Genomic DNA, 71376 nt, shown 5'->3' on the forward strand with positions numbered 1-71376 from the left:
CCGGCAGCCTGCGCTTCGGTTGATGTACAGTATATATGTCAGTATACACAGCGCCTCTTTCCCCGGCAGCCTGCGTGTCGGTTGATGTACAGTATATATGTCAGTATACACAGCGCCTCTCTCCCCGGCAGCCTGCGCTTCGGTTGATGTACAGTATATATGTCAGTATACACAGCGCCTCTCTCCCCGGCAGCCTGCGCTTCGGTTGATGTACAGTATATATGTCAGTATACACAGCGCCTCTCTCCCCGGCAGCCTGCGCTTCGGTTGATGTACAGTATATATGTCAGTATACGCAGCGCCTCTCTCCCCGGCAGCCTGCGCTTCGGTTGATGTACAGTATATATGTCAGTATACACAGCGCTTCTCTCCCCGGCAGCCTGCGCTTCGGTTGATGTACAGTATATATGTCAGTATACGCAGCGCCTCTCTCCCCGGCAGCCTGCGCTTCGGTTGATGTACAGTATATATGTCAGTATACACAGCGCCTCTCTCCCCGGCAGCCTGCGCTTCGGTTGATGTACAGTATATATGTCAGTATACACAGCGCCTCTCTCCCCGGCAGCCTGCGCTTCGGTTGATGTACAGTATATATGTCAGTATACGCAGCGCCTCTCTCCCCGGCAGCCTGCGCTTCGGTTGATGTACAGTATATATGTCAGTATACACAGCGCCTCTCTCCCCGGCAGCCTGCGCTTCGGTTGATGTACAGTATATATGTCAGTATACACAGCGCCTCTCTCCCCGGCAGCCTGCGCTTCGGTTGATGTACAGTATATATGTCAGTATACACAGCACCTCTCTCCCCGGCAGCCTGCGCTTTGGTTGATGTACAGTATATATGTCAGTATACACAGCGCCTCTCTCCCCGGCAGCCTGCGCTTCGGTTGATGTACAGTATATATGTCAGTATACGCAGCGCCTCTCTCCCCGGCAGCCTGCGCTTCGGTTGATGTACGGTATATATGTCAGTATACGCAGCGCCTCTCTCCCCGGCAGCCTGCGCTTCGGGTGATGTACAGTATATATGTCAGTATACGCAGCGCCTCTCTCCCCGGCAGCCTGCGCTTCGGTTGATGTACAGTATATATGTCAGTATACACAGCGCCTCTCTCCCCGGCAGCCTGCGCTTCGGTTGATGTACAGTATATATGTCAGTATACACAGCGCCTCTCTCCCCGGCAGCCTGCGCTTCGGTTGATGTACAGTATGTATGTCAGTATACACAGCGCCTCTCTCCCCGGCAGCCTGCGCTTCGGTTGATGTACAGTATATATGTCAGTATACACAGCGCCTCTCTCCCCGGCAGCCTGCGCTTCGGTTGATGTACAGTATATATGTCAGTATACACAGCGCCGCTCTCCCCGGCAGCCTGCGCTTCGGTTGATGTACAGTATATATGTCAGTATACACAGCGCCTCTCTCCCCGGCAGCCTGCGCTTCGGTTGATGTACAGTATATATGTCAGTATACACAGCGCCTCTCTCCCCGGCAGCCTGCGCTTCGGTTGATGTACAGTATATATGTCAGTATACACAGCGCCTCTCTCCCCGGCAGCCTGCGCTTCGGTTGATGTACAGTATATATGTCAGTATACACAGCGCCTCTCTCCCCGGCAGCCTGCGCTTTGGTTGATGTACAGTATATATGTCAGTATACACAGCGCCTCTCTCCCCGGCAGCCTGCGCTTTGGTTGATGTACAGTATATATGTCAGTATACACAGCGCCTCTCTCCCCGGCAGCCTGCGCTTCGGTTGATGTACAGTATATATGTCAGTATACACAGCGCCTCTCTCCCCGGCAGCCGGCGCTTCGGTTGATGTACAGTATATATGTCAGTATACACAGCGCCTCTCTCCCCGGCAGCCTGCGCTTCGGTTGATGTACAGTATATATGTCAGTATACGCAGCGCCTCTCTCCCCGGCAGCCTGCGCTTCGGTTGATGTACAGTATATATGTCAGTATACGCAGCGCCTCTCTCCCCGGCAGCCTGCGCTTCGGTTGATGTACAGTATATATGTCAGTATACACAGCGCCTCTCTCCCCGGCAGCCTGCGCTTCGGTTGATGTACAGTATATATGTCAGTATACACAGCGCATCTCTCCCCGGAAGCCTGCGCTTCGGTTGATGTACAGTATATATGTCAGTATACGCAGCGCCTCTCTCCCCGGCAGCCTGCGCTTCGGTTGATGTACAGTATATATGTCAGTATACGCAGCGCCTCTCTCCCCGGCAGCCTGCGCTTCGGTTGATGCACAGTATATATGTCAGTATACACAGCGCCTCTCTCCCCGGCAGCCTGCGCTTCGGTTGATGCACAGTATATATGTCAGTATACACAGCGCCTCTCTCCCCGGCAGCCTGCACTTCGGTTGATGTACAGTATATATGTCAGTATACGCAGCGCCTCTCTCCCCGGCAGCCTGCGCTTCGGTTGATGTACAGTATATATGTCAGTATACACAGCGCCTCTCTCCCCGGCAGCCTGCGCTTCGGTTGATGTACAGTATATATGTCAGTATACACAGCGCCTCTCTCCCCGGCAGCCTGCGCTTCGGTTGATGTACAGTATATATGTCAGTATACACAGCGCCTCTCTCCCCGGCAGCCTGCGCTTCGGTTGATGTACAGTATATATGTCAGTATACACAGCGCCTCTCTCCCCGGCAGCCTGCGCTTCGGTTGATGTACAGTATATATGTCAGTATACACAGCGCCTCTCTCCCCGGCAGCCTGCGCTTCGGTTGATGTACAGTATATATGTCAGTATACACAGCGCCTCTCTCCCCGGCAGCCTGCGCTTCGCTTGATGTACAGTATATATGTCAGTATACGCAGCGCCTCTCTCCCCGGCAGCCTGCGTGTCGGTTGATGTACAGTATATATGTCAGTATACGCAGCGCCTCTCTCCCCGGCAGCCTGCGCTTCGGTTGATGTACAGTATATATGTCAGTATACACAGCGCCTCTCTCCCCGGCAGCCTGCGCTTCGGTTGATGTACAGTATATATGTCAGTATACACAGCGCCTCTCTCCCCGGCAGCCTGCGCTTCGGTTGATGTACAGTATATATGTCAGTATACACAGCGCCTCTCTCCCCGGCAGCCTGCGCTTCGGTTGATGTACAGTATATATGTCAGTATACACAGCGCCTCTCTCCCCGGCAGCCTGCGCTTCGCTTGATGTACAGTATATATGTCAGTATACGCAGCGCCTCTCTCCCCGGCAGCCTGCGCTTCGGTTGATGTACAGTATATATGTCAGTATACACAGCGCCTCTCTCCCCGGCAGCCTGCGCTTCGGTTGATGTACAGTATATATGTCAGTATACGCAGCGCCTCTCTCCCCGGCAGCCTGCGCTTCGGTTGATGTACAGTATATATGTCAGTATACGCAGCGCCTCTCTCCCCGGCAGCCTGCGTGTCGGTTGATGTACAGTATATATGTCAGTATACACAGCGCCTCTCTCCCCGGCAGCCTGCGCTTCGGTTGATGTACAGTATATATGTCAGTATACACAGCGCCTCTCTCCCCGGCAGCCTGCGCTTCGGTTGATGTACAGTATATATGTCAGTATACGCAGCGCCTCTCTCCCCGGCAGCCTGCGCTTCGCTTGATGTACAGTATATATGTCAGTATACGCAGCGCCTCTCTCCCCGGCAGCCTGCGCTTCGGTTGATGTACAGTATATATGTCAGTATACACAGCGCCTCTCTCCCCGGCAGCCTGCGCTTCGGTTGATGTACAGTATATATGTCAGTATACACAGCGCCTCTCTCCCCGGCAGGCTCTGGTTACAGCTGTACCAGGTGGAGATCCGTCAGAGGATCCTGATCCATGAGCAGCATTATCAGGAGTCCGCGGATCGCCTGTCCGAGCTGAGACTGCACGAGGACAAGCAGATCCTCTGCAAAGCCAAGGTCATCGGCATGACAACCACAGGTCAGGGGTCAGGGTCCTGTCCTAGTAGATCAGAAGGTGGCGGTGTGGCCCCCCCTTCCCCCCTTTCTCTGAGCCGCTCCCTGTTCTCCCCCAGGAGCTGCCAAATACCGTCGCATCCTGCAGGAAATGGAGCCGCGAATCGTCATCGTGGAGGAGGCTGCGGAGGTCCTGGAGGCTCACACCATCACCACGCTCAGCGCAGGCTGCCAGCACCTCATCCTCATCGGGGACCATCAGCAGGTGTGTCACACACACATGCCCTCACTGTGTCACACACACACACACACACACACACACACACACACACACACACACACACACACACACACACACACACACACACACACACACACACACACACACACACACACACCCTCACTGTGTCACACCATCACCACGCTCAGCGCAGGCTGCCAGCACCTCATCCTCATCGGGGACCATCAGCAGGTGTGTCACACACACATGCCCTCACTGTGTCACACACACACACACACACACACCCTCACTATGTCACACACACGCCCTCACTGTGTCACACACATGCTCACTGTGTCACACCATCACCACGCTCAGCGCAGGCTGCCAGCACCTCATCCTCATTGGGGACCATCAGCAGGTGTGTCACACACACACACCCTCACTGTGTCACACACACGCACACACCCTCACTGTGTCACACACACGCCCTCACTGTGTCACACCATCACCACGCTCAGCGCAGGCTGCTAGCACCTCATCCTCATCGGGGACCATCAGCAGGTGTGTCACACACACATGCCCTCACTGTGTCACACGCACACACCCTCACTGTGTCACACACACACACACACCCTCACTGTGTCACACACCCTCACTGTGTCACAAACATATGCCTTCACTGTGTCACACACACCCTCACTGTGTCACACACATATGCCTTCACTGTGTCACACACACCCTCACTGTGTCACACACACCCTCACTGTGTTACACACACCCTCACTGTGTCACATCAACACCACACTCAGCGCAGGCTGCCAGCACCTCATCCTCATCGGGGACCATCAGCAGGTGTGTCACACACACCCTCACTGTGTCACAAACACACACCCTCACTGTGTCACACACACACGCCCTCACTGTGTCACACCAACACCACACTCAGCGCAGGCTGCCAGCACCTCATCGGGGACCATCAGCAGGTGTGTCACACCCCCCCCCACTGTGTCACACACACACACCCTCACTGTGTCATACACACCCTCACTGTGTCACACACAACCTCACTGTGTCACCCCCACCCCCACTGTGTCACACACATATGACTTCACTGTGTCACACACACCCTCACTGTGTCACACACACCCTCACTGTGTCACACACACACACCCTCACTGTGTCACACACACACACACACACACACACACACACACACACACACACACACACACACACACACACACACACACACACACACACACACACACACACACACACACACACACACACACACACACACACACACACACACACACACCCTCACTGTGTCACACCATCACCACACTCAGCGCAGGCTGCCAGCACCTCATCCTCATCGGGGACCATCGGCAGGTGTGTCACACACACACACACACCCTCACTGTGTCACACACACACCCTCACTGTGTCACACACACACCCTCACTGTGTCACACACACACACCCTCAATGTGTCACACACACACCCTCACTGTGTCACACACACACACCCTCACTGTGTCACACACACACCCTCACTGTGTCACACACACACACCCTCACTGTGTCACACACACACACACACACACACACACACACACACACACACACACACACACACACACACCCTCACTGTGTCACACACACACACCCTCAATGTGTCACACACACACCCTCACTGTGTCACACACACCCTCACTGTGTCACACACACACCCTCACTGTGTCACACACACACACCCTCACTGTGTCACACACACACACACACACACACACACACACACACACACACACACACACACACACACACACACACACACACACACACACACACACACACACACACACACACACACACACACACACACCCTCACTGTGTCACACACACACACCCTCACTGTGTCACACACACACATCCTCACTGTGTCACACACACACACACACACACACACACACACACACACACACACACACACACACACACACCCTCACTGTGTTACACACCCTCACTGTGTCACCCCCCCACAGCCTCACTGTCACACCCTCACTGTGTCACACACACACACGCACCCTCACAGTGTTACACACACCCTCACTGTGTCACACACACCCTCGCTGTGTCACACACACCCTCACTGTGTCACACACACCCTCACTGTGTGTCACACACCCTCACTGTGTGTCACACACCCTCACTGTGTGTCACACACCCTCACTGTGTGTCACACACCCTCACTGTGTCACACACCCTCACTGTGTCACACACACCCTCACTGTGTCACACACACCCTCACTGTGTCACACACACCCTCACTGTGTCACACACACCCTCACTGTGTCACATACCCTCACTGATACGCGCACGTCACACCCTCACTGACACGCGCACGTCACACCCTCACTGACACACGCACATCACGCTCCTCGCTGTCACACACACACTGACACACGTCACACCCTCACTGATGCACACGTCACGCTCCTCGCTGGGTCATGCACATATCACAGGCCGGACTCTTCCTGTCTCTTCCAGCTGAGGCCGAACCCGAACGTGTACGATTTGGCCAAGAACTTTAACCTGGAGGTGTCTCTGTTTGAGCGTCTCATCAAATCCAGCCTCCCGTTCGTCCGTCTGAACTACCAGGTGAGGAGCCAGGGGCCACGCACACGGCACACGCACCGATCCGGGGGCCACGCACACGGCACATGCACCGATCCGGGGGCCACGCACACGGCACATGCACCGATCCAGGGGCCCTCACACGGCACATGCACAGACCCGGGGGCCACGCACACGGCACATGCACAGACCCGGGGGCCACGCACACGGCACATGCACCGATCCGGGGCCCCCGCACACGGCACATTCACCGATCCGGGGCCACGCACACGGCACATGCACCGATCCGGGGGCCCTGCACACGGCACATGCACTGATCCGGGGGCCACGCACACGGCACATGCACCGACCCGGGGGCAACGCACATACTCCAACTCTGGGCCACGCACACGGCACATGCTCTGACTCGGGGGCCACGCACAGGGCAAGTGCTCGGGCCACGCACACGGCACATGCTCTGACTCGGGGGGCCATGCACACGGCACATGCTCTCTAAGGAAGGGGACACATAGGCTAGGCCACTAATACATAAAGTAATACAGCCCCTCTGAGACTCCGTGTTTGTAACATGTGTCTCAGTGTGCACAGTGTAACATACGTGTGTACCTGCAGCATCGCATGCGGCCGGAGATCGCGCGGCTCCTCACCCCGCACATATACCAGGAGCTGGAGAACCACGCGTCTGTGCTGGATTATGAAGACATAAAGGTGAGATAAGAGAGGACACGGACGTCTCTCCATCGCCATCTTATTCATAGCAACAACACGGGCCTGCCAGGGCATTTCAAAGCAGGTCATAGGTATAATGTGCAAATAACCAATCTATAAGGGTGAGGTAAGAGAGCCAGGCTTAGAAAGGGAAGGAGCAGGTCTCTGTCCCAAACAGCTTACAGTCTAAGACAAGGGTGGGCAACTCCAGTCCTCAAGGGTCACCAAGAGGTCAGGTTTTCAGAAAATCCCTGCTTCAGCACAGGCGGCTTCAATCACGGTCAATGTAAGTGGCCAACTCCAGTTCTCAAGGGCCACCAACAGGTATTAGGGATATCCCTGCTTCAGTATGGGGGGGGGGGGGGGGCTCAATCAGTGTTTCATTCTTTGACCGAGCCACTGATTGAGTCCCCTGTGCTGAAGCAGGGATATCCCAAAAAGCTGACTTGTTGGTGGCTCTTGAGAACTGGAGTTGCCCAACTCTAACCTAAGAGATACTGTGGAAGCCTCACAGGGGCGAGTAGGCGTACTTGTGATCTCCGTGCATAGCACAGGGGGTGTTCCAGTTATTAGGGATTTCCAGGCTATTCTGGTTGGGAGAGAGTTTCAGAGATAGAAAGCAGGGAATGAGAGAGGCTTCGGGCGTAGGACAGATCACAGCAGAGACGCGGGGGGAGGGAAGAGGGGTACGAGGACCAGGAGGTGAGGAACAGAGTCTTTGTGCGATATTAAGGGGTATCACCGCTCTCCATGTCTCTTTTTATTCAGGGGGTGTCATCCAACCTTTTCTTTGTGGAGCACACCTTCCCGGAGCAGGAGATCCAGGATGGAAAGAGTCACCAGAACCCACACGAGGCTCAGTTCACGGTGGAGCTCTGCAATTACTTCCTGCGGCAGGAATACCAGCCGTCCCAGATCACCATCCTCACCACCTACACCGGGCAGCTCTTCTGTCTTCGCAAGTTGATGCCAGCCAAGGTCTTCTCTGGGGTGAAGGTGCACGTGGTGGACAAGTATCAGGGCGAGGAGAACGACATCATCCTTCTCTCGCTGGTCCGCAGCAACACAAAGGGGAAGGTCGGCTTCCTCCAGATCTCCAACCGCATCTGCGTGGCGCTGTCCAGAGCCAAGAAAGGACTGTACTGCATCGGCAACATGGACATGCTGGGCAAGGTGCCCCTGTGGAGCCGGATCATTCACACCCTGCGGCAGAAGGGCCAGGTGGGCCAAGACCTCATGCTCTGCTGCCAGAACCATCCCCAGACCCGCACCCTCGTGTGCAAGGCAGAGGACTTCAAGAAGGTGCCCGAAGGCGGCTGCAGCCAAAAGTGCGAGTTCAGACTGAACTGTGGGCACGCGTGTACCCGCGTGTGCCACCCTTATGACAAAGAGCACAAGGAGTTCCAGTGCACCAAGCGTTGCCAGAAGGTGCTGTGTGATGATGGGCACCAGTGCCCAAAGAGCTGTTTTGAGCCCTGTGGGCAGTGCATGGTGAAGGTGGAGAAGGACATGCCAGTGTGTGGCCACAAACAGATGGTGCCCTGCAGCATCTCCGTGAGGACCTTCTGCTGTATGGAACCGTGTATCAGTCTGCTGGGATGTGGTCATGAGTGTGGCAACCTGTGCGGGGAGGAGTGTGACGAGCGCTGCCCCAAGGACATCACAGTGAGGCTGAAATGTGAACACATCCAGCAGGTCAAGTGCTGGAAGAAACGTGATATGGATTTAGGCATGCCGGTGAAGTGCAGAGAGGGCTGCCAAGCCACGCTAGCCTGCGGGCACAAATGCCCAGGTACCTGTGACACCTGCATCCAGGGACGCTTCCATGAGAACTGCAAGCACCCCTGTAAGCGCCTCCTAATCTGCTCACATGAGTGCCAAGAGCCATGCACGAACGAATGCCCCCCATGCAAGAGGGAGTGCCAGAACAGCTGTGTACACAGCCAGTGCAAGAAGAAGTGCGGACAGAGCTGTGTGCCATGCGTGGAGCCCTGCGAGTGGATATGCCAGCACTACACCTGTAGCAAGCTGTGTTCTGAGCCGTGTGACCGCCCCCCATGTAACGAACCCTGCACCAAGAAACTCCGGTGCGGACACCTTTGCATCGGGCTATGTGGGGAGCCCTGCCCTATAAAATGCCGCGTCTGCCACCGCGAGGAGGTCATCCAGATTTTCTTTGGCTTTGAAGATGAGGCAGATGCCTGTTATGTCCAGTTGGAGGGCTGCAGTCACATCTTTGAGGTCTCCGGCTTGGACCGTTACATGCAAATAAGCAACGATTCCAACGAGCAAACGAGTGTCAAACTCAAAGTCTGCCCAAAATGCCAGATCCCCATCAGGAAAAACCTGAGGTACGGCACCGCCATCAACAGGACCCTGGAGGAGATCGAGAGAGTCAAGGAGAGGATACAAGGGCCGGCAGATCAAAGAGCCCTGACCCAAAGCCGACTCAAGAATGATCTGGAAATGATGGTAGAAGTAAGGAGAACCTTCTCCATGGACTACATGAGGCTGAGGGAGTCGCTACAGAGCTCAGAAATATCTCTAAGATCGCTTCTTACGCTGGAGAACACAATGTTGTTCTACCAGAGGTTGGCAAAGCTGTTCAGCAACATACAGAAAGTGGACGCCAAGGAGAAAAGCCCTCTGAAGAATCGTCTGCTCCAGATTATGGACTGGCTGGAGAAGTCTCGCTCAGGTTTCACAGAACAAGAGCTTTCTGACCTGCAGAACGAAGTGCAGCGTTTCACCTACCTACTGGAACTGCTAGCGAGATGCAAGGTGGCATCGGGGAGGATCAGCCCTGGCATGCTGGGGGAGATAGAGCTCCTGAGAGAAATCTTGGAGGGAAGCAGGAGGTTCACCCAGGACGATGAAGCTTTAGTGAAGACAAAACTCAAGGAGCTGGAGCAGAGCCTGCCACTCGACGGCCTACAGATATCCGATGAGGAGCGTGTCATGATCGTAAAGGCTATGGGCTTTCAGATGGGCCATTGGTTCAAATGCCCCAACAATCATATCTATGCTATCGCAGATTGTGGAGGGGCCATGGAGAGGTCCACCTGTCCCGAATGCCAGGAGAGCATCGGGGGAGAGCAACACAGGCTCGAACCGTCCAACAGTCTTGCCCCAGAAATGGACGGAGCAAGGCACGCAGCCTGGTCCACCATGGCAAACATGATGAATTTTGAGCTGTGATTAAATGAACCTCTCTCCAATCACATAGACAGATCCACAGGAGAGCTGGGGCAGACAGAACACCCCATTATACACCAGTTCCTTCGATCAGATGCAGCTGGAAGGGGAATAGGAACAGGAATCTGGAATTAGCAGGGTGATCCAATGCTGAAGGGTCTCGTAACCACTCCCCATATAGTTATCTCTCCTTTTTTACACTGTAGAGTTTCTTCCTATTTTGTTTAATTGCATATTTTATTAGTGATTTTATGCTGACTTTTCCGCACAAATCCGCAGTCTTGACACACGCCCCCCCCCACCTCCACCCCCCCCCCACCTTCCACCTCTACCCCCCCACCTCATTCTAGGGTTACAAGGTTGGTTCTCCAAAAAATACTGGACACAATAGTGAAATGTGCGACGCACTCGAGACACTCGCGCGCACACATCACTCTCCCTGCTTCATGCGGTTTCCTCCTCTTCTTGGTCCCACACAAAGGCTCCTGACACCTACACCTGATTGGCTGCTGCTGGGTAATGCAGCCAATCAGGAAGGAGCTGCCGAATCCCCTAGTAACAGCCCTGCTCTCTCCCGCCCCCCCCCCCCCCACCCCAAGCCGGTCAGATCACTATGTCCAGAGAGGTAAAACCGGACACATACACCCCCAGTATCACCTCTAATTTTTTATTGGACAGTGTCCAAACACAGGACAGTTCGGTTCAATACTGGACACATGCCAACCCTACGACAGGTCCCAAGCAGACTAAAGCACAAAGATACACTGTGGGGAGACTGATTCTGTTATTTAGGGGTCATTCTCAAGAGGTGGGGTGACATACAGTACTATGTATGTTTAAGCTGCAGTTCAAGCTGACGATTTTTAAAATATATATATTTTTTTCCCATTCAATATGCGCATCAATACAATCTGCACACTGATAATTGATTAGCTAAGCTGCAGATCGATCTGTTCTCCTGTAATCAATCGCTTGCTCGGGGCTATTTAATTCAGTTCTTGCACAGCATTTTGGGCAATGCAGTTCCTGGAATATGATTGACTGGGCAGTTACTAGATACAATTGGTTCACTGCCAGAGAGAGGGCAGGTCTCACTTTGGAAATGCTTCCTACATTAGAAACATTAAAAAATGTCTTTAAAACGATTATTTAAAAAAAAAAAAAATTAAATGCTACAAGTATTTTCTTATAGTACAGAACTGATTTATTAAAAAAAACAAACAAACAAGGAAAAAAAACACATGTCGGATATTGCTTTAACACTGCAGGACAGAGCTTCAAGTTGGGGTTACTGGCCCATATTGAATCCTCTCATACGTGGGGACCTGGAGTAGAAATGACCGAGATAGGGAGACTGCTACACACCAATAACAATAGAATTAATAAAATAGATACAAATACAGGTGCTCCTGGTTAAGGATTCTCTGTGATAATCCAGTATTCAACGGAAGGATAAAGAATAGGGCGCCACGGATTTTAAATACATTATTGCCAAAAGATTGACGTGACGTTTCGGCCATACATGGCTTTTTATCAAAAGCAAAATGGCATCCATATTAGTGTATTTAAAATCCGTAGAGCCCTGTTCCTTATACCTTCTGTGGAAATGACCAAGACATGGTGATCTCAGGCTCATGTTCATCCTAATCTTGAAAGTACAGGTCTATGTCCTGAATTGCACAAGGTCCCAAACTGCTGTGTTCTTAACTATGCACTTTATTAATCAATAAATGAGTTTTAAACCAACTGAGTGTGACATGCTGTTTGTATGATCAGGCCTTCCCCTCATCCCTATCACAGGAAGCCTTCAGCTATAGTTAGGGTAGTCACCTGACGCAGCACGTGGTAATAGATACCACTCACTCATTTCCGGTAACCAAACCTCGTTTTCACACGGAGCCACGCCCCCTATGTGCGCTCTATTGCTTCTGGAGGTCCGCTCTATGGTTACAGTCACGTCGTTGTAATCACGGGCTCAGCGTTCCCGTCGCTGTTACAGGAAGTGACGTCGGGGTGCGGGCCTGTCTTCTCTCCGCCCGCTGCTCTGCGGACTGTGGTTCCGGTGACATGGAGCCCGGCTCGGCCTCCTCGGGCCTAGTGCTTCGGAGCCTGGCAGAAAATCTGCGCTCCGTGCTGGGGAGACTGCGAGGCGAGTCCGGGCGGCTCCGGGCCTACCGTGTCCCTTCCCTGCATGTGTCCCTCCCCTGCATGTGTCCCTCCCCTGCATGTGCCCCTCCCCTGCATGTGCCCTCATAGTCTGATCTCTGTGAGGGCCACGAGGACCCCTCGGGTCTCTGTGTTGTCAGGTCTCCTTGAAGGCTCTGGGTCTCTCTGGGAGTGTCCCGGGTCTCTGTGAGGGTCCAGGGGCCCCCCTCGGGTCTCCCAACCCCATGGTTGTCTCTGAGGGTCCCGGAGCCCCCCTCAGGTCTGTGCGAGGGGCACTGCCCCCCCCCCAGGGTCTCTGCAAGGGGCACCGGGGCTCCCCCAGGGTCTCTGCGAGGGGCACCGGGGCTCCCCCAGGGTCTGTGTGATGACAAATGAAATAATAAAGTGACAGCCTGGTCTGAGAGTTACCTAAACAAAACAGTGTTCATGGCGCAAAGTGATAGAACAGTTAATATGTGCAAATGAACCCAGTGTTAGTTAGCACTGAAAAACACATATTACTGTAACTCCAAGTAGACGATTCTCCAGGTCAGCAGACTCTTTGTAGACCCTCATATGAAGAAAAGAACACAGATGCAAAGAATATAGTGCATTAACATTTACTTTAAGATGACAAACAACACAGAGGGGATGGTAACACACTCACACTCTTCACGCTGGTAAGTAAACAAGAAGTGACTTTGGGCGCACTTCAACCCTTCTCCTTAGATAACAGCACCCGATGCGACCGCTCCACTTCTCAGTCAGGAACAGACCGCGATTGCCTCCGCCAGCGTCTCTCACCCACAGTGGGGGCACTCCGCCGCGTCACGGCCGTCTCAGCAGTCTCCTTCCAATCAGGGCTTCTCAGGAGATTGGGTACAGTGGCCTCAAAGCATCAAAAAAGGCCCAACATGTTTCGTCCCACCGGACTTCATCTTGGGTCATGGGGGTGATTAACTGTTTTATCACTTTGCGCCATGAAGACTGTTTTGTTTATGTTTTATTCATTTGCGGTTTTGTAGGCTGCAGCTTGATTTATATCACAATATTTGTTGTGCTTTATTATAGTTTTTTCATGGTCTGAGAGTTCCCTGACCTTGTTTTTTTTTTCAGATGGAGAATCCAGGGAGAGCGAGGAGTTTAATCTGCAGAATTTCTGGGAAACGCTGGGTAAGAAAACGTACGCTGAGCGGCGCAGTGCGAGAGGGGCGCAGGGGAGCCCGCTGTCTCCTGTGAGCGGGGGTGGGGGGGAGCCCACTGTCTCCTGTGAGCGGGGGGAGGGGGAGCCCGCTGTCTCCTGTGAGCTGGGGGAGCCCGCTTTCTCATGTGAGCGGGGGGAGCCCGCTTTCTCCTGTGAGCGGGGGGAGGGGGAGCCCGCTGTCTCCTGTGAGCGGGGGGGGGAGGGGGAGCCCGCTGTCTCCTGTGAGCGGGGGGGAGGGGGAGCCCGCTGTCTCCTGTGAGCGGGGGGGGAGGGGGAGCCCGCTGTCTCCTGTGAGCGGGGGGGAGGGGGAGCCCACTGTCTCCTGTGAGCGGGGGGAGCCCGCTGTCTCCTGTGAGCGGGGGGAGCCCGCTGTCTCCTGTGAGCGGGGGGAGCCCGCTGTCTCCTGTGAGCGGGGGGAGGGGGAGCCCGCTGTCTCCTGTGAGCGGGGGGAGGGGGAGCCCGCTGTCTCCTGTGAGCGGGGGGAGGGCCGCTGTCTCCTGTGAGCGGGGGGAGGGGGAGCCCGCTGTCTCCTGTGAGGGTGCGGCAGTTTCTTCTCTTACCGACGTTATTGCTTTTATTTGCTATTAAAGCTGCTTCACATTTTACGAGCGTCTGCATTAAGAAAAACGAAATGACTGTTGTGGGGAAACATGTCATAATCGCGCACACCCTCCCTTTATTTCTTAACCCTTTGCTGCCAGAGGGGCAACACAATGCGTTAATCGGAAAAACGAGACTCAAACTAAATGCGCTTGGTGTGGAGCAATGGTCTTGGGACCTCTTCTCTTTTCTCTGTACACACTCTCTCTAGGTGACCTAATAACATCTTTTGGGTTTAATTATCACCTCTATGCTGACGACACACAAATATACTTTTCAACACCCGACCTTACACCTGCTGTACAAACCAAAGTTTCTGAATGTCTCTCTGCTATATTATCCTGGATGGCCCCCCGTCGCCTTAAACTCAACATGGCTAAAACAAAGCTCCTCATACTTCCTCCCAAACCTGGCCCTACTACCTCCTTCCACATTACTGTTGGAACTACGATCATTCACCCAGTATCACAAGCACGCTGCCTAGGGGTCACACTCGACTCCTCTCTCACATTCGCCCCTCACATTCAAAACGTTTCTAAAACCTGTTGCTTTTTCCTCCGCAATATAACTAAGATACGCCCTTTCCTCTGTTGCTCGACTGCTAAAACTCTGACTCAGGCCCTCATTCTCTCCCGTCTTGATTACTGTAACCTCCTGCTGTACGGCCTTCCTGACTCTCACCTGTCTCCCCTACAATCTATCCTAAACGCTGCTGCCAGAATCACTCTACTCTTTCCTAGATCTGTCTCCGCGTCTCCCCTCCTGAAATCCCTCCTGGCTTCCGATCAAATCCCGCATCTCACACTCCATTCTTCTCCTCACTTTTAAAGCTTTACACTCTTCTGCCCCTCCTTACATCTCTGCCCTAATTTCTCGTTATGCACCATCCTGACTCTTGCGTTCTGCTCAAGGATGTCTTCTTTCTAGCCCCTTTGTATCTAAAGCCCTCTCCCGCCTTAAACCTTTTTCACTGACTGCCCCACACCTCTGGAATGCCCTTCCCCTCTGTACCCGACTTGCACCCTCTCTATCCACCTTTAAGACCCACCTTAAGACACACTTGCTTAAAGAAGCATATGAATAGCACTGTGGATATTCTGAACGTAATGATACATAAAGCTTGGCCCCCTGCAGACGCACTTACCAGAACTCCCTCTTACTGTCTCTGTACGTTCTCCCTACCTACCAATTAGACTGTAAGCTCCTCGGGGCAGGGACTCCTCTTCCTTAATGTTACTTTTATGTCTAAAGCACTTATTCCCATGATCTGTTATTTATATTATCTGTTATTTATTTGATTACCACATGTATTACTACTGTGAAGCGCTATGTACATTAATGGCGCTATATAAATAAAGACATACAATACAATACAATAACGGTTGTTACATACAATATGTAGGTGGAAGTGCGATGAAGTAAGTGATTGTCACCAGGCAATCTAATCAGGACCAAAAGTAACATGGAAAACGAAAAAAAAAAAACAGTATCCAACTCCAGTCCTCAAGTACCACCAACAGGTGAGGTGTTGGGTTTATCCCTGCTTCAGCACAGGTGGCTAAATCAGTGCCCCTTCAAGGCATGACTGTTAGCAGGTCCTAACACTCCATGAGTTACAATTCTTATTAACCTCTATAATTACAGGAAGAATGATCAGCATTGGATCTGTTGTAACCCAGGGAGTGTTAGGACCTGCTAACGGTCATGCCTTGAAGTGGCTAGCAGGCTTAAGACGCTTTGGCCAAAGGGTTGAACTAAATTACCCTTTTTCTAGAGAATATATAGGTATTGCACTGTATATTTTTGTCATATTGGATGTAGCTTTGGGCATCTTTGTTTGTTTTTTGTTGTATACATTTAGCTATGCCCACTAGCACTCCTTTACACACACTCACACACACTCACACACACTATGTAGTAATGTTTTTGGTTTCTCAGAGCTTGTTGGATATGTGTGTTTTATTCTTATTACATGTATGTTTGCCTTAACCATGCGTGGATGGCCTCTCTGGCAGGGACAGGGTTAATGAAATGTGTGTCATACACCGATTTACAAGAAGTCGCTTGGAGCGAGCGCCTGAATCCTTACTAATATGAGGCACATATACTATACACAAACAGAGCCCAGTGCTACATCCAATGGCACAAATACACAGTGCAATACCTATATATTCTCTTGTAAAAAAAGGGTCATTTAGTTTAACCCTTTGGCCAAAGCGTCTTAAGCCTGCGAGCCACTTACAAGGCATGACCATAGCAGGGCCTAGCACTTTCCATATGCACAGGTCTTTGTATGCAGCTGATTGTGACAAATCTAATACAGAGTATTCTTCCTGGTATTGTCCAGGTAAATAAGAATTTCAATCAGATTTAGAACCATGCAGCTGATTATGACAGATCAAATATGACCATTGTTCCTAGTATTGTACAGGCAATTAAGAATTTTACACACTATACAATTACACCCGCTACAGCCAGATGTAGGTAGGTGATGGTGCTTAGAGGGGCTACATTATTATAAGACCAGAGGTGAAAAGAACCCCTATATAGCAGTCTATCACTTAGTGAGATGATGACCGTTTTAAAACATGATTTATTAGGAACTAGTTAAAACAATGGGGTTTAAAACAAGAATTAAATAAATTGCAAGCGCTTAAGTAACTCTAAAGGTATAGTAAACCCTAGAGAGAATAGTATAGGGTCAGTGTTAATGTCCAGTTTTATGTAGATTCACTGGCCCTAGTGACACTTGTATAAATGCATCTCCTAGGGAATGGTAGTGTGAGGGTAGGATAGCAAGAGCCTTAAATATGATTCCATACAAGCAACACAGAAACTGACACCAAAAATTGTTTTATTTACTTTATTGAAACGTCAAATATAGTGGACTAAAAGTGAGAGCCACTATCTATTATCAAGCCAACTAAACAAGTTATTACAATCATTAGCAACTTGCTTATAACATGCACAGCAGCATGCACAGCACCAGCACGTCTCTGAAGATACAAAGTGACTCAGGGCGGGCCATAAACATAATTCCAGACCAGCAGTACAGTGCGCATGCGCTGGGCCACAAAGGTTACATCAGTTTAAATACCAGCGCTATAAATACCTTCCTGAAACACGGGGCACCTCCCCCCCCCCCCTCCTACTGGCCTTGACAAAGCATTAGCAGCGAAACGAGCGCGTCGGCATCAATCAGTGACGTGCACGCGCAGAGCCCCTGCTCACAGGTGCTGATCTGAATCCTAACAGGGAAAGACAGCGTGGCTCAGCTCCTGCACAGGGACATGCTCCCGATAGAACGGACGGTCTAAGGGAGCCCTCTCAGAGGGAGTTTATTTGATTACACTGGCAATGTACTATTACAATGCTAGGACATCATACCCCAGCTACTTACCTACATCCCACTACTCAATAGTATACCTAGGGATATTATAACATATATTTGGTAGCTGTCAGGCGTCCCACTCAGAAACCTAATCAACACATTAGTTTCTGAGGTGCCAGTATACTACCTTAAATAGAGAGGTATAACACATATTAGCTTCAGGTTCTAGTCACTGGACAACCTACCATTGATCCTATATAGTGTTCTACCTAGCTAACATCTCCTATTTTGACCATTTAGGAGTCTCAGCGGTGTCTTATTTTCCAACAGTATATTAACCCTTTAAGTACTAGTGTCAGCTATAGATCTGCATACTTCAGATCTTCAGCTCACACGACAATTTTTTTGTTATATACACTCACGTACACAATACTACAATCACATTCGTGGTCAGGAGTGGTGCACAACCTATTAGGATTGACTCAATCACAATCTGGGCACCTGGCTGGATCACATATCAGCCCTGTGCAAGGTATTCTGGTATCTGTGCACCTACCAGTACTTATTATACGGTGGCACTATATTTAAGGCTCTTACTATTCTTCCCTCACACTACCATTCCCTGGGAGATGCATCTATACAAGTGTCACTAGGGCCAGTGAATCTACATAACACTGGACAGACGCACTTACCAGAACTCCCTCCTACTGTCTCTGTACGTTCTCCCTACCTACCAGTTAGACTTGTAAGCTCCTCGGGGCAGGGACTCCTCTTCCTTAATGTCTAAAGCACTTATTCCCATGATCTGTTATTTATAATATCTGTTATTTATTTGATTACCACATGTATTACTGCTGTGAAGCGCTATGTACATTAATGGCGCTATATAAATAAAGATATACAATACAATACATTAACACTGACCATATACTATTCTCTCTAGGGTTTACTATAACTTTAGAGTTACTTAAGCGCTTGCAATTTATTTAATTCTTGTTTTAAACCCATTGTTTTAACTAGTTCCTAATAAATCATGTTTTAAAACGGTCTCACTAAGTGACAGAGTGCTACATAGGGGTTCTTTTCACCTCTGGTCTTATATTAAGAATTTTAATCAGTGTTAGGCCCTGCTATGGTCATGCCTTGTAAGTGGCGGCAGGCTTAAGACGCTTTGGCCAAAGGGTTAAACTAAATGACCCTTTTTTACAAGAGAATATATAGGTATTACACTGTGTATTTGTGCCATTGGATGTAGCACTGGGCTCTGTTTGTGTTTGTTTATTGTATGTATTGCCATGCCCAGTTGCACTCCGTTTTGACATTTATACACACATATATATATTTTGTGGTAACTTTTGGGGCTTAAATGAGCTTACTGGGTATTTGTTAATATGAGGCACAGTGGATCTGTATTATACAGGCTGTTTCTGATGTTCACTCCAGGACAGACATTTAAGGCCATGTCTCAGGAAGCCACCAAGATGAGCCTGGCCTTCTCCAAGCCCCCGCTGCCGTCAGAAGAGGTGGGTGATGTTCTGGGCACGGGTGTCCCACGGTCAGAGGTGCAGTCTCTCCACATCTCCTCCGTGTGTTTCAGGACAGCCGGAAGTTAAGTGACGGGCTTCTCAACGCCGTCTTGGCAGCTGCGACCGTGTATTATTCCCTCCCCAAGAGACAAGGTGAGGGGCGTGGGGTGTGGGGGAGCTTCCTCGTGCTGTAGCCCGCTGTAATACCCTCTAAGTCCGTGTCTCCACTCACACACAGGTACCACGCTCCGGAAAACGGTGTGGGAGGCCGTGGCAGATGTGATAGACGGCATTATCCAGCTGGTGGATGTGATTCTGAGCTCGCGTATAAAGAGGTATCAAGTACCTCAGCAAGGGAGACCACTGCTCCTCACGTGGGGGGTGGGGGGGATGAAGCTGCATGGAGGGGGGTTTCTCATCCACATCTCCCGTGTCCTCTCAGGTTGTCACAGGAGCAGTTGGTGTCCACAGGCAGTGTGTGGGAGGCATGTGATCAGTGGGGGCAGCTTCCCACAGGTTTGTACATCCGTTAAATCTCCCACAGGGTCCCCTCCTCCCCTGGAGTCACCTCCCCCTCCCCCCCCTGGGGTTACCCTTCCTCCTGCCCTGGGGTGGTCTCCCCCGGGGTTGCCCCGCTTCTCCCCCTGGGGGACACCACCCCCCTTGCTGAGTGATGGCTGCTCTCCTTACAGATAACCAGATGGCTGTGGTGAACCTGGTGTCGGGGTATCTGGCTGTGGTAAAAGATGCTCTGGAGGAGGTGGAACAGGTAACTCTCCCCTTCTGTGTCACGCGTGTTCTTTGTAGAAAGCGTGTATTTATTGGGTGATGACATTGGAACTCCTTCAGTGCTGGGGAGGCAGGGGGAGTTCCTGGGTTTCTTCTGGCACTATAGGTACTCTGCAGGTAGTGATTCTCTTTAGTGCGTCTTGTGTTTTATGGTCAGTTTGAGGGGTTCTGCAGAAGTGACCTCTCCCTCCCCATCATGCTTCACTCTCTCCTCGCTCAGGCCCAGGCGGGCGAGGAAGACCCGTTCAACGACCTCCTGGAGGACGACGATCTGGGCGCTCGTGGTAACCAGGACACCTGGTCCGAGGCGGACCGCAGGCTCCTGGCCCCCTGCGTGGGCCTGATGAAAGCCTCCAAAGCCAGTTTGAGGAAGGTGCTGGGCGCTCTGAAAACTCACGGGAAGGTGGACACCGCGGAGCAGGTGGCTCAGCTGGACGACCTGGCGGATATTACCCAGGAGGTCAGCCCGAGGTAAGGTGCGCTGTGTCCCCCTCACGCTGGGCCCTCCCCCGCATCCCCCCCCCCCCCCCGCACTTGGCATATGTACTGATGAGAACCCCCTCGCGGGGATCTCGAGATCCCCATAGATCGCTTTCTCTAGATTCTAAAATCAGGGGACTGCCCAGAGGCCTCCGGAAGGAACGCCCGGTTCCCTGTAGCTTAGCGCTGCTCATGCGTTGGTTACAGATCCGTTCCTTCCCTCTCCCTGTACAGGAAGTGACTGTGATTGGGCAGGATACATTGCCTGTAATGTTGGGGTAACTGCGTGCTTGGTACATAGAAGGGAGTGAGACTTCCAGCTGTAGTTGGATAACATATCGCGGCTACGTGTGCGCACCAGGGTTTCTGAGTCTCTTCTTTTCGTAGCGTTGACGAGCTGGCCCTGAGTATGTACCCCCCGACGAACCATACAGCCGTGCGCTACACTGTACGTATTCATTCTCTCTGTCTCGCCCCCCTCTCTGTCTCGCCCCCTCTCTGTCTCGCCCCCCTCTCTGTCTCGCCCCCCTCTCTGTCTCGCCCCCCTCTCTGTCTCGCCCCCCCTCTCTGTCTCGCCCCCCTCTCTGTCTCGCCCCCCTCTCTGTCTCGCCCCCCTCTCTGTCTCGCCCCCCTCTCTGTCTCGCCCCCCTCTCTGTCTCGCCCCCCTCTCTGTCTCGCCCCCCTTTCTGTCTCGCCCCCCTTTCTGTCTCGCCCCCCTCTCTGTCTCGGCCCCCCTCTCTGTCTCGGCCCCCCTCTCTGTCTCGGCCCCCCTCTCTGTCTCGGCCCCCCTCTCTGTCTCGGCCCCCCTCTCTGTCTCGCCCCCATCACTTACACTCTCTCTGTTACAGGCGGCAAAGTTATCCTCTGTGCTGAAAAAAGTTCTGGAAATTACAAGGTTTGTTTCACCTGGGGGGCGAGGGGGGAGCTCAGTGACTGCAGCATGTTACTGGGGGGCGGGGGGGGGAGCTCAGTGACTGCAGCATGTTACTGGGGGAAGGGGGGGAAGAGAGATCAGAGTAACTGCAGAATTACGGTTAAAGAGAAGGGGGGGATATTGTGGAATGGAAGAGACACTTTTTCCTGCATCAATAAACTAGATAATTTCACACGATGAGGAATTCTTATTCTCATACGTGGGATCCTTTTAGTAACGAAGGCGGGGGGGGGGGGGGGGTGGTGGTAGTAGTAGTAGCCACTGCTCGGACCTTCAGTCTCTGACCGCCGTTTGTCCGTCTCTCAGGGCGAGCCACGTCTATCTTGACACGGAAGCAGGGTGGGTCCAGTTCCTCGACGGCGCTGTTGACCACAACATGGACAAAATCAAGAACTTGACCCAGGACGCCCTCTGACCTTTTTTGCACTTTTGGGTGACCCCCGTGGCCGCGCTCGGCGGTTACTGGGAGAGTGATGACCACTCGTGCAGAGTCAGACGGGAGGCGTTTTGTGGCCGTGCGTGTAAACGCAGTTTCCTGTGGCGGGGGGCGACGACTACCGGGCGATCATAGGATGAATATAGGGTCACGAGAGAACTGGGTGCTTTTAATATGGCGGCTTCTGTCCGGCAGCATAAAGAATTGTTCGATTAAACCTTACACAAATGTGAACATTTCTTCCTTTTATAAGTTTTCCCCATAACCACAATCCCTATATCTGTCACCTATACATCGCTAGTTCTGAAGGAGTGCAGTTAATAGGTAACCGAGGTACAGGTGTTCCCCGCATTAACGTACACAAAGGGTCCAGAGCATTTATGTAAAGCGAAAATGTACTTAGTGACACGCTACTTTTTTTCCCCCACTTATTGATGCTTGGGTGCAGGTAGGGAGCCGGTATTGCTGTTCAGGACGTGCTGGCAGGCGCATGCGTGCGCTGCCGTTTGCCTATTGGGCGAGGGGAATCATCGCGTCACTACTATGGCAGAATAAGTGTCCGTACTCGCGAATAGAGCGTACGGACACGGGTATGGTGCTATTGAAAATATGTCCTTACTCGTAAGTGTCCTTAAACCGGGGTATGCCTGTAATCCTCTTCCTTAAACTCACAGCTTCTCTCTCCACATTCCCCAGGCAGCCATCTTTTATTTTATTTATTTTTTGTCAAACGTTTGATTGTTTTTGCCTATTAAAAACATCATGACAAGGTATACGCGTAGCCTAATACAACAGTTTTCTTTTTTTTGTGAGAAAGATAGAGCTTCGCCAGGAGTGGCGAGGCCTCTCGACCACATAGTGGACCTCGACTGAGAGAGGGAAGGGCGAAGGGTAGTCACTTGACTTGTCTTTTGAGCTTGGACGTCTCAATGGAGGAAAGGGGGGGGGGAGGTGGGGAGATCAGTCGAGAAAGCGGCAAGAAAAAGGAAGAGTAGGAGAGGTGGGGGGGGGGGGAGGGAGGAGAGAGAAATTGGTGTCGCCCCTCCACTCGGCCGCCGAGCACCTGCGCCTGTGTATCTATGGGTAAGACGGCTAGGTCGTTAGTTGCAGCTAATGAGTAATCCTTGGTTTTGGGTCCGAGCACTAGCCACGGCTCCCAGGTTTGGTAGAAGTCCGGTGAGGACTGTTTTAGAAAAGTGGTCAGCTTTTCCATCAGCATGACCTCGTTAATTTGCCAGGCAGCCATCTTAAAAGCGCAATCCACGCAATATCTCACGTGTTTTATTTAAAAAAGAAAAAAAAAATCAGTTCTGTAGTATTGGGTAATACATTTTATTTTTTTTATTCTACGGTTGATGCCATTTTCTATGCGTTTTAATATACTGAGCATCCCTTTGGTTTCTACAGCAAGTTTAGCACACCTCCCCAGCAGTGCAAGACCTTTGCAACACTTTTCTGTTTGGTAACAAAAGACTAATGTTCCCAGCAGTTCGAGCTGCAAACTGTAACAATAGACCAATGTTACCAGAGTAATGTAAGAATACATTGTAGCTTCTGTGTTACACTGACTGAAGGGTTGATTTGAAGCTGAAAGGCGACCATTTAGTGAAGAAAGGAGGTACGCGTTGATCCCAAAGGCTTCCAGTTATATCCCAAGGTGTGTCCTGCTGCTGCTCAATATTCTTCCATTATCAACGGGGCCAACGAAAGCAGACAAAACTATAAAATAATAGTGTGCATAGTGACACAATCAATACAAATGAATAGTACTGTATGTAAAAGAATAGACCAGTTAAAAACTTACATACAGGCAGTCCTCGGTTATCCAAAATGGCGTTGGATAGCGAAACGTAAAGTGAAACACGTTTTCCCATAGGAACACTGTTTAAATGAAAGGTTCCGTTCCTGAAGGCATTTTTAATGCTAAAATACACAAAATATTTTACGCAGACAATAAGATATGCAGCACACACATAAATTATATAGTGCATTTACTGTATTATATATATATATATATATATATATATAATATAACATATAATATAAAAATATAATATTATATAGTATAATATATATATTATATACACATAAAAAACTTTGCAAAGTGTCATAAGAGCGTTGGATAAGCCGTTTTGGCGTTGTAAAAATGAACATAGCGTTGGATAAGCCATTCGTTGTAAAACGAAGCGTTGCAAAACGAAGACTGCCTGTACAGTATACAATAATGTTATAAAAGGTACACCCCACACAGGGATATGCTGGTATAGCTGGAACGTCCAGGAGAAAGATGTTCTGATACCCCCATATCATAGTTCGCTGTGTGTGTATATTAGAAAATTGGAAGGTATTTAGCCCGTTTTGGATCTTAAAGCAACAGTTCAAGCAATATCCTACATGTTTTTTAATCAGTTCTGTACTATGAGAAAATACTTGTAGCATTTAAAAAATATGTAAAAAATGTTTTAAAGGTATTTTTTATGTTTCTAATGTAGGAAGCATTTCCAAAGTGACTGCCCCCTTCTGATAGGGCGGGGCTCAAGAGCCAGAGCCTCTCTTGCAGTGAACCAATTGTATCTAGTAACTGCCCAGTCAATCATATTCCAGGAACTACATTTCCCATAATGCTGAATTAAATAACCCAGAGCAAAGTGATTGATTACAGGAGAATGGATAGATCTGCAGCTTAGCTAATTACTTGTCAGTCTGCAGATTGTATTGATGCACATATTGAATGCGATTTTTTTTTTTATAAACAGCAGCTTGAACTGCAGCTTTAACTAGGCAGGAACAATTTTGGGGAGGTGTGTGTGTGTGTTACACCCTCAGATCCGTAGACCCACATCCTGATGAAGCGTCATATGACGCGAAACGCGTTGAGGTCTTGGGCATCACGTTCCATGAAACGTCGGACACCTGATGTTATCCCCCCACCCACGAGAACGCCAACATCGGCAGTACAGCCACTGCATGCAGGTTGCAGCTTTCCCCAACAAGAACAGGGACTCTGGGGATATAAGAACATCTGTCCCATGGACGTTCCGGCTATACCAGCATATCCCTGTGGGGGGTGCACCTTTTCTAACATTATTGCATATGTAAGTTTTTAACTTGTCTATTCTTTTACAGAAAGTATTGTTCATTTTGATTGTGCCTCCATGCACTCTATATTTTTTTTGTGTGTGTGGTTTTGTAGCCATTTTGTGAACCCTGGGAAGCAGGATCCTTGTTGATCGATCACGGGAGAACAAATCGATCGGCAGCTTAGGTAATTGGTTTTCAATATAAGGTAATAAAAGACGGCATATCTTAAACTTTATTTTTTTAAGTGCCGCGTGGACTGGCTCTTTAAATGTGACCCAGAGAGAGTGAATATTTAGTATTTTGCAGAGAAGCGGCAGCCTCTTTCTATGTTGGTGCTGCTGAGGAGACAGAGGGTTTCTAATATACACACAGATTTTAATGTTGGTGTGTTTTGGCGCAGTGTCGGCAAGTCGCTGCGAAGATACGGTGGTGTTAAAGTCTTGCTGGTCTGTGGCGGGTAAGGAAACGGTTTCTCTGCATGCAGACCGTCGGACTGGTGTTACTCTGCGAGCCGTCTGTCTCGTCCCCCCCTCTCCTTCCTGTTCGTCTGTGTCACATCGTGCATTGTGGGAGAATACCTGGGACAGCTCCTCTGACCCGTGCATACAGCCAGCTCTGAGGTGTAATCCTAGCCGGACAGTACAACTGGGTCAGGTGTTGTTCCCAGCGTCAGATGGGGAGGAGTGACCCTACAGCACCAGCCATTCAGTCCCCTTGCTATTATTTATTACATATTCCGTAGTGCAGTACATTAGGGGTTGGAGGACAAAACACAACATTGACATACATTGTAAGAGGTAAGGAGGGCACTGCCTCAAGGAGCTTACAATCTATAAGGAAGGGTAAGCGGTAACGTAACGGAGATGCAATATTTTACTCAATAACAGCGCAGCTGTGACATCAGCAAACCCGTAACTCCAGGTCTTATGAAGTTGTGTGTCTTTATGATGTTAACCGTATACACACTGGGTTAGTGGACAGGAACAGTGATGGTATATGGGGGAGACTCTTACGTTGCCGCCTTTGGTGCGGGTTTGGTGTTATGTCCAGGAGAGTTTGGGGAAACTTGTGTTGCCTTTCACTGCCCATACCAGCCCCTTCATGTGATGTCCAGGAGGAGAAGATAAAATATGTTTTTGGCTCTGAGATAAGAGAGACGCAGCACAGGAACACACTGCATTCTGTTTATTTCATATTGTGATACAAAGTAACAAAAACAGTATTGCCCTTTAAATGTGTCACTGGATCCAGGTGAAGCATTTTGTATAGAGTGGTCAGGATGACTGGATTTGGGAGGGGTAAGATGACTGGTTTTAGGGGGGACGGTGGGGTTGGATGACTGGGTTTGGGGACGGTGGTGGGGTTGGATGACGACTAATTTGGGAGCGGTTGGATGATTGGATTTGGGAGGGTTTGGGTGACTGGATTTAGGGGGGACGGTGGGGTTGGATGACTGGGTTTGGGGACGGTGGTGGGGTTGTATGATGACTAATTTGGGAGCGGTTGGATTTGGAAGGGGTTGGATAACTGGTTTTGGAAGGGGTTGGATAACTGGTTTTGGGGGGATGGTGGGGTTGGACGACTGGATTTGGCGGGGACGGTAGGGTTGGATGACTGGATTTGGGAGGGGTTGGATAACTGGATTTGGGGGGACGGTGGGGTTGGACGACTGGATTTGGCGGGGACAGTGGGGTTGGATGACTGGATTTGGGAGGGGTTGGATAACTGGATTTGGGGGGACGGTGGGGTTGGATGACTGGATTTGGGGGGGGGGGGTTGAATGTCATGTTTTGTGATTATACATAGTGAGCGTCTCAGATTTCTGTGCCAGAAAAGGATGAAGAATGGTGTCTGCGGTCAGCACTGCCCAGGACAGCTGCTGTAATAAGATCCCGCAGTCCAGATCAGAGGAACTCGTGGTCATTCTGTGGACGTTCCTGATGTCCGCATGGTCTCCTGTCCCCTGGATGCTGGGATTTCGGATGGCAGAACCTCCACGCTCCGGCTGCTCCTCACACCACGGAACTGCCTGCAGTCAAATCTCACCGACAGTTCCTGGGCGCCGGTCTGGGTCGGAGCGAACGTGATGTCATACGTCTGGGTGCTGCTGGGCTCAACGTCTCTGTAACTACATCCACAAAGAGAAAGGGCAGTGAACGAAAGAGTTAGGGGATCTCCCTCATCCTGTCCCACCTCAGCTTCTGCCACCCTGTGTGTGTGTGTACACTATTCAGCTCGTTTGTAAAGAGCAGGTCTTCTTCACTGACGCTTCACTTCCCTCTCAACTGAAACGGATTCACTTTTGTCTAAGCACGTTACTGGGAAATCTGGGAATAATGCCATCTTTGTCCTATCTGCTTTGTAATTCAGCCTGGACAGCCGCTGAGTACCATGACGGGCTGACACTGAATCCTGCTCGGTGGCTGCCGGTCGCAGTCACACTTTGGAACCCCTAGAGACCTCATTGCGAAAGAAACCTTGCTGTGAATGGGATGTGTTATATGGCTGAGTGTCCTCCCCTTTATTCCAATGCTAATGTCCGCTTGCCAAGTTTTATATTCTGCACCACTCATGCTGGGAGAGTCCTGCTCCCTCCCCGTATAAAGCTGCATCTTCTCTCGGGCGTTCGATCCGGGTATGTCCCCACCTGTAGGATCTTTCTCGGTATATCAGGCCTTCCCCGGACACGGTTATCTTACAGCCTTCCAAGGCCTCCGCCAGTGGGTTTGTGATGCTGATGGTGGCTGCCATGAGCTGGTATTGCCACGAGTCCTCCTGCATCTGCAAATAAGGACGTATGCCTCAGCGGGGATTGCATTTACAATGCTTCGCTGGTGCTACTGTAAGGTTAATCATTCCAGCTCGCTCTTTATTCACACAAGCTCACACTAATAATTCACCGGCCTATTACGCTCCGGTTCTGTGGAACCAGACCTAGAACCGAGGCTGGGCGTCCCCGTCACCGCCGGAGCTTACCTGGATGGTAAGGGCGGGCCTGAACACAGCCACCTTCCGGCTTGCGCAGACCGTGCTGCTGACGTCCTGTACGAGAGCCGTGATGCGGACATGGCCGCTGGCCCGCAGGATGTCTGCGTACTGCGCGTGGAGGAGGCGGACGCTCACGGTTTTCTCTGGGAACACACGGAATTGAACGTGAGGTGTAAGTTACAGCCGCGATAGCATCAATACACAGAATCGGGGTTTTTGGGGTGTTCCTCTTATATGACGAGAGTGCGTCTTGTGCACGGAATTGAAACGAAGCAGATCTAAACGTTTAGTGTGCAAGGCACCAAGGCAGCCACAGGCTTGTGCAATTAAACTTTATCCGCATACTGTTTAATAGTCAGCTCTGCAGGGTCGGACATCCTTATATCGTGCGCTTGCGTGTTTGATACAATATATTATATTTCCCTGTGTTATAATGTTTAGGTTGTAAGGTTCTAGCAGCCGCATTGCTGCTGGAGATCGCTGTGTAAGTTGCGATACCTTTTTAGGAGACAAACATTAAGGTTCTCTGCAGGGGAAATGAGTGTACGGAGCTTTCCTGAACCTCAGCGGTCTCTTCTTCAAGTTTACTGGCCATGCACTAAAAGGTATCACAACTTACACAGAGCACTGTGGCCTTGTGTAGATACAGCTCATTTTTACCTTCCTGGGCCTGTATGGAAAAGCGGAATTCTTCCTTCCAGAAGTGAAGGGAGGAGCTTGTGTTCTGGGGCAGATACTGAGCGCAAAGGAGCCCACGGAGGTCTTTCTCCGCTCCGCTGTGATTGGCCACTCTGACCGTAGCAGAGAGGTCCTGCCCGTACAGCAGCGAGTCATCTGATTGGATGGAGACGGAGAGAGGCGTCACGGCCTGTGGCGGGTCGCTGGTGCTCCATCGCCGCGCCGATCTCTGCACTTCGTCCCAGCGGTGAGGGGGCCCTGCCGGTGACACGTGCCAATCAACAACCCGAATAACGAGTGGCCACGCGGTGAGGTCACGTTGGGCTGGGTCCACGGTGAGCGCTCGCTCGCGTGACATCCCCCGCGTTTTAACTGACAGCGATTTGTGGCCTGGGTAGGCGTGATTGGGGGGGGGAAAAGGTGCGGCCGTGACGGGCGAACCACTCACGTGACCCGGCCGTCGCGCCGCAGAATCGAATGTATCTGATTTGTCGTGCCCCGCGTGCCCCACCACGCTGTCGCACGCATGTTCTATGGCTGCATTCATTGCCTTAAGGCAGGGGTGCGCAAACTTCCGGCGCTGCGCCCCCCCTGCCTGCTCTTCTCACGCTCGCTCCCCTTACCTTCAATGGAACGTCTAATGGTGCTGCGGGGTCATGTGACATCACTTCTCCATGGTAACGGGCGTCATTTGACACCACGTTGCCGTGGAGACGCGTGGACAAGAACCAGTGAGTAAATTGACAGAGGCCTCACTCCCTTAGCGTGGGGCCTCTTTAACCGCGCCCCCCCCCAGTTTGCGCACTGCTGTCTTAAGGCATTGTGATCGCGCCGACCATGGACACGGTCTTGCATTGCATGCGCACGCGACGTGTAGCTATGGTACACACAGTAAACATGGCCGCCCCCTGTCTCTGCAGGGTTGCATGGTGATGCAAAGGCTGTCGGGGGGGGGGGGGTTACAGGATTAGACTAATGACGTAAGGTTGACAATGTGGAGTGGGGAAGGAATCTATGAAGCAGAGGTGGAGGCGGGAGGATAACGCACAGTGCAGGACAAAGCGGCATCAACCCTTTCCCTGCCAGAGACGCCTGCCACGTATTGCTCTGAAAGAGTTAAAATCCAGTCCTCAAGGGCCAGCAACAGGCCAGGTATTGGGGATATCCCTGCTTCAGCGCAGGCGGCTCAATCAGTGGCTCAGTCGTTGACGACTGAGCCACTGATTGAGCCACCTGCGCTGAAGCAGGGATATCCCCAATACCTGGCCTGTTGGTGGCCCTTGAGGACAGGAGTTGGCCAGCCCTCGGTTAAGGCAGCTGGGCCTCGTACTGGCTAAGCAAAGAGGGTTTATAGCAAATCAGCGATGTTTCGGGCCATTCTCTGCAGCCTGGTTTAGGAGGTGTGTGCTCATTGGGTGTTTGCAGGAGCAGCGATGGGCGGGCGACACTGACATTGCTGGACATCGGCGGCTAGGACCTCCAGCCCCTGGAAGCCGGTGACGCCCCTGAACTTGCTGCACTCCAGCTGCACGCAAAGCCGCCGCGCTCCGACCTGCGTTGGGGTGAAGGTGACTGGGTAAAGCAGCGTGCTTCCCGGGTCCACGTCACCGCACCTGTAACCACACGAAAGTGTTTGTTAGAATATACCGGGGCCGAGTCTCCGCGTACCCCAGGTAATGAGTTTCTCTGACTCCCCGCACGGCACACTTACTCTGAACAGCTTGTGTTTGCAAATTGCCCTCACTTTCCCCTTTTATTCACCGCGATCAGTTCATGGTAAGCTAGACTACTACGCGTTACTACTACTACTTTCCCTCTGAGGAAATTACTGCAGAAAGTTCTGTCCCAGTCTCCTGACCGCTTCTGTTCCCTGACCGTCCCTTGACCGTCCCCATTCCCTTGATCGTTCCCTTGATCGTTCCCTTGATCGTTCCCTTGATCGTTCCCTTGATCGTTCCCCTGACTGTCCCTTGATCGTCCCTGACCATCCCCGTTCCCCTGACCGTCCCCATTCCCCTGACCGTCCCCGTTCCCGTGATCGTCCCCGTTCCCCTGACTGTCCCCGTTCCCCTGACCGTCCCCGTTCCCCTGACCGTTCCCCTGACCGTCCCCGTTCCCCTGACCGTCCCCGTTCCCCTGACCGTCCCCGTTCCCCTGACCGTCCCCGTTCCCCTGACCGTCCCGTTCCCCTGATCGTCCCCCGTTCCCCTGACCGTCCCGTTCTCCTGACCGTCCCCGTTCCCCTGATCGTCCCGTTCCCCTGACTGTCCCCGTTCCACTGACCGTCCCTTGATCGTTCCCGTTCCCCTGACCATTCTGTTCCCTTGATCGTCCCCTCCCCTGACCGTTCCCCTGACCGTTCCCCGTTCCCCTGACTGTCCCCTTATCTCTGACTGTCCCTTTATCTCTGACTGTCCCCTTATCTCTGACTGTCCCCTTATTTCTGACTGTCCAATATCTCTGACTGTCCAATATCTCTGACTGTCCAATATCTCTGACTGTCCCCTTATCTCTGACTGTCCCCTTATCTCTGACTGTCCCCTTATCTCTGACTGCAACTGCAGTATATATTGCTAAGGGAGACTGCTTAAGATATACACATTGGCTGTGAGGGCATAAGAGATACAGGTTGTATACACACACACACACACACCCCACATACACACACCCCACACACACCCCACACACCTTCTCCTGTCTGCAGAGCAGGCCTTTCCCTGATACACACACACACACACACACACACACACACACACACACACACACACACACACACACACACACACACACACACACACACACACACACACACACACACACACACACACACACACACCGGTAGTGCCTCCTTGCAGAGCAGGCCTTTCCCTGATACTCACACACACACACATACACACACACATACCGGTAGCGCCTCTCCTTGCAGAGCAGGCCTTTCCCTGATACTCACACTCACACACACATACCGGTAGCGCCTCTCCTTGCAGAGCAGGCCTTTCCCTGATACTCACACACACTCACACATACCGGTAGCGCCTCTCCTTGCAGAGCAGGCCTTTCCCTGATACTCTTATCACACACGTCTCCAGGGTTTCCGTCAGTGGGTTTTGGAGCCGGATCTGTGCCGTGGCGGGCTGGTACTGCACCGCGATCTTCGGAACCTGCACACGGAGCAAGAACCAAATCCCAGATTCAACCGCGTGTGTCCCGGAGCTTCCCAAACCCACCATGGCATCATCTGTGGAACGCTCTGACCTCTGAAGTGGGAGGAACAGGCAGAGCTTGGGAGAGTCACTCGGTGGTCCCAGATTGACACTCCTGTTGGAGGAGACTTCTGTCGGACCCCTTTACTGTCATCACAGTATATAGGGCCGTTATGGGGTTTATATGCCCTTCTATTTGGTGTCTCCACCTCTGTATCCGAGATAGTCACGTGAGTGCGTTAGTGGCCAAGGTTTAACCCTTTAACTGCCAGAGAAAGGCACTTCCACTGAATACCCGCGCTCTCTGAGTCCTTAGACAAGTCTCGGTCCCTCATGCACTTCGGAGTGTAAGCTCTTTGGGAGAGGAAGTGGTACTAAAGCTGCATCCTTTGGTCTTACCTGAACAGCGAGGACGGGTTTGCAGGCGGTCACATCCTGCTCGGCCAGAGCCAAGCTGCTGCTCCCAGAATCCTTCACCAGGGCGGTGATCCTCAGCACGTTATTATCCAGCAGGGCGCCTTCATACCCGGAGTAACACAGCATCATAGCGGTGCCTCGCTCTGCAAGGGTGGGAAATCGTTACCCGCCGGTACTCTCTCTGCAAGGGCGGGAAATCGTTACCCACCAGTACTCTCTCTGAAAGGGCAAGAACACGTTACTCGCCAGTACTCTCTCCGCAAGGGTGGGAAATCATTACCCACCAGTACCCTCTGAAAGGGCAGGAAATTGTTACCCGCCAGTACTCTCTCTGCAAGGGCAGGAAATGGATACCCGCCAGTACTCTCTCTGCAAGGGCAAGAACACGTTACTCGCCAGTACTCTCCGCAAGGCTGGGAAATCATTACCCACCAGTACTCTCTGCAAGGGCAGGAAATCGTTACTCGCCAGTACTCTGCAAGGGCAGGAACATGTTACCCGCCAGTACACTCTCTGCAAGGGCAGGAAATCGTTATCCGCCAGTACTCTCTCTGTAAGGGTGGGTAATGGTTACCCACCAGTACTCTCTCTGCAAGGGCAGGAAATTGTTACCCGCCATTACTCTGCAAGGGCAGGAAATCGTTACCCGCTAGTACTCTCTCTGTAAGGGCAGGAAATCGTTACCCGCTAGTACTCTCTCTGTAAGGGCAGGAAATCGTTACCTGCTAGTACTCTCTCTGTAAGGGCAGGAAATCGTTACCCGCTAGTACTCTCTCTGTAAGGGCAGGAACACGTTACCCACCAGTACTCTGCCAGGGCCAGAAATCGTTACCCGCCAGTACTCCCTCTGCCAGGGCCAGAAATCGTTACCCGCCAGTACTCTCTCTGCCAGGGCCAGAAATCGTTACCCGCCAGTACTCTCTCTGCCAGTGCCAGAAATCGTTACCCGCCAGTACTCTCTCTGCCAGGGCCAGGAATCGTTACCCACCAGTACTCTCTCTGCACAGGCGGGAAACCGGTACTCAGCACTCTCTCTGCAAGGACAGGAGGATGTTACCCGCCAGTACTCTCTCTACAAGGGCGGGAAACCGGTACCCAGCACTCTCTCCCGGCGTGCCGATATGGGAGATGACCTACAATTGTGATATTACTTTGAGCTGTGGTCGGAGATGCGGCGTGTGGGAGCAGCCATGCTTTGCTGTCTCTCATTGCCTCTCTCTCACTGCCTCTCTCTCACTGCCTCTCTCTCACTGCCTCTCTCTCCCTTCCTCCCCCTCCCTTCCTGTTTCTGAATGCTGACTCAGGGAAAGAGCATGAGGGCAGCTGTGAAAGGTAGGAACTACTCTGCACTTGTTTGCTTCTATTAACCCCGTCCCCTGCCCACCCCCCTGGTGCACTTAGCCCCCTGACTTCTACCACCTCTCCCCCCTGGGGACCGTATCCCCTTCCCCCGGGGCCCTTAACCCCTTCCCCACCATTCCCATGTGACCATTAACCCCTTCCCACCCTCACCACCCGGGACCCTTAACCTTTAACTAGTGTAGGCGAGTGATGGGATGAGGGGGATGTTAGAGAGATGGGAGCAGTGTAGGTGAGTGATGGAATGAGAGGGATGTTAGGGGGATGGGAGCAGTGTAGGTGAGTGATGGGATGAGTGGGATGTTAGGGGGATGGGAGCAGTGTAGGTGAGTGATGGGATGAGTGGGATGTTAGGGGGATGGGAGCAGTGTAGGTGAGTGATGGGATGAGGGGGATGTTAGGGAGATGAGAGCAGTGTAGGTGAGAAAGGTGAAGTGCTGACATGGAAAGGGGTTGGGAATGAATGTCTCTGTTCTAGTAAATCTAAAGAAAATGCGTTCTCAAAATAAATACATTTTACTTTCGATTTACTAAAACACATTCTTTAGATTTAGTAAAACATTTTCAGACTTATTTTAACAAATTTATCACGAGATATATCGTTATCGTGATACATTTCTTAATATCGTTATGGTGGTGTAAATGTTGGTATCGCCAACCCTATTCAGATATCAGATTTCCAATGTCCCACATGTTGTGTGAGATCTGGGATGGGCAGCAGGATTCCTGCTCATACGACCCATGGTGATTCGATGCCCTTGTTACCTTCTCGTGGGCTGAGGTGAAAGCAGCACTCTTCTTTCCAGAACTGTGCCCGGGTGATGCCGTTATCGTGGACAGACTGAGCTCCTACCACCAACTGCAGGTCCTTCCCCTCTGAGCTCACATTGGTTACCATCACGCTGATACTGACGTCTTGGCCGTAGAGTTGGGAGCTCTGGGACACAATGTAGACTAGGATGGGAGCGAGGGGCATATCCCTGTCTTCCTTGGGCTGACTATCCTTTAACATCTTCTGCTTGGCTTTCTGAAGCACTTCACTCTCCTTTGCCGACCCTGTCGTGAGACACCGGAAAAAGGAACGGATAAGGCAAACTGGGGAGGGGATAACGATGATCTGTGGCATTCATGGTCTGCTTTTGGTTGGCACTTTGTGAATATCTTCTAGCTTTATCACCCAGCCTCTATTCTACAATGACTCCATTACAATGACTCCATTACAACTCTTCTCAATGACATCCAGTGGGACATTATGCACATTAACAGTGTCTTAGTACAGGTAGTCCTCGCTATCCAACGTTTCACTTTACAATGAATGGCATATCCAACGCTTTACAATGCAACCCTAAGGGCCATTTTTTGACACCTGAATGCGTTATCCAACGCTCACCGCCACTGATTAACATGGGACTCGCATTACAACGGTTTCACTATCCAACGCTACTTCCAGAACGGATTCTGTTGGATAACCAAGGACTGCCTGTATTCCCAATTCTAATGGTGTCTCGGCACAAAGTTGTCCCATGGTGTCTCCTGGAGCTGCACTTTTGCTTCTTAGGGAATTTACCAACCTCCTGGGTGTTTATAATCCTGGGTGATATCCTCCGCCCTGTCGCTCCCGACAGTCTTTGTGCAGAGGCTGTCTCCCACATATTTGGTGCTGCTGAGCGCCCTCCTGAACTTCCCTTCTGAGTTGCGGACCCAGACAGCGCAGTCTGTGACCACCTTAGAGAAGATGAGGCTGACGTGGTAATTCCGGTCGACGTCCCCGTCTCTGATGGCTCTCACCGGCGCCGGACCACTGCAGTATATAGCACCTACAAGAATAAGACGAGGAAAGGCACAAAGGCTCATCTCCGGGAATACGGTGCAGACGTGTGCATGGGAATTCCTGTCCTATTTGCATTTCCTAAGGTTGTCTCCCCTCCCCCACTTAATTTTACATTACTTGGGTTTTGGACGCGCCTCATATCCGTGGCCAGAACATGTATAAATGTCTCGTGATTCAAGAATCTATTTTGTCTATGTTGTATGTTTGGTAATTGCCATTAGGATTTCTGAGTGTTGCTGAAATGGTACGTGGCAGAGGCTCAGGAGTCTGGAACGTGAGAGGAGTTACACAGGGAAATCTGTATGACAAGAGCATCGTTAAAAAGTAGGAATATTTGTAGGATAATAAGGATGGTTTTTAGATACTAGTAGTAATTAATCCGTCTGGAATAAGGGAGGTTTGTCAGAACAGAGATTGATAGTATGAGAAGACATCTCACAAGGATGTCTGGAGATACAAATGGACATTCATGGTGGAACCATATTTCCCTCTAAGAGATAACAGATGTTTTCTTACTGTGTATTAATATGAATTCTATGTATAATCTGAGTGACCGTGAGGAAGAGGAGTAACTGCCACTTATAGCTGGTTTATAAGTAAAAGGGTATAAAAGTTTTGCTTAAAAATATAGAGAACCGAACTAGGAAATGCCATCATGCTGATTAGTTCCCCACTCTGAACCTATATGCCTGTAATATGCTTTCTGTCTCTGAAGAATTAACCATTATCGGAAAAAAGATACCCGCTTCAATCTTGAAGGATCTAGTGGACCATCTTCAGAACCCACATCGCGTTTCCTGAGAGAGGAATGCACAGAACATCCACAAGTCTCACACATACTCCCCCACTCCTGCTCCAATCTCTCATGATTAAGGTTACATTGATATGTATTGTCATGGACACACACACAGGAGAGGACATTCCCAGGCCTGTTACCATTGCTTTTCTGCTGTCCTGTGGCATCTAAGACCTGCCACCCACTGTATCTCTCCGGGAGATCTCTCCGCTCCATCCAGCTCTCGTTCCACACATGAAAATTCCTGCGGAGTGGGAACAATGTATCATACACTGACACCGAACAGGGTGACCCTCGCACAGTAACACTGTAACACTGTATCAAGGGGTGACCCTCACACAGTTACGGGGCAGAGCAGCCTTGTGACAAAGTGACTTTATAATGTGATATGAAACGAGTGTAAGAACTTGTGTTGTGAATCCTGATATGTACAGCACAACGGTTGTTGTTGGGGTTATTATTCTATGAAAGGCCCGTGTCATGGTGTGGTGACCATAATGACTTCTTTGTACCGAGTCCTCACCAGATGCTGTCGTTCCTTCCTCTGTGAACCCGGGCCCCCCCTTCATCGTGGTACTTGTCCATCCGCAGGGTTCTGTCCGTGTCGTGGGCTGAGTTATAGTTTGTAACCACTCTGGTGGGAATTCCCAGGCAGCGAAACACTGCCCCACAGGACAGGAAACACGGATAAAAGTAACACAAGTAATGGTTCACTTCTCTGTGAGATCAGGAAAATACCCAGTGCCTTGTTCATTGAAACTTTCCACATTATTTTTTAAAATTAAAGTAGATATTAATTAGTATAGAATTCTCCCAGCATCCTCTGCTTCAGTCCACATGCCACTTCTAATATTTAACTTCCTGTTGTTTAATCACGATGCTGGCAGCAGAAACAGGAAGTGCGCAGGACGCTATGACTACACACATGTATTATCCTTGCCACAAACAAGTCAGATCACAGTGGTCTACTGTGAGGGAGATTTAATCGAATCTATGAGTTTGCATGTACAGTAAACAGGAAACAGCCATGTGAATGTTAATATTCTGACTTTTTTCAGCCTATGAATTCAGCACCAGATCCCCGTATGGTGGATTAGTTTGTGGATCCCTCATGTGGTAGATCAGAGAGTAGATCCCTTGTGTGGTGGACAAGTAAGTGGATCCCTCCTGTGGTGGATAAGTGAGTGGATCCATTGTGTGATGGGTCAGTGAGTGGATCCCTCATATGACGGGCCAGTGAGTGGATCCCTGGTGTGGAGGCTCAGTGACTGGATCCCTTGTTTAGTGGATCAGTGAGTGGATCCCTCATGTTGTGGGTCAGTGAGTCAGATAAAGAGAGTTACCTGTGCACAGTACAGCTGCAAATACCCAGTGGTGCCCGTAGACAGGTTGGCAGTCGGACTGGAACCACTGCTGCAGGACGGGCACACTGCTCATCCAGTTATAAGTGGGTGTCCCATTCCCGACCATAAAGGCCACTCTGTCCTCTTCATCTCTTCGGCTTATCTGTGGGTGCGAGATAACAAGTAGCGGGATCATCTCTGTGACAATGACACTATAAATCTCATGGTACCCCACGTATCTCTCCGTCTCTCTCTTACCGTGTCACTGATCACCTGGCTGACGTAGACCGGGTCGTTCCTCCTCGCATATCGCTGCTCTGGAGCCTCTTGGTAATGGGGGTTCATGTCCAGGAACTTAATGCAGATGTCAGAAATGTCCTCTTCGAACTATGCAAGGAAACACACAAGTTCCTCTCATCTTCAGGTACCAGGGTCCCTCGCAGGCCGACACTCTACTGCTGAGTCAGGGAAGTCTTCCCCCCTGTCGTTTTATTGGTTCAATGTCCTATGGCACCATCATGCTCCACAACGCAGTACACAGTGACAAAGTCTGATACAGAGCAATTTCTTTGCTACGAGGCCATCAGAATAAAGACCATTTGTGATCCCCAAAACTCATGAACCTGAGACCAACTTTCCATGTTTTGGTGATAAAAGGTAGGAAAAGCATGGCAATTGTTTTCTCCCGGACTTTCTCAATCATAGAAAGTTGAAACTTGGGTCATTGTTTCTGTGTAAAGACCACCATATTTATACACAGTAGGAGTTCTCAACTCCAGTCCTCAAGATCCCCCAATTACTCAGGTTTTGAGATTAACACATGTGGCTCAATCAGTGGCTCAGTCAAAGATGGGGGATCTTGAGGACTGGAAATGAGAACCACTAATACACAACAAATGCGCACAAGCTGCGACTGTTGGCCTAGAAGTGACTTAAGGTAAATCCTGGAAGAGCAGCCTTAGCCCGGTATCACTTGGCCATGTCTACCTGTCCCACTGAGTGCCTCTCACCTGCCCAAAGTGCCAGGGATGGGGCTGAATACAGCTGTTGGTGCCCAGGAATATGATGCCATCTTCGCTGAGAACATACTCCTGCCTCCGAGTCTCGTTGTGTAGGAACACTGTGTCATCTAATAAGAGGAATATTGACAAGAAGACAGAGGGAACCTGCAGCATCAAGACACATGTCCTGAGGGACACTGTGTAATCTATGCTATGTTATATAGTCACTATGCTCAAGAAGATACAATGTTACATTCAGTCAGGGCAGCTGACTTTTCCAATGTTCAACACAAGGTGACCAAGGACTCCCTTACTCCTAAATATCTGTTAACCCTGGCAGTGCTGGAAAGCCAGCACACATTACTGGAACACCTTCTACATCTTTGACATGGCATCATCTTCCCCGGTGACAAGGTTTAAGTTCTTGTTGGCTGTCCCATGGGGATGCACCTACCTGTACACCAAGGGTTAAAAAGCAGCATGAACTCCCCCAGCTCCTGTATGGAGGACTGGAGTTGGCTGGTCACTCTCAGTGACAGTACATAGTGCCCAATGATGGCTCCGGCTGGAGAGGTGACGGACACTGTACATGAGCCGTGGTCACTGCCGACCACTCTGGCACTCCAGGATTTCCTGTCCCCAAGGCTGGATACGGGGAAGGTGACCTTCGTCCCATTCAGCTTGGACGGGCTGGGGCCTGAGGGGCAGAGGCCGAAAAATTGTGTTTGCAGCCGCAGTATAAACTAGCTGGTATTTTATCATAATCATTTATTCTGTATACACTTACTATTGTCACTTTAATTGATCCCGCCATGAAATTAAAAGGGTCTGACAGTACAAGGAGGCCCACCCAGAGAGGTGGGTGGAAGCTATATCAAGGAGGCCTGTAAGTATGAGCAGTGGTGGAGGTTTATTTTGGTGTGGAGATATTCCCTCATGTAATGGTGGAGGTTTATCACGGAACGGGTGGGGAGATATTCCCACATGTAATGGTGGAGGTTTATCACGGAACGGGTGGGGAGATATTCCCACATGTAATGGTGGAGGTTTATCTTGGAGCAGGTGGGGAGATATTCCCTCATGTAATGGTGGAGGTTTATCTAGGTGTGGAGATATTCCCTCATGTAATAGTGGAGGTTTATCTTGGAGTGGGTGGGGAGATATTCCCTCATGTAATGGTGGAGGTTTATCTTGGAGTGGGTGGGGAGATATTCCCTCATGTAATGGTGGAGGTTTATCGTGGAGCGGGTGGGGAGATATTCCCACATGTAATGGTGGAGGTTTATCACGGAACAGGTGGGGAGATATTCCCACATGTAATGGTGCAGGTTTATCTTTGAGCGGGTGTGGAGATATTCCCTCATGTAATGGTGGAGGTTTATCTTGGAGCAGGTGGGGAGATATTCCCTCATGTAATGGTGGAGGTTTATCTAGGTGTGGAGATATTCCCTCATGTAATGGTGGAGGTTTATCTTGGAGTGGGTGGGGAGATATTCCCTCATGTAATGGTGGAGGTTTATCGTGGAGCGGGTGGGGAGATATTCCCTCATGTAATGGTGGAGGTTTATCGTGGAGTGGGTGGGGAGATATTCCCTCATGTAATGGTGGAGGTTTATCTAGGTGTGGAGATATTCCCTCATGTAATGGTGGAGGTTTATCTAGGTGTGGAGATATTCCCTCATGTAATGGTGGAGGTTTATCTAGGTGGGGAGATATTCCCTCATGTAATGGTGGAGGTTTATCTAGGTGTGGAGATATTCCCTCATGTAATGGTGGAGGTTTATCTTGGAGCGGGTGTGGAGATATTCCCTCATGTAATGGTGGAGGTTTATCTTGGAGCGGGTGTGGAGATATTCCCTCATGTAATGGTGGAGGTTTATCTTGGAGCGGGTGTGGAGATATTCCCTCATGTAATGGTGGAGGTTTATCTAGGTGTGGAGATATTCCCTCATGTAATGGTGGAGGTTTATCTTGGAGCGGGTGTGGAGATATTCCCTCATGTAATGGTGGAGGTTTATCTTGGAGCGGGTGTGGAGATATTCCCTCATGTAATGGTGGAGGTTTATCTAGGTGTGGAGATATTCCCTCATGTAATGGTGGAGGTTTATCTAGGTGTGGAGATATTCCCTCATGTAATGGTGGAGGTTTATCTTTGAGCGGGTGGGGAGATATTCCCTCATGTAATGGAAAGAGCTTACAATCTAAGGCTACGCTTATAGTGCCGGCAACACGACGGTCAGGCGACGGTTGCTGGAAAATCAAATAGAGATGACTTCCAGCGATCGCGACCAGTCCTTCGCTCCGTCGTGCCGTCACGTCGCACTTACTATAAGCGCACGCGATGTCGGCAATGCATTTGTTTTGCCGCGACGTCGCGTTGCCGTCACCGGCACTATAAGCGCAGCCTAAGAGACTTGTATTGCAAATATAAGAAGAAAAAAGAAGGTAAACCTGAACACCATAACACTGCCATAACACTGCCATAACTCTGCCATAACTCTGCCATAACTCTGCCATAACTCTGTAACTCTGCCATAACACTGCCACAATTCTGCCATAACTCTTACATAACTCTGCTGTGACTCTGCCATAACTCTTGCATAACTGTCATAACACTGCCATGACTCTGACATAACACTGCCATAATTCTGCCATAACTCTTACATAACACTGCCATAGCTCTGCCATAGCTCTGTCATAACTCTGCCAGGACTCTGCCATGGCTCTGCCATAACAGTGCCATAACTCTGCTGTAACAGTGCCGTGAGTCTGCCATAACTTCTACACAACTCTGCCACAACTCTGCCACAACTCTGCCACAACTCTGCCACAACTCTGCCATAACTCTGCCATAACTCTGCCATAACTCTGCTATCATACACGTGATAGGAAGAGAGACAGGATTCTGAGTGTACTTACCTGTCCTGGCAGTGAGAGTCACCTTGCTCACAAGCTCCTGGCAGAGATCAGGGTGCTCCTTGAAGCTCAGGGTGATGGTGAATTCCTGCCCGCGTCGCAGGAAGAGACGCCTCTCTCTGCTCAGCCCGCTGGTTCGATGTGCCACGTTGTTCTTGGCCACTTGGAGATCGCATTTTGCAAACTGCAGAACTTCAGTATAACATGTTATAATGAACAGTTGTTAGTATTAGTCAGCCGTGGTACCATGTACCGTGGTACTGTGTCACATCCATAAAAAAAGAATCATCACTAATATGCATCATCCAAACAAATATATACTGTATTCTTTCTATGTGTCAAAATCAACGAGAAACCACAGGGTTCGCCTTAGCTGTAGCAATTTAAGTGAAATATTTGCATTTTGGACCAAATGTGATTATTTATTTATAAAATGTTTTACCTGTAAGTAATTGTAACAGGGACTTATCACGGTCTGAGAGAAACTGCCTCTAAATCCAGCAGCGAGCGGGTTAATTGCACACAGGCAATCAACCAGACTCCACCTGGCTGATTAGGACTCTGAGAAAAGCCTGATGTGAGAAACAGGCTGACATAAGGAGAAGGAGGACTGCAGAGATTTCCTTAGCCCACAACTGGGCTGACCTGAGGAAAAGATGATGTCTTGAAGCACACAGAAGGACTGTATGCTGACAGCAAGACAAGAGGACAAGACCTCTATACCTGGACACAGAGAGTGCCATAGCACACAAGGGTGCTGACCCAGGAGAACAGAGAGGCCTTCCCCTACAGCTACAACAACAGAAACATATAAGAGACTTTCTTGTTGGACTGGTGTGTGTGTGTGTGTGTGTGTGTGTGTGTGTGTGTGTGTGTATGTGTATATATAATTTATTTTTGTTTGGGGTCGTTACCAGCTTAGGCTGCGCTTATAGTGCCGGCGACAGCGATACAACGTCACGTTAAAACAAATGCATTGCCGCCGTCGCGTGCGTTTATACAGTAGTAAGCGCGACGCGACGGAGCAACGGCTTGGAAGTCATCTCAATTTGATTTTTCCAGTGACTGCAGCCTACGTCACCATCACGTCATCATCGCCCGCGCTATAAGCGTAGCCTCAGCTACCCACCCAGTTAGAAAGGGCTGGAGTAAAGGTTTAGATATTCTCCAAAGTGGAGTAGGCATTTATTTTGTTTCTTTTTGTATGTTTTGCCTTATTAAAGGAACAGGCGCAATAAAGCCAAGATTTAATTTCACCCTAATCGGTCTCCATTAATTGTACCTCTGCAAACATCCCTTACAGTAATACATTGAGAGTTACCTCTTGTTTTCAAGTATGTGTTGGGCACAGAGTTATGAAGACAAATACATAGTTACATTAAGTGAACAAGGGTATACATTATATACAGGACATAGCATGCACAGTAAGAGATAAGAGATAATATATATTATAGGCGTATGTAACAGTTACAGACCAGAATAAAATGTGAGACAGCTTTAGTTGTGAAAGAACTTAGACTGGTGGCGGCTGTGAGAGTTTTTACCTATTTATGTTCAGGTGTTTTCCGCTGGTTGATGTTACAGTGAGTGTGTGACTTGCGTTTGCAGTACGAATACAGAATGACGCTCTGTGCAGATAGGGCCCAGAGGGCCGGACTGACTCGTGGTGAGAGCGACACTCGCTGTTACGTGACACAGCAACTTCATAAATAGTATTTGTACATGGAGCACATCTCCTTACATCAGCTACCGACACGTCTCTTGGCAAACAGCCACTTTCTCAGAGGGGACTCCCTCGCATATCATCTGCCCACTTCATCACGTATGAGTATCTACCTAGTGGCACCCACCACCACAGCACCCACCACCACAGCACCCACCACCACAGCACCCACCACCACAGCACCCACCACCACAGCACCCACCACCACAGCACCCACCACCACAGCACCCCATACATGTATTTGTTACGTTGATTCGTCCTCCAGCTGTTCTAAACAGCACACAGGTTTTCCCCCAATTAATGTTTTTTAACAACTGATGTGAGTGCAAGCCCTGGCGACTGTTCTTCTTCTTAATAAATTAACTCGTTACATGCAGAATTATGCTATGGAGCTGACGCTTCTTTTCTTCTAGGTATCCAATGATATGGCTAGATCACTAAAGAAGCTTTGCCTACTCCATACAGTGACTGGTATCTAGATCACTAAAGCAGCTTTGCCTTCTCCATACAGTGACTGGTATCTAGATCACTAAAGAAGCTTTGCCTTCTCCATACAGTGACTGGTATCTAGATCACTAAAGAAGCTTTGCCTACTCCATAGAGTGACTGGTATCTAGATCACTAAAGCAGCTTTGCCTTCTCCATACAGTGACTGGTATCTAGATCACTAAAGAAGCTTTGCCTACTCCATACAGTGACTGGTATCTAGATCACTAAAGAAGCTTTGCCTTCTCCATACAGTGACTGGTATCTAGATCTGGACTTTTTTCATCTGGGGTTTTTCCCCCCCTGTCTATTTGGATTGGTTTGTTCTCTTTTTATCACGTTCTACACTTTATATATAATTGATATATTATTTTAATATATTGATAGCTACACTGTATATATAAATAATTATCACATTTAAATCATTCAATTAATTGGTGGAATTTATACATTACTCAGTTAGCGCTACTATTTGTTCTTGTTTTGTATGTATGTATGTACAGTATGTACAGTATGTACAGTATGTATGTATGTATGTATGTATGTATGTATGTATGTATATATATATTTTTTTTCATGTATAATTAATGCTGTTTACTGATGTTTAGAAAGAGTGCCAGCTCCCCGGACCACTCAGGTATTTTCTGCAGGCATGTGACATGTTAATTCTCTCCCGTGTCCCTCCCTGTGGCTCTGGACTGACGATTGTAACTGTGGCATCTCACCTTGTTTCATGTCTGCTTCTGATGCTGGGACTCCCGTCTCCCTGACCCAGTAAATACCAGCCCCGGGCTGGTCGTCTCCCGCGCTCTGCCCGCTCTCTGCACGGAGCTTTCCCAGTGTCCTTATCTGTCACTCACACTGCGTGTTATCTGTGACTGCAGCAGTCACCGTGAGGCTCTGTGGGATGGCAGGGGGACGGTGGGACGGGGTGGGGCGATGGTGATTTTTATTTCTTACTACGACGCTGGGGGAATTCTCTGTCAATTCTCACTGAGCTCGAGAGATCCCGGGAATTCTGAGTCGTTGCTAAATAATAATAATAATAGCATGTTCTTGTATAGCGCTTTTAGTTATACATTTTGCAGGCACAGGTCCCTGCCCCGTGGAGCTTACAATCTATGTTTTTGGTGCCTGAGGCACAGGGAGATAAAGTGACTTGCGCAAGGTCACAAGGAGCCGACACCGGGAATTGAACCAGAGCCACTCCTTCTCAAATACACGGGGAACATTCTCTCTGCAATGGAGAAGAGATATAGGTCTGGGTGGCTGCCTCGCTTGCTCACTCACACTCACACTCACATTCAGCTCTTGCTGGGTGAGGAGGCCACTTTTATGGCTCTTTAACTTACAATATCACCACATCGTGGACGTGAAGAAGATGTGCAGCGGATATAACGTGGAAAGGAGATGTGAAGGGGATTCACGTATGTTTGTAATGTCCGAGGGGACCTGGTACCACATCACCCTTTAGTGTCACACTAAATGACAGTGACATCAACCACCTGTGGCTGTCTCCGTGGTAATATGCTTTGGATATGTAACTACATAACTCCAGACAAAAGAGCGGAGCGACAAAGGAGAAATATTCTATGTATGGCCAATAAGAATCACATACATGCCAATATATTACATGTCTAAAAAGAAAACCGTGACAATGCCCAAGTAAAAATACTAATAAGGTGAACGGGGTCTCTGGCAATAATCCTATCCGATGTATAGGATCAGCTATTATAATGTAATGGGACAAAGTGAGATCACTACTCGGGTAAAGAATAAATGGACCTGATATGTATATATATATATATATATATATATATATATATATATATATATATATATATATATATATATATATATGCAAATACAACTGTATGCTCATCTGCATGTCTTAGGCAGGTCTGCAACCCCGCCTTTCCCTATATAAATATATATATATATATATTACATTTGCTATATGCTTTACTGTGGAGGGTTTTTGTCACTTTTTTTACCCACCATAACTTAACTAAGTGTGGTATACATATATATATATATATATATATATATATATATATATATATATATATATATATATATATATATATATATATATATATATATATATAACATAAAACAAGCAGTCAGCACTCTGATGTAAGGCAAAAGGCAGTTGCTAGTCCCATAGGAATCCACATAACATATGAACCAGCCCAAAGACCAGTAAAGAGACAGCAACCAGCAAGGAGTAATCCAAAATAATCTGTATTAAAGTAAACAGATACACGAAAGGCTTTCTGTTTACTTTAATACAGATTATTTTGGATTACTCCTTGCTGGTTGCTGTCTCTTTACTGGTCTTTGGGCTGGTTCATATGTTATATATATATATATATATATATATATATGAAAAAATCATCTCAGTTGGCACACTGTAAACATAGATAAAATGCTGATGCTTGCCCCATATGCACATGTAAAAATAGAATTTACCAGATTGGAGTCCGGAAAAAACGAGACAGCACACAGTCTTAGTAGTTCCAATGTAGATGTAATCAAAGTAACATGGCACCACCTCCAACGTTTCGGTACACCCAACGTGACCTTCCTCAGGGACGTGCCCGCTGCTGGATCATGGGATGTACATGCTCGTACCACAGGCGAAGCATCCGGAAATGAAAGGGACAATCTTACCGGGCGCCGGCAGTCGGGTAAAGTTGTGTATCTCCGGGGCTGGTGCAAGGGTTTCATGCGCCCTAGGAGAAAATTAACATTTGCGCCCAAGTTGTATTCTGTACCATCCACCCGCCTATCTAAATAATAAAATAAACAGTGGCGTAGCTATCGGTAATCTCGTCGATGGCGGTGCGGCAGTGTTGAGAGCTGAACAGCTGAGCGTCTGAACGTCTGACTACGGGTTGTATGGCGGTTGCATCTTTTATATGTAGCCCTGGGGGAGATTGATGTTATTGATGCAGGTCCCTGTACTAATCACATGTATTTATTTATTTATAAAATGTTTTACCAGGAAGTAATACATTGAGAGTTACCTCTCGTTTTCAAGTATGTCCTGGGCACAGAGTAAAACAAATAATACATGGTTACAAATACAGTTACATAATGAGCAGGGTATACATTATATACAAGACATTACATGCACAGTTAAAGATAATTAACATTAAAATGTGTGACAGCCTTAGATTTGAAAGAACTTAGCCTGGTGGTGGATGTAAGAGTCCCCGGTTGGTTGTTCCAGTTTTGGGGTGCACGGTAAGAGAAGGAGGAACGGCCGGATACTTTGTTGAGCCTCCGGCATGTATAGACTAGATACATGCCTACAACCCTTTAAATTGAGTCGGGGAACTGCTGGAATACTACGGACTCTTCTAAGGCCTTGTCAGTTATTATACTGATACAGCATGACGCATTAGACTGTGATAGATCGGAGAAAACAGAGATAATTATCTACCAAGATTACCTAGTAAAAGTATGTATCAGTCAATAGTTGTATGAGCAATATATTTGAATACCACGACAGTTTACAGCATTCGCCCGGCTACACAAGCTTGCTCATTGCAGACACATGCTGCAATTCTGTCTCATGTTTTGAGCACATTTGTAGCAATAGAAGTTTTCTCGTCCTAATGACTTCAACAATTGCTGATCTTGGTTTTCCATTTAGGCTGCGCTTATAGTCCCGGCAACGCGACCGCGTAACATCATCCGTCGCCGTTGTAATAGCGATTCCTGCTTATAGTGCAGGAGACAAGAGAGGGCGACCGGGGGGGGGGGGGGGAAGGGGGCGTGGCGGAGGCATGGCCGTGAGCGGTTCGCCCTCGTTGGCTGAACCGCTCATGTGCAGCTGACGTCACGCGGCGATCGCTGAAAAAAATCAAATTTTATTGACTTCAGCCCACTGTAGGCACATGCGGTGGATTACGTCAACTTGTTTTGACGCGGCGCGCAGTCGCTGTAGCTGGGACTATAAGCACAGCCTTACCTGAACCTGGTTCCTTTTGGTGGCAACAGTGCTTATTTATTAACCACAACATGGTATTAGTTACATCTGTGGACACATTAGTTACCACTAGTATCATGTATGTCAGGCCTGCACAACTCGTAAAGCGAGAAGGGCCGAACTGCTCCAAGGAAAAAAAAATTGGGCCGCACTGGTAAAATCATCATCATCATCATCATCATCATCATCATCATCATCATCATCATCATCATCATCATCATCATCATCATCATCATCATCATCATCATCATCTCTCCTCCAGCACCTCTCATCATCATCATCATCCTCATATATCTCCCCCAGCACCCCTCATCATCATCCTCATATCTCCCCCAGAACCCCTCACTATCAACCTTTGCGATACTCCCCATCTATCTCTCATACCCCCATCTCTCCCCCTCACCCACACACATAATACTCCCCCTCCACATCAAACACACAATAACCCCCTGCACACCACACACATCCCACCCCCCTGCACACCACACACATCCCACCCCCCCTGCACCTCACATCCTTCTCCCCCCTGCACCTCACATCATTCTCCCCCCGTGCACCTCATCATTCTCCCCCCTGCACCTCACATCATTCTCACCCCCTGCACCTCACATCACTCTCCCCCCTGCACCTCACATCACTCCCCCCCCTGCACCTCACAGCATTCTCCCCCCTGCACCTCCAATCACCCCACCTGCACCTCCAGTGACCCCCCCTGCACCTCCAATCAACCCCCTGCACCTCCAATGACCCCCCCTGCACCTCCAATCACCCCCTACACCTCCAATGACCCTCCCCTGCACCTCAAATGCCCCCCCCTGCACTCCAATGCCCCCCCTGCACCTCCAATCACCCACCCTGCACCTCCAATCACCCCCCTGCACCTCCAATCATCCCCCCTGCACCTCCAATCACCCCCCTGCACCTCACCCCCCTGCACCTCACATCACCCCCCTGCACCTCACATCACCCCCTGCACCTCACATCACCCCCCTGCACATCACCTCCCCTGAACATCACCTCCCCTGCACATTACCTCCCCTGCACATCACCCCCCCTGCACATCACCCCCCCTTCACATCACCCCCCTGCACATCACCTCCCCTGCACATCACCCCCCTTCACATCACCCCCCCTTCACATCACCCCCCTGCACATCACCTCCCCTGCACATCACCCCCCTTCACATCACCCCCCTTCACATCACCCCCCTTCACATCACCCCCCTGCACATCACCCCCCCTTCACATCACCCCCCTTCACATCACCCCCCTGCACATCACCTCCCCTGCACATTAACCCCCTGCACCTCACATCGCCCCCTGCACCTCACATCGCCCCCTGCACCTCACATCGCCCCCTGCACCTCACATCGCCCCCTGCACCTCACATCACCCCCTGCACCTCCTCACCTCACATCAGCCCCTACACCTCCCCTCACCCCCCTGCACCTCAGATCATGGCGGCAGAGCAGGCAGGACTGCGCGCGATCGCAAGCAGCAGGCACCGGAAGTGCCACACTGCAAGAGCATGCTGTCTTGAGAGCGGGCTAGGGGGGAGGAGGGGGAGAGCGGGCTCGGCTCGTGGCAGAGAGGGAGAGCGGACCCGGGGGAGGCAGAGCGGACCCGGGGGAGGGAGAGCGGACTCGGGGGAGGGAGGAGGAGAGCCGCCGCCGCGGGCCGCACAGTGAGTGCCGGCGGGCCGCATGTTGTGCAGGCCTGATGTATGTGATTTCAAGCACATTGATCTAACATCATATCCAGCTGCCAACAATTTATGCATACCACAAGCTAAGTGTACATCTGCGTTGCCCCAAAGGCGGACAGCCTGATGGGGCTCCCCAAGAGCTACTCCCTTCTGCACAGGACCAGCGTGCTAAGGGTTAACATTTGCTTGTACTTTGTGGAACGTCAACCCCACCCACTGGAATGTTAATGAGCCAAGAGGACAAAGAACTTTGTGTTCACAGCGGCATTGAAAATCAACCACCTCAGCGTACATCTGCGTTGCCCCAAAGGCGGACAGCCTTTGGCGCAGCCAAAGGGTGTGAGCCGCTTGATGCCGTTGGCTGATGTTTGGTGATATTAAAGTGTCTCTATTTCAATCTGAAACTCACCAGCCCTTTTATCCCCTGTACCCAATTTTCCAACTCTATCTGTCCATGAAATATCTGTGAAATGACTGTATAACCCTGTTCTTTTAATGTAACCATGTATTGTTATAACTCTGTGCCCAGGACATACTTGAAAACGATAGGTAACGCTCAATGTATTACTTCCTCATAAAACATTTTATAAATAAATAAAATACTGTATCAGTTATATATGTAAATACATCTTCTCCTATACTACAAACATTATTTGGGAGACTATACATATACCTTTTAAGGTCTAATTCACCTAGAGAGTGATATCCGATGAAGGGGAATATTTATTCCTTGAGGGGCATTTTCTATCCACTATCTAAATAATACCATAATATAGTGTACCCTCATCTCCTATCTCCGCACCTCCATCTGTATTTTAGTCCACTTTTGTATATATACCCGCTCCCCCCCGCCCCCCTTTTCCTATTTTGTAACTTAATAACATTTTTCTTATTTCTATGTATTTCCATATGACTGGCCTCGGTGGGAATATTTGTACCCTGGATAACATTATCCCCACCTATTCACATTCTCCATTATTAGGGATTCTTTTTGGATGACCTCCATCCAAATCTGTACGGATATTTGTAAATCTTCCCTTATGCCCCTGGTGTTATACATATTATTGTTAATATTGGTTGAGCGGCAGGTATAGTTTTGTACACTAAATGTATTGGAGCAGCATGGAGAAGAGAGGCTGTAACCGCAGTACCTGAGACATCATTGGGGAGGCTTCATCCAGCAGTGGGGAGACCCGGGCTGCGGATGGTGAGATGATCATATACTGTACATCTATATGTACAGTATGAGAGGCCTAAAGGAAATGAGTCACTTTAAACACATTTTCCATGTTTCCAATTTATTTTGAATACTGAAAAAAATGAGAATATCTCGCATTGGTAAAAAAAAAAATAAGTCCTGAAGAAATTCATGTAATAGATAATCAAACATCGATACTGTTCTGGCCATTTATTACTAAAATATAAAAGTACAAAGGAGATAAAGTGCCCCCCCCCCCATCTATGCCCTGGATCCCCCTCGTGCCCTGTGACCCCCTGGGCCTCTTCCATGCCCTGGGTGTCCACCCCTCCTATGGTTTGACCATCACACTCTGGAAGCCCTTGATGACCTGGAGCTTGCTGCTGCTTAGGTTCACTTGGAGCTGTTTGAGCCCAGACTTGTAAGGGACAATTTCCAATTGGACCGTCGCCCTCTCTTTTGGTCCCATGTTTCCCACCCTAAAAGTAAAAAAGAAAAAGAAGGGGGCAGGGAGGCCTGTTAGCATGCGCCGGTCACACCTATTCTCCAAAACAACCTAGACCCTACGTGCCGTACTAACTACCGTCCTGTATCCCTCCTGCCGTTTGCCTCCTAATTGCTAGAACATCTCGTGCTCTCCCGTATGATCAACTTTCTTAATACCCACAGTGGTGGGATTCAAAAATTTTAGCAACCGGTTCTCTCTCACCTTACCGCCCTTTCAAAGTGAAGAATCACCTTCAGCTTCTCCCCCTCATCATCATAAGTGTCTCCCCCTCATCATCATCAGATTTCCCCCAGTCCCCCTCATCATCAGATCTCCCCCAGTCCCCCTCATCATCAGATCTCCCCCAGTCCCCCTCATCATCAGATCTCCCCCAGACCCCCTCATCATCTTCAGATCTCCCCGAGTAATGTCATGACGTCACATGATGCAGTTATGTCACATGGCATTCCCGTTGGCATGGCAACTCGACTCTGCACGGTCATATTGAGAAGGTATGCAGGGAAAAGATGCTGGGAGATGCTGATAGACGCCGCCCGGACAGGTGAGAGAATCAAGCAACTTGAAAAATGTTAGTAACAGGTTTGCACGAACCGGTGCGAACTGGCAGAATCCCACCACTGCCCCAAGCCCTCCTGGACCCTTTACAATCTGCCTTCCATACAGCTCACTCACCGGAGACTGTGCTCACTAAAGTAGCACATATATCTCACCATATATTGTAGACGCTGTATAAATACATATACATACGGGAGCTGGCATGATATATACTACTATAGTCGTCAGCTTTCTCGAGTCTCCACCTGGGGCCTGGGCTGTTGAGCTGGGGCCAAGTGTCCACTCCCCCTGTTGGCAAACCTGCAAGTCTCACTCATTCTCTCACTCTCTTCCCTCTCTCTTACCTCCTCTCCCTTCTCTTTCTCACCCCTCCATCTCTCTTCTTCCCACACATCCTTAATCCCCTTCACGCTCACACACCCTCCCCCTCTCACTCCCTTCCCCATACATCCCCTCACCCCTCTATGTCCACCCTATCCTCCCCTTCTCACTCTCCTCCCCCTCTCACTCTCTTCCAACTCCTCCACTAACTCTCCTCCCCTTCTCACTCTAGTCTCCCCTCTCACTCTCCCCATATGTCTCCTACCCCCTTCACCACTCTATTCCCCCTTCACCACTCTATTCCCCCCTTTCATGCTCCACCCCCTCCCCTCTCCACCCTCCACCCCCTATCACTCTCCTACTCCCCTCATGCCACTCTTCCCCCTCACTCAATCACAATTCCATTTATTGTAACCCCAACACAATCCCACTTACTGTCACCCAACACAATTCCACTTACTGTCACCCCAACACTATTCCATTTACTGTCACCCCAACACAATCCCACTTACAATCACCCGAACACAATCCCATTTACTGTCACCCAACACGATCCCACTTAATGTCACCCCAACACAATCCCACTTACTGTCACCCCAACACAATCCCACTTACTGTCACCCCAACACAATCCCACTTACTGTCACCCAACACAATCCCACTTACTGTCACCCCAACACAATCCCATTTACTGTCACCCCAACACAATCCCACTTACTGTCACCTAACACAATCCCACTTACTGTCACCCCAACACTATCCCATTGCTGTCACCCCAACACAATCCCACTTACAATCACCCGAACACAATCCCATTTACTGTCCCCCAACACGATCCCACTTACTGTCCCCCCAACACAATCCCATTTACTGTCACCCCAACACAATTCCACTTACTGTCACCCCAACACAATCCCAATTAATGTCAACCAACACAATCCCACTTACTGTCACCCCAACACAATCCCACTTACTGTCACCCCAACACAATCCTACTTACTGTCACCCCAACACAATCCCACTTAATGTCACCCCAACACTATCCCACTTACTATCAACCAACATAATCCCACTTACTGTCACCCAACACAATCCCACTTAATGTCACTCCAACACTATCCCACTTACTGCCACCCCAACATAATCCCACTTACTGTCACCCCAACACAATCCCACTTAATGTCACCCCAACACTATCCCACTTACTGTTACCCAACACAATCCCACTTACTGTCACCCCAACACAATCCCACTTTCTGTCATCCAACACGATCCCACTTACTGTCACCCTAACACAATCTCACTTACTGTCATCCAACACGATCCCACTTACTGTCACCCAACACAATCCCACTTACTGTCACCCCAACACAATCCCACTTACTGTCACCCCAACACGATCCCACTTACTATCAACCAACATGATCCCACTTACTGTCACCCAACACAATCCCACTTACTGTCACCCCAACACAATCCCACTTACTGTCACCCCAACACTATCCCACTTACTGTCACCCCAACACTATCCCACTTACTGTCACCCAACACAATCCCACATACTGTCACCCCAACACAATCCCACTTACTGTCACCCCAACACTATCCAACTTACTGTCACCCAACACAATCCCACTTACTGTCACCCCAACACAATCCCATTTACTGTCACCCCAACACTATCCAATTTACTGTCACCCAACACAATCCCACATACTGTCACCCCAACATGATCCCACTTACTGTCACCCCAACACTATCCAACTTACTGTCACCCAACACAATCCCACTTACTGTCACCCCAACACAATCCCATTTACTGTCACCCCAACACTATCCAACTTACTGTCACCCAACACAATCCCACATACTGTCACCCCAACATGATCCCACTTACTGTCATCCAACACGATCCCACTTACTGTCACCCCAACACAATCCCACTTAATGTCACCCCAACACTATCCCACTTACTGTCACCTTAACACAATCTCACTTACTTTAATCCAATCTGTGCCTTCACCAGGCCACTGCCTTCTATTAGGAGCACACAGTTTTGTATCTGTTCATCGAAAGGATTGCAGATGGTGAGCTGGACTTTGCAAGGTTTGTTCATTAGAACCGGTCCAAGGAACTGAAGGTGAAAAAGCAGAAATAAAAAGCTAGTTATTTATATAATCCGAGCATGGCCGCAATGTTTCCTGTAATGTATACTCTGTGTGTATGTGCATATTCATGTGTGTGTACAGTATATGTATATGTGTGTATATATAATATATGTATGTATTCACAGTTCCAGTGGAGCGGCACTCATGTGAATGGGTTACCTTGCATGGGGGGAACGTATATAAACAGCTGGATAATACAAGGTACTCAGAGGCTCTTCATTCATGTTTTATTCTCTTATTATTCTCTATTATTATTATTATAATACCATGATCATGTTAATCAGTATTGCCGGACCTGAGGAAGAGGAGAACTCTCGAAAGCTTGTCCTATGACATTGTTAGTCCAAATAAAAAAAAGGTATCGCCTAATACTGAAGAACTCCTTTATTCTGCAATATATATATATATATATATATATATATATATATATATATATATATATATTGCAGAATAAAGGAGTTCTTCAGTATTAGGCACCTAATACTGAAGAACTCCTTTATTCTGCAATATATATATATATATATATATATATATATATATATTGCAGAATAAAGGAGTTCTTCAGTATTAGGCGATACCTTTTATATGAATGAACGTATACACTTAATTATATATATGGTAACTACACCTGGGCAAACAAGATAACACATCCAGAGATAGGTATACTGAGATCTGTAACGCAGATATAAGGCTCGAACCCATTAAAAAATGTTTTTTTTTACATTTGTCATTGAAACAATATCTTTGTTCAGATGCCAACAAAGGCAGTTCTGGTTCAGTTCTGGTTGTGGTTCAGTTCTGGGTGTTTTTTTTCACCAAGCGAGATTGTAATGCTGCTTTTAATCGTGCGGTGCTGCTCCGTACAATTCGTTGTGTTGTACAATTCTCCGCTCCATGGTAATAACGTGCCAATTCTATGAACAAACATTGCACGACTTTCCCCCACTCCCTCCGAAGACACCCCAACGAGCGCCACTCGCAGAACTAGGCTTTCAAACATCGGCCAAAGCACCAGGTTGGTATTAAACACAGAATTAGTGACTTATACTTTGTTGCTTATCCTCTCTCTGATACCATGTATCTATCTTTGACCCACACCTACATGCTATCGATTCCTCTAACGATGACCCCAACATGTCCTTACATTGATGTCAATATCCGGTAAGGCCAGGTTAATATCCTTATGCACTAGAAGCTTCTCCCAGGTTGCATTCTGTTCCCCAATGGCAGTGACTCTCACCAAGTTGTTCTCCTCTAAGGATTTTCCATACTGGGCATATGGAATTCCCAATAAAATCCATTTCTCTGCAAATAAATATTTGTCAAGGATTAGTCATTTTCAGTGCTATGTATATATAGCTTTATTTATATAGCGCCGCCCATGTACATCACGCTAACACGCGTGATATAATAATATAACACGTAATGGGAAGAAGCGCTTCAGGCATAAAAGTAATATTAGGAAAAGGTGTCCCTGCCCCCAAGAGTTTTCAATTGAATTAAACTCTTAATTGTCAGTATCTAAATATTCCTGTTGTGCATAGTTCACTGTTCTGGATTCTTTCTAGCCGTTTTTTCTCAGCATTTTGCGTTTTTTGTTTTTACAGGTTATTATTCATTCGCCCTCATTGGCTGAACCGCTGACGTGGACATCGCTTGGCTTTTCAAAATGTGGTCCCGCCATCACGCTTTGTGCATGCTGGCGCTACGGACTGACTGGGGCTGGCACCATAGAGGGCTGACCGGTCGCGATCACTGGGAAGAGGCCTTAGGAAGATAATCCTCACTGACAGCTGTTGTTCCTTTATATATACAGAATACAAGGACAGTATACTCTACCTTCAGTTGGTCCAAGCTCAATATACATGGACTCTCTCCAGAACTGCTGCCCGGGTTTCCCATTGTGTTTCATAGACTGCGCACTTAGGTTCAGCTTTAAGGTCTTGGGGTTGGAAACCAAGTTACCGGCCAGTAAAACCACATTGATCGTTTGTCCAAGTTGAGGAGACTCTGTTAATTTAAACTTCAGTATTAACTGAGCATCTCTCAGTGGCCGATTATGACTCAAATCCTTATCGTAGTTGCCATTTACTGCAGGCATGTCGCGCTCGTGTAAAACACCGTTACTTGATGAGATGCCGTTAGTACCATTGGAATGCAGATCGCCGTTAGAGGATATCCTTTGATCTTTGTATCGTAATCTACTAATCGCTTTCTGGAGCACCTTTCTTTCTTCCGTGGTTCCTTATTTCAAACAGAAACAAAGGTTATACTGTAATCACAAGACAACCCACAGGAGATAATGACCATGTCTTCTTGAGCTATGGAATGTCGTTTCTTACACAAAGTGATCAAGACTGGTGCAGTTTATAGACCTTTCTGTTAAAATACGAACAAGTCTAAGTCACCCTATGTCCGATTTCATTGGTGTGTTTCTAACTTATTGGTACTGTAGGTGCTCCGAATTTAGAATACATTTCTCATATAGGTACGTTGTTGAAAAAGTAAAGCCTCTGAAACCGATCAATAAGCTATTCCATTTATAAGCTATTCCAGTCTGATATCGTTATTCTATATGACTGTGACAAAAAAGGTATTGTGTAGTAAAAGATATATTAGTAAAACATAGTCACATAGTTATATAGTTGCATAGTTACATAGGTACATGGTTTCATAGCTACATAGTAGATGAGGTTTAAAAAAGACATGTTCAACCTATGCTAAATTTAGACGACATATACTTTACCCTATATCCGCACTTACAGTATATTGATCCAGAGGAAGCAAACACAAAACCCCAGTGCACATCATCTAATGATATCTCACAAGGGGAAAATAAATTCCTCCCTGACTTTAATGAAGAGGTGGTAGCATTCTTTGTCTATAAATGATATTCTTTCTTTTTAGGTCGTGTGCTATCAGATTTAGTGCTGGCTTCACATTGTGTTTGGTCAACACGTTTCCTCTGGAACAAGGATGAGTATCCATACCTTCTTCATACTTGTATTGATGGGTGACATCTTCACGCTCGTCGCTGCCCACGGACTTTGTGCTGATACACTTGCCAATCAGATGTGGGTCGCAGAAATGCTTCTCTTGCCTTGCACCGTTAACTGTCCACGAGTGGCAGTCTGCATTGACCATGGCAAACACAAACGGTGAGTCATAACCCAGCTGAATCTCTCCTTCTTTGATGGCTTTAACCGAGGCAGGACCACAGCAATATATACCTAATGGAATACAACATGGTTCAAATAATACAGTTCTCTGATGTTATTTATTTATAAAATGTTGATGACAAATACAGTACATGTTTACATTAAGTGAGCAGGGCAATACATTATATACGAAACATTGCATGGACAGTAAGAGATAATATATGTTATAGGCGTATGTAACAGTTACAGACCAGATTAAAATGTGAGACAGTTTTAGTTTTGAAAGAAATAAGACTGGTGGCGGATGTGAGAGTCTCCGGTAGACTGTTCCAGTTGTGAAGTGCACGGTAAGAGAAGGAGGAACGGCCGTATACTTTGGACCTTGAACAGTCTTTTGGAGTCAGATCTCAGATGATATGTGCTGCATGTGGTAGGGGTGAGGAGCTTGTGGTGCATTTATATGAAATAAAATGGTATCTACTCTAGAGTACCTCTACATCTTACCTTCACTTTCTTCCTGTGGGGTGGGGTCTAGCACCTGCCACCCTCCGTATCCTTGGGGTAAGTCCTTTCGGGCCATCCAGCACTCACACCACACATGAAAGTTCCTACAGGAAGACCCAACATAACAGCTTCATTTTATATGGTTAACTGATGAGCTTAAACAAATTCCTTTTCCTGAAAACTAAGGGTGTTTAAATGCTGCTTGGAATGGACAAATAAATATTCTTATCTTTAATGCTATCTGCCCCCATCATTAACCGGTATATTCCAGGAATGTCTATCTTACCAAATGCTGTCGCTGCCGTCTTTGGAAATTGTTTTGCCCGTCGAATCATAAAGTTGATCAATAATCAGATCGGTGTCGGTGTCGTGAGCGGAGTTGAAGTTTGTTACTATACGAGACGGAATTCCTAAGCATCTCATTACTAGAGACGAGAGAGAGAGAAGATATAACGTGAATTATAGGCTAAAGCAGTAAAATTCCAGGCATTATTGAAATCCCTGCTCTCTGATTGGTTAAAATTCCGGGCATAATTCAATCAGTAATGCCTGCAATTTTTGCTGCTTGCAATGTGTTTATTTCAATGTGTTTATTTCCAGCCAATCAGCTTTCAGAACAGCTCTGAGACAGGACAGGAGATTGGTCAGAAGGAAGGAACAGCTCTGAGACAGGGCAGGGGATTGGTTAGGAAGTATCAGCCACGGGTTGACTCCTCCCCCTCCCGAGCTGACTTAGATTGACTGAGCAGATTCAGTTGAATTGGGGGGAGAGGGAGAGAGAGTCTGCAAAGTAGTAAGTGGCTGTCTGCAGTTTGTTTGTGGCTGCAGTGTGGGTGTGTGTGTATCAGTAGCAGTGTTTATGGGTGTAGCAGCAGCGTGTGTGTGTGAAGGGATTATTACATAAATACGTCCGTCATGGAAAATGTTCCTGCGCTATGTATTGCTTTGTTTGTATTTACTTTGTAGACTTATTATATGTTAGAAGTGTAGACAACAGAGGTACTACACCAGAGGTGGCCAACTCCAGTCCTCAAGGGCCACCAACAGGTCAGATTTTCAGGATTTCTCTGCTTCAGCACGGATGGCTCAGTCGAAGACTCTTTTGGGAGTGGTCAGTCCTCAAGGGCCACCACCAGGTCAGATTTTAAGGATATCCCTGCTTCAGCACAGATAATGCAGTCTTCAATTGAGCCACCTGTGCTGAAGCAGGGATATGCTGAAAACCTGACTTGTTGGTGGCACTTAAGGACTGGGGTTGGCCACGCCGAAAAGAGTCTTCAACTGAGCCCCTGATTGAATCTCCTGGGCTGAAGCAGGGATATCCTGAAAACTTGACCTGTTAGTCTGCCCTTAAGGACTAGAGTTGGCCACCCCTGCACTATATATATGGTATACTGTCAATAAATACAGATTAATTTCTGACATACACACACCAATATGTATTGAGCCTGATAAAGGGTTCTCCCTGAGACGTTTGGCACTTTGTCTGCATTAATAAAAATCATTTAAATGTCTATTAGACTTTTGGTCTATACTTTTGTAGCCCTGTGTTGTTTTGGGCTATATATCTACCCTCCTCCTGGCAATTTTCCTGTGTAAGGGCAGGTTTGCCAGGAGTTATCATGGGTTGCCCCCACCTCAAGCAATTGCACTAAGGAAGTGAAGGCAGGTCACCTGACTCTGTGTCCAGTCAAGAGACAAAGGGGCGGTGCCTGTTCAACCTCTTACTTAGGGCATTGCATTTCCTATTTAGTGTTAGTCTGGAGTAATGTAGAAGGCTGGAGAGTCTGAGTAGTGTTAGGAGGAAGGAGTGGAGTAGGGAAAGTTACAGTACATAGGTGGACCATATCCCTCCTACCCTGCATAGGGGGTAGAGGAAGAGCTAGACCCACTCTGGGTGGCCCTAGGCCCAAAGTGGCGTCAGGGGACATCCTAAGGGAGGACAGCTGGCTGAGAGCAACTGTCTGCCACTGTATGCTGTATCGTGTGCTGCTGTGACTTGAATAAAGAGTCCTGATTTAAAGACACAGCTGTGTGAGACTGGAATCTCTCATCCCTGGGAGGGGAGTTCTACTGTAGGGATTCCACCCCATATCTCTGGGGTCTGCAGGAGATGGAGGCGCTGTCACCATGAGTACATCTCAGTGCACACCCCAGAAGTCTGTTCTGTTCTTCCCCATGCCAACGCGGGAGAATCAGGTATGCACCACATTCAGACATGTAGCCTGAGCTTGAGACACCCTAGGGCACCCTATGTGAGATTGGGGAGGGGGGGGGGGGGGATAAATGGGCTACACTTTATTGAAGCTTAGTGAACGTTTTTGACTACGGTTCTCCCCTTCCCTTGCTTGAGTACCTACTACCTTACTAAAACCGCCATTTTATTCGGGGGGGGGGGGGGGGGGTGCACCCGCCGTCTTTGGATCAGTTGTTTCACGTAAACCGTTGTGTCTAGCGTGAACGAATACTTTCCTGGGCTTTCAAAAGACAACATAAACTCAGATGTTTGTTGACGTTGGAAAGTAACCTTCATGTATAAAAGCGATGTTGTATATATGTAGACATGTTAATAAATGCAATTACCAGTGCACATTACTGCAGCAAAGACCCAACACTGGCCGTACATGACAGGGTTACAGTCGCTCTTATACCATTGCCTCAAAATGGCTACACTCCCGTTCCAAGCAGATGGGCAGACTCCCCTCTCGAAATCTCCATCCCATTTGCCTAATACAACTCCATTGTCATCGTCACTGTTGACCTAAATTAGGATGAAAAACAAACAAACAAAAAACGACTGTGTGGAAAACGTTTGTTGCGTCTCGAGACAAGCTAATGTTATCTCTCGCAAACCACTTCTGGTATTTCAAGCATTAAAGCTGCAGGCCAAGCAATATACTACATTGTGTGTATGTGTGTGTGTGTTTTGAAATAAATCAGTTCTGTACTATGAGAAAATACTTGTAACATTTTTTTTAAACAACTCTGAATGATATTTTTAATGTATGTAAGTAACAAGCATTTTTTTTGTTTCTATAGCAACCATTTACAAAGTCACGTTCCCTTCCTCTTTTGAAACAGGCTCTGGCACACCCCTTTTTGAGCCCTGCCCTCTCTCTAGTAGGGCACCAATTGTATCTCGTGACTGCCTGGTCACATGATCTTCCCCGCAGAACTTTGCATCTTTCGTCCTCTTCTGCTGCACTGACAGCCATTTAGTGAATCCCCAAGCCGAATCTTCGCCGATCGATCACAGGAGAACAGATCGATCGGCAACTTAGCTAATTACTGAATCATTGTGTGGATTTTATTGATGCGCATATTAAAGGGGAAAGAAATAAAATGATTTTTTTTAAAAATGGCAGCTCGTACTGCTGCTTTAAGTAGAACATCGATCTCACCTCCAGACCTAACAATAACGATGGCTCTGAAAATGCCCTTTTTTTTGTGGAAACCTTTATTTGATAACAAAATGAAATGATATACGCACCATGGCACAGACGATCCGGCTGACATACACAGGATCATTTCTGTGAGATAAATCTTTAAATGCGTCCTTTAGGAACTTAACATTCTTGTCCAACATCTTTAGGCAGATATCCACAATGTCATCTTGGAACTAGAAGTAAGCATGTGAAAGCTGGGCATTAGTAACAGCGTAGGAAGGTCACTACGTCTGTAACTCTTTGAAATGTATATATTACCTGTCCCAAATTCCATGGGCTGGGTTTAATATGTTTCGCGTTGCCTTGGTAAATAAGCCCGTAATCATTTATCACATACTCATTCCTCTGGGCGTCATCTCCGAGATACACGTCGTCATCTGTCACGTTGAGGCGAGAGAATTACAGGTTCGTTACCGTAGTAAAGAGAAATCTTTTATTTCAGAGTTTGGTTAAAGAGTGTCACTGTGCGCTCATTTATTAATTATAATAGCATGTTCTAGTATAGCGCTGCCAGTTTTACGTAGCGCTTTACAGAGACATTTTGCAGGCACAGGTCCCTGCCCCGTGGAGCTTACAATCTATGTTTTTGGTGCCTGAGGCACAGGGAGATAAAGTGACTTGCCCAAGGTCACAAGGAGTCGACACTGGGAATTGAACCAGGCTCCCCTGCTTCAAACTCAGTGCCAGTCAGTGTCTTTACTCACTGAGCCTCTCCTTCTCCTTGCATGTAATTTCCCAGAATCCCTGGCTGCAGCGGAAACATTGTATGTTCAGAGATAATGGGGAAGGGCATGGTTGCACACCTGTCTGAGTGTGAACGTGCTCACCATTGGGATGTATTTGCTGTTAAACCATTGTAGTGTTTTGGGGGAAAAAAATGCAATTTCTTTCTTGGTGGCATTAGAAATATAACTTAAATAGACTTTTCAGCAAATTTGACAGTCTAATTTCCAATCTAGGGTTTTTTATCAGGAAAAAGTCAATGACATTCCAAACCACTGTGCGACCTTCAACTGAACTTTAGTGTGAAAACATGAGATAATGAGTATCAACCTTTGTGGTTACATACTGTAGTTACATAGTAGATGAGGTTGAAAAAATACAAGCGTCCATCAAGTTCAACCTATTCTAAATTTAGACAACAGATACCTTTTCCTATATCCGTACTTACAGTATATTGATCCAAACACAAACCCCAGTGACACATTATTTAATGATATCTCATAAGGAGAAAAATAAATTCCTTTCTGGCTCCAATAATTGGCAATCAGATTACTCTCTGGATCAACATCCTTCCCATGTTTACTTATTTGGTATATCGCTGTATACCTTTCCTTTCTAAAAAGATGCCCACCCTTTTTTTTTAACATACCTATTGTATCTGCCATCACAGTCTCCATGGGTAATGAATTCCACACTGTAACTGCCCTTACTGTTATAACCAGACATTACAACCTTTGCTGTGTAACGCTAATGAGTCTCATTGATCTTACTGGAAGTGAGGTTAGAAATAGTTTCACGTTACCTGCACACCAAGGGTTGAAAAGTAAGATGAATTCTCCGAGTTGGTAGGAGGCGGTCTTATTTCCAGTGGTAACTTGGATCTTTAGAGTATATCTTCCAATGATCGCGTTGGCCGAAGGAATGATGGCGATTACCATTGAGTCCGGACCATTGGTCTCCACCGTTGCAGTCCAGGTCTTCTTATTTAAGCCCTTTGTTAACGGGAATATGACTTTGGTTCCAGAAGACTCGTCGGGCCACGGTCCTTTTATAAAGGCAGTAATTGAATGATAATTAGGGAGGATCAGAGCGGCGTGTTGAGAATACCGAAGAGGTCACATGAAACTACATTGCCACCAGTGCTTTGTTCTTAAAGAAATGTTTACACGGCTTTCTCTTTCAATTTCCCCTGAAGTAATAGGACAAATTGCAGCCACTTGCCTGTTTCGGTAATGAAGACGATGTTGTCCTTCCCTTGGTGGAAGGCTCCTGTTTTGAAGTGCAGGATGATAGAGAAAGGCTGTCCTCTTCTGATGATAAGGCGGCGGTCACTAATCTCCTGTGTGTGGTGGAGACGGTTGTTGTTCTTGCTTTGAAAGTCTGAGAAAGCCACCTCCACTGCTACGGAAGCAGAGACATGGGGAGAGGGGTTTAAGTGAAGTTTTATGGTCAGAATAATTTAACCCTTCCCCTCCCCCTCCCTGCACCTCACCTCCATCACACTGCTGATGGAGGTTTGGTCTTCATTCTCACTGTCCCTTTCATCCATGTATTTCCCCGTCTCTTTAGTTACTGTTCTCTCTGCCTCCTCTGCCCTAGGGTGTTATACTGGATTTTACATCTGTGTTAAGCTCGTGGAATCTCTGTAACCCAGTATCGCCTGTGCTGAGGAAGACCGAGAACTCCCCAGATCTCATACTAAAATATCAATTGTTTGTCCAAATAAAAAAAGTTACCACCTAATACTGAATTACTCTGCACTATCTTCAGAATAGAAAGGCTTCGAGTGTCAGCTTTTTTTCATACCAGTTTGTAATTCCACTTATCTCCTCCTTTAGTAGAATAACTGAACTTCACATAAAAGCGTGGAGTCTATTAGTATCAAAGCATCCGCAAATCTTTTCAATTGTAATTAAGTTGTGTATGTGGCATTTGCAGATGAATCAGATGCATGACTTTGAACAGTGTTAACACCAATACTGTATTATGCATATTCCAAAACTCATAACCCTGAGTCCCTGGAGTTTAGTTAACGTCAACATACTGCATGTAAGACATGATTGCCAGGTAATTGCCTGACCTGGGAAGCATGGTGCAGTCACTTAAGGAGAACCAGTGACCTTGTTCTGCACAGTATGGGACCGTATCGTCTTACAAGTCAGAGAGTCTCCAATCTCTACTAACATCGATGGTGGGAAACTGAGGCAGTCTAGGAAAAGTGTCTCCCCTTTTTAGAATTAGACCAGGGAGAAGTTTGGAGATTTATTAAAACTCAAAAGTGACCCTTAATGCCTCTTGATTTTCTAATGGTAAGACTGTTCATGTATATGTTGAGTTTCTCACATCCATCCTTTAAATGGCATTCCTTTTAAACGACGAGCCTGTTATTATATACTGTATATCGTACGTACCCTGAGCCATTGTTTCCTTGGGTCCTTTGTCCTCCTAGTCTTAGTATTGAAGGACTCCCACCAGACAGATTTCGGGCTGACACTGGTGGCTCGTTTGCGTGTTGGGTGAGATCTAACACAAAGTGAGGTGGGGCACTTGGATTCATTGCCTTATTTATGACTTTGTAGTTCAGAACAAGTTTGTTCACTTTCAACACTTTTTTCTCCATTGGCAACTCTATGCTCTGGAAGGTAGGAGCGGCTAATGAATCATGTTATTTCATCAGCTTCTCGAGAATCCTGTTTATGTTCTGCAGAACTCAAGATGCAAATGGATACGCGCTTTAATAAGAAGTGTCTGGTCCTTTGGTGATCTTAGGACGGAGAGGACATTCCTTGTTTGACTTTTGTCTGTGTAAGTTCGGATGTACTTTAAAAATAAAAAAAACATCGACGTGTCCCTGCTCCCACACATTTAGTAACAAGTACTGTAGTGACGACGAGTATTCTAAGACAAATCTGGGGCAATCACCAACAAGACCCAGGTACATGCTGGGTACATGCTGGGTACATGCTGGGTACATGCTGGGTACATGCTGGGTACATGCTGGGTACATGCTGCAACATTTCAGTGACATTTCTGCAGACAGACTAATGGCCCATCGGATTAACAGCGGGGGTTCCTGGCCAGGAACCCCTGCTGGGACGCCGCATTGACCCTTATGGGACGCCGCTGTAGGCGCAATATTGCGAAAACATTTGGCCACGCGTGCTTTTCTTTGTATTCGGAATGACACATATATTTACGGTGTCTTCACCGAGTACATCAATTACACAACACATACAGTAACAAGAATTAGTTGGAAAAACATTACCTAATGCAGACACCTAGTGCCAAATATGTTATGTCCCCCTCATAAATGTGACCAAGCACTGCCATCTACAGCACTTACTCCCTCACCTGCTGTCTCTGTAAGTTTCCCATTAAACCTCTTAGATTGTAAGCTCTTCAGGGCAGAGATTTCCTTTCCTATTGTCTGATTTTGCTGCACTTATTGTATAATTATAATTCCCTGTACTGTATTCTTTGTGAAGCGCTGGGTACACTATTGGCGCTATATAAATAAAGACATACAATACAATACAAAATAAATATGTGCAGGTAACTGGAATGTTTGGCATGGATTGTAACTGCAGTCCTCAAGGGCCACCAACAGGTCTGGTTTTAAGGATATCCCTGCATCAGCACAGCATCAGTGGCTCAGTCGTTGGCAGTATCAGTCTATTACTGATTAACTTACCTTCTAACCCGGGGGGTGGCCAACTCCAGTCCTCAAGGGCCACCAACAGGCCAAGTATTAGGGATATCCCTGCTTCAGCACAGGGGGCTCAATCAGTCCCGGCTGCAGAACAGATGGCTCAATCAGTCTCTGTGCCGAAGCAGCGATATCCTTAAAACCAGACCTGTTGGTGGCCCTTGAGGACTGGAGTTGGCCACTCCTGTTTATATATATATATATCGTTATACGCAAATGAAGGAATATTACCCAGTATATTAAGAAGTTGCCGTACCTGACAAGTAGACTTAGGAAAAGTCTGTGTCCCGGGAGACCAGGTTATTTACATCTTTTTACCAGGATCATTCATTGAGCAAAACAAGGAAATGAAATTAATTGTAATTTATTCGGCATAAATTCGCTTACACACCAATGATAAACAAAATACAGACAAAGACACACTTACTTTGGGACTGGGGTCGAAAAACAAGACTTTCCTAGGTGCAGGGAAATCTATAGAAGAGTTTTACCCTGACCGAGACTCAGCCCGGAATCTCCTGGAACCCAAATCGGCGTGAAGTTCCACACGCCACCGCTACGTTCTCTTCTGAGAATTTGGCCTCTCCTGACCGCAAGTTAATCCAAATCTCCTGGAACTCAAATTGGCATAAGATCCCAGCCGCGTCCGCTACGATTGTTTCTGAGAACTTGGGCGCAAAAGTTGGGATTTAGACTCTGGCGGGCAGGCTTCTCTGGCTCAAAATCGAGACCGGTTACTCTGCTATTCGCACAGAAGCATCTTTGAAAAACCCGTCCGCGCTCTTACTACTGCAGGACACGAATCTGATTGGCTCATCGATTCTTATAGTATTCTGAGTTTCATTCACAAAACTGAGCAGCCAATCAACGCGTGGGAACTTTCCCTAGCAACCAATCAGAGCCAAGCCAGCTAGAAAAGCCGGGTCAGCGGGAAATTCGAAATAGCCAAGAGACATGCGCAAGCCTGCCACCTCTCTCCCTGGCTATCCCAATGCCACCCGCTGGGCAGGCTGCACCAGGTCTGGCAGAACAAGTGGCATCCTGAAGGACTGCCATTGATCTCCGGACCTTGTACTCCGACTTTCCCCGCTGACCAAATGCTATTCACACCTCTGGGCTTCCCCTGGCTGCTTTGAATTCCGATGTCCAGCAGACTTACCGGCACCTATGGGTTAGCTCAGGCAGCCTGTTTGGACATTGGTTCCAAATGTAAAAAGCACAATACATTATTAAAGTATATTTTACTACACTGCTGAGTCTCTGGGTACCATTGGGACAGAAAGGAAAAATGTTGTACTGTTATTTCTATCTGCCTTATTCCCCACACACTTTCCCTTGGACTCAGTCTGGACTCTCAGAGTTTCCCCTCAACCTGATATACGGTTGGGGCACCCACAAACCCTACACTGGTTCTGGGACACCTTGGCACTAGCTGGGGTATCCCCCTTAACCTAGGGATTCCCTCAGCTACAGGGATACCTAGTCATCCCTGTGCCCCATTTAGTTTTTTGGGCTATGCTGAAGCAGGGTACCCTAGTGGTGAGTCGCGCTTGCGTTTTCAAGGGGAGGTATTGCCGGGACAATATGTCTACATGCATCCAATAATCAGGCATGATTCCCGGGTACATTTATAGGGGATCCGACAACTCCGGACCCCAACCTCCTAGGCACATTCTGTCAACGGTTCCTCCGCAAAACCCCCCTTGAAACTCATACCCTAGCAACCCCTGCTCACTGGCATGCCCGGGAAGGGAAAAGCGCAAAAAATGCTTTTAATACATACATTATAACACAGTGATTGTTACTGGGTCCAAGAGCTGACTCTCTGGGAGCCTTATACACGGATCAGGGGTAACTAAAACGGGCTGAACCTTTATTTGAGAGCCTGCTTACCCCCTCCCGTCACAGTCTGCAAATACTGTGTGGCTTAGTAATATGACATCACCTAGTTCTCCACCAAAAGCCCTACAGGCAAAATAACACATTAGTTCCGACTTGTTCCCTCAATTGTTTTGTTCTTGGTGTGGACAAGTTAATACACAATAAACCAGGCTATCATGGGCTTTCACATGCATTTGGGCATATTGTCTAGTGCTTTTGTTTTGAGGGATAATTATTATTGGAATGGCTAGAAAGTCGTCTGCTCTGGCCCGGCTTTCTAACCCAAACTCCGAGCTCCGGAGTTTCATGCTTTGCTTTCTTCAGGGTAGGTTTCACCGTCTCTGCACTTCTTTACCCCAGGCTGTGCTGGAAAGCTGTGTAATACAGCATGTATATGCTTATAGGGGTCCCATGTTAAAATGGATATGAAGCGAAAGATTTGTCATTACCCAGAATCCCGTGCTGCAGTGGAAGCACCTGAATGTTCTCGCCAGTAATATTTTTATTTGCTGCATGTTATACGGAGGAGTGTTTTGTCACTTTTTTACACACCATAAGATATAATGTGTGGTTTAAACTGACGTATTCCGGCTTAAAATATTAACGCCAGGTATAACCAACCTCACACTAATGAAACCCAAAAGATTGTGACAGCTGTATGTGAGTAAGGGCGCTTCTCGGCCTTTTTGGCTTCAGATCAACTGTCTGGAGTCATAGGTCCGACGAGAGTGATGGTCCGGCAGCTGGCCACATCGCCCTTTGGGGCTTAAACTGCCTGCTGCTATTAGGGTGCCACACCAAACCTCTGAAAGAAGGACGAGCATGGTGGCTAGCAGACCGCGTCTCAGGAATACTATTCATTTCCAGATGGAGGAGGAGGCTCAGGGCCGTAGCAGACTCCGTATCGTTGTGGAGAAACTGCTGCGGGAGATGTTCCAGCTGGATACGGTGAAGGTCTTTTGCCTGCAGGACTTTTCCAGATAGGGCACGTACGATGTAACCTTCCACCAAGAACGCGACTGCCTGAAGGTATTCGAACTGACCAATGATAAGTCTGGGGAGTGAGAACCTCCGTTGGATAAAAGCTATCCCGTGCTTCATGATGGAGGAGAGACCTATCACAGTGCATATGTACAATCCTTTTGTACCTAAGGAACACATCCTCATGTTCTTCAAGAGTTACTGCACCATGGTCAGAGGGGGCAGTGAGATGCAGAACCTGTATGGCATCTCCAATGGGGAAAATAAGTTTTGGGTACAATGTAAACATGACCCATCAGGCATCGGAGGGGTGATGCAACCTTCGGAGAACTTTAGTATTGCTAAGAACTGTGGGTTTTTAACTTACCCGGGACAACCGATGTACTGTCGGAATTGTTTTCAATATGGCCATACCAAGCCAGAGTGTTGAACGACTGGTAGCATCTGCAGGAACAGGATCTGCGGGAAGGATGGTCACACCACCGCTAACTGCGAAGTAACCCCCAGATGTGACTGCGGGGAAGAGGGACACATGTCGAGGCAGTGCCCAAGGCAAACCTGCACCTAGGCAGTAAGGAACCAGGAGGAGGAGGAAGCCTCTGAAGCCAGGGAAGATGTGGAGACTGAGGGATCGATCGCCCCTGCAGCCCGTCAAGTGGACGCTCCAATGCTGGAGGACATCTCGAGCCCTGAGAACTTGGATAACGAGTCTGTAAACAATGCAGACATTGAACCAGAGGTGATGGGAGCAGAGGGAGAGGAGAACCTCACACCAAAGGACCCCACAGCATCTCAGGTGGAGGAGATGGACTACCAGACCATGGAGAAGTGGAAGGGACACCCCGCCAAAAGGAAGAGTAAGGCAAAAATATATTATGTCCCTGTGGCAGGACGGCCTGTAGCCGAGGTCAGGGAACAGTCCACACGTGTAGTTTCAGGATAAATAAAAACGTTCAGTGGCTTTATTTCTCCACAGCAACATAACATGCGGGTACACTGTCCCTTTAACAAAATAAATTCTGCTCCATGATGGGAGAAAAACTGACTAACACAGCAGACCTATCTAGCAGGCTGGCTGGCTAAACCATAACCAAACCTTCAGAGTCTTTTAAGCAGTCATGAAAACAAATGAAACAAATCTTACTTGGCTGCAGTAAGTAGTGTTGTATCCTTCTGGCTAGCAGCACACCTATCCATGTGCTCTTGTCTGAGAGAGCCAGCTACTCCTGGTAACAAGATCCTTTTCTACCTTTCTGTCTCTCAGGTGTCAGCTTACTTCCTGATTTCCCCCTGAGTTAACCCTTATGAGTGCTGGATGAAGCACTCAGACATATGTCTCCCAGGTGTAACTGATAGGAGTTGACTTCACTCTGTCACATACCTCCCCTGTTTGTGTGTGGCTAGTGTCCCACACGGCTGAAGCCCGACCCTCCACTCCTTCCCTTGACAAAAAATCAGCATTTCCATGGTCCTTTCCAGGTCTATGCTGAATATCAAACGAGAAGGGTTGGAGGGCAATATACCACCTGGTCAACCTTGGATTTGTGTCCTTCATGGTGTTTAACCACTTCAAGGGTGCATGGTCAGTGACCAGAGTGAAGTGTACTCCGGCGACATAATGTCTCAAGGCCTCAATTGCCCATTTTACAGCGAGGCACTCCTCAATAATGGAATACCTCACTTCCCTTGGGAACAGCTTCCAGCTGATGAACAGTATGGGGTGTTCAACACCATCAAATTGCTGAGACAGCACTGCTCCCAGTCCTACCTCTGAGGCATCCGTCTGGATGATGAAGGGCTCTTTAAAATCTGGGCTCCGAAGAGCGGGGCCCTCTGACAGGCACTTTTTTAGCATGTCAAAGGCGTCTTGGCACTCCCAAGACCATTTAACTTGGGTTGGGGCACTCTTTTTTGTCAGATCTGTTAGGGGTGCAGAAATTTCTGAAAAATTGGGGATAAACCGCCGGTAATACCCTGCTAACCCCAAAAGGGAGCGGACCTGTGACTTTGTCTGTGGGGTGGGGACTTCCTTTATGGCGGCCACCTTGCTAGCTAGTTGCCTTACTATCCCTCCCCCAACAGCATAGCCCAAGTACTTTGTAGTAGATTTACGCAGGGCACATTTTTTTGGATTTGCAGTGAGCCCTGCTTCTCTTAAGGATGTTAGGACTGCTCTTAACCTTTTTATATGAGACTGCCAGTGTCTGCTATAGATGACAATGTCATCCAAGTAGGCCGCGGCATATGCCCTATGGGGTCGTAGTACCTTGTCCATTAACCTTTGGAACGTGGATGGAGCCCCATGTAACCCAAATGGCATAGTGACGAATTGTATAAACCGAGAGGGGTGGCGAAGGCAGTTTTGCATTTGGATTCTTCCGCTAGAGGTATCTGCCAATATCCTTTCGTGAGATCTAGGGTGGAGATATACTCTGCTTTACCAAGCGAATCAAGCAATTCATCCACCCTAGGCATTGTATATGCATCAAATCTGGATACAGCATTTACCTTTCGCAGATCTACGCAAAACCTCACCTTCCCATCTGGTTTAGGGACCAACACGATAGGGCTACACCA

The 71376-nt window shown here is 48.4% G+C and overlaps 4 protein-coding genes across 10 annotated transcripts; 2 read left to right on the forward strand and 2 right to left on the reverse strand.

The window, feature by feature from the left end:
* The first annotated feature begins 3742 nt into the window (after nucleotides 1-3742).
* LOC142466349 (NFX1-type zinc finger-containing protein 1-like) lies at nucleotides 3743-12428 on the forward strand. The gene is made up of 5 exons (XM_075571201.1): nucleotides 3743-3944; nucleotides 4039-4184; nucleotides 6693-6803; nucleotides 7392-7487; nucleotides 8256-12428. Exons 1-5 carry the CDS (start codon nucleotides 3743-3745, stop codon nucleotides 10683-10685), a joined length of 2985 nt encoding a protein of 994 aa, XP_075427316.1. The 3' UTR covers nucleotides 10686-12428.
* A 184-nt stretch (nucleotides 12429-12612) lies between these two features.
* CCNDBP1 (cyclin D1 binding protein 1) lies at nucleotides 12613-22900 on the forward strand. Of its 7 annotated transcripts, none has more exons than XM_075571811.1 (12): nucleotides 12768-12831; nucleotides 13944-14000; nucleotides 16034-16151; nucleotides 19406-19485; nucleotides 19560-19641; nucleotides 19727-19823; nucleotides 19931-20004; nucleotides 20181-20257; nucleotides 20498-20748; nucleotides 21145-21205; nucleotides 21606-21652; nucleotides 21998-22900. In XM_075571811.1, exons 3-12 carry the CDS (start codon nucleotides 16094-16096, stop codon nucleotides 22104-22106), a joined length of 936 nt encoding a protein of 311 aa, XP_075427926.1. In that variant the 5' UTR covers nucleotides 12768-12831; nucleotides 13944-14000; nucleotides 16034-16093; the 3' UTR covers nucleotides 22107-22900. The 7 variants fall into 7 exon arrangements, with proteins under 7 accessions (XP_075427924.1, XP_075427928.1, XP_075427926.1 ...); XM_075571812.1 differs by lacking the exon at nucleotides 12768-12831 and adding an exon at nucleotides 12992-13107; XM_075571809.1 differs by lacking the exon at nucleotides 16034-16151 and having other exon boundaries at nucleotides 12613-12831.
* Nucleotides 22901-26378: 3478 nt separating this feature from the next.
* Nucleotides 26379-44819, reverse strand: LOC142466605 (protein 4.2-like). The gene is made up of 17 exons (XM_075571817.1): nucleotides 44675-44819; nucleotides 41744-41932; nucleotides 39279-39521; nucleotides 38834-38952; nucleotides 38082-38210; nucleotides 37824-37986; nucleotides 37004-37142; nucleotides 36621-36724; nucleotides 35425-35670; nucleotides 34619-34909; nucleotides 32477-32637; nucleotides 31902-32035; nucleotides 30327-30487; nucleotides 28857-29132; nucleotides 28185-28339; nucleotides 27856-27989; nucleotides 26379-27336 (listed from the first exon to the last, which is right to left on the reverse strand). The coding sequence occupies exons 1-17, from the start codon at nucleotides 44682-44684 to the stop codon at nucleotides 27129-27131; spliced, it is 2862 nt and encodes a 953-aa protein (XP_075427932.1). The 5' UTR covers nucleotides 44685-44819; the 3' UTR covers nucleotides 26379-27128.
* Nucleotides 44820-50931: 6112 nt separating this feature from the next.
* Nucleotides 50932-64801, reverse strand: LOC142466606 (protein-glutamine gamma-glutamyltransferase 5-like). The gene is made up of 13 exons (XM_075571818.1): nucleotides 64643-64801; nucleotides 63453-63632; nucleotides 63034-63276; nucleotides 61767-61885; nucleotides 61553-61681; nucleotides 60646-60823; nucleotides 58349-58487; nucleotides 58063-58166; nucleotides 57391-57630; nucleotides 56240-56644; nucleotides 55545-55705; nucleotides 54233-54366; nucleotides 50932-51327 (listed from the first exon to the last, which is right to left on the reverse strand). Exons 1-13 carry the CDS (start codon nucleotides 64650-64652, stop codon nucleotides 51180-51182), a joined length of 2190 nt encoding a protein of 729 aa, XP_075427933.1. The 5' UTR covers nucleotides 64653-64801; the 3' UTR covers nucleotides 50932-51179.
* Nucleotides 64802-71376: the final 6575 nt, after the last annotated feature.

This window comes from Ascaphus truei, chromosome 15 (genome assembly GCF_040206685.1).
Source record: "Ascaphus truei isolate aAscTru1 chromosome 15, aAscTru1.hap1, whole genome shotgun sequence".
NCBI lineage: Eukaryota > Metazoa > Chordata > Amphibia > Anura > Ascaphidae > Ascaphus > Ascaphus truei.

Bases quoted from the DNA above. Each gene is read 5' to 3' on its own strand.
- LOC142466349 (XM_075571201.1), top strand. From the start codon at position 3,743: ATGTACAGTATATATGTCAGTATACACAGCGCCTCTCTCCCCGGCAGG. The intron at 3,945-4,038 runs GTCAGGGGTCAG...GTTCTCCCCCAG, and splicing joins CATCGGCATGACAACCACAG to GAGCTGCCAAATACCGTCGC. The intron at 4,185-6,692 runs GTGTGTCACACA...TGTCTCTTCCAG, and splicing joins TCATCGGGGACCATCAGCAG to CTGAGGCCGAACCCGAACGT.
- CCNDBP1 (XM_075571809.1), top strand. From the start codon at position 12,750: ATGGAGCCCGGCTCGGCCTCCTCGGGCCTAGTGCTTCGGAGCCTGGCA. The intron at 14,001-19,405 runs GTAAGAAAACGT...TGTTCACTCCAG, and splicing joins GAATTTCTGGGAAACGCTGG to GACAGACATTTAAGGCCATG. The intron at 21,653-21,997 runs GTTTGTTTCACC...TCCGTCTCTCAG, and splicing joins AAAGTTCTGGAAATTACAAG to GGCGAGCCACGTCTATCTTG.
- LOC142466605 (XM_075571817.1), bottom strand. The intron at 35,671-36,620 runs GTAACAGGCCTG...TTATTCTTGTAG, and splicing joins AGGACAGCAGAAAAGCAATG to GTGCTATATACTGCAGTGGT. The intron at 30,488-31,901 runs GTATGTGTGAGT...GTGTGGTTACAG, and splicing joins TGCAAGGAGAGGCGCTACCG to GTGCGGTGACGTGGACCCGG.
- LOC142466606 (XM_075571818.1), bottom strand. The intron at 58,167-58,348 runs GTAAGATAGACA...GTCTTCCTGTAG, and splicing joins GACGGCAGCGACAGCATTTG to GAACTTTCATGTGTGGTGTG. The intron at 57,631-58,062 runs GTAAGATGTAGA...GTATTCCATTAG, and splicing joins CCCACAGGAAGAAAGTGAAG to GTATATATTGCTGTGGTCCT.